Raw genomic sequence first — 55,763 nt, 5'->3', positions numbered from 1 at the left:
TCTACATCCGTGCTCTTGCTAACGAGCACAGATGTTGCCCGGACCCACTTTTACTCCCTGCTCATAGGCAAGAGCACAACACTCACATCCGTGCTTTTCCGCAAGGACAAGCTCAAGGGTCTCACCATTCTATTATTCAATTTAAATAAAAACATTTCCACAATATTAAAATACATTAAAAATAACCGGAATAATATTACAAATTACAAAAAAATAAAAAATTACATAATTTAAATCCTAAAAATTAAAAATTACATAATTAATGAGAGAGGAAGATGTAGATATAAGCTGTATGAAAAATATGAATGAGACATGATTTGATGTGAAAAATGGATGATGAATGTGTGTATTTATAGATGATTTTGGGGATAATAAAAAAATTCAGAAAAATGGTAAAAAACGCCAGATTTTTTGGGATTATGAAAATATATATTTTTTAATTTTTGGTATTATTTTTTATTTAAAAAAATAATTGAATTTCCAACGGAAATGCCGTTAGCCAATCAGAATGCGCCACGTTAGCTTATCGCAGGCACGGACGTGCTTGATGCATCGAGAAGTGCCGCGCCATCGGCAAGAGCGCAGCCGCGGACAGCGGTGCCGTACCGCTGACACGGACGGACGGACAACATCCTACTCACCACTGCGGATGCTTTAAGTGTACAACTGACTACACATAAAAAAAATTCGTATAAAGTTTTGACTTCGATATTTTGCAGTCAATGGAAAAGTGTAGTAGTAGTATTTAAAATACGTGGTACTTTCACTATCAGAAAACTGAACTCTGATGTTAACTTTACAAGATGCCTCATGCCTTCAATTTTCAAAACTAATAGAGCATTGTTTTAAGTTTTAACATTTTGTATAGATATATTTTTGGTGAATCGAGGTAAAATTTTAGTAACATTTTAACAGTAGTAAAATTTTAAAATCGTATTAACACTATAATATAACTCTCTTAATAAATACCACTAACTAATTTTTTTATGTAGAAAAGGGTTACTAATTTCTTGTTTAAACTTATGGACTCTTAGTACAATATTATTATGATAATAATAATAGTATAATAATAATAATAATAATTATATATTATTATTATTATTGCACTAGTGGGCGCGAATGGGAGCACGTTGAATAACGTATTTAATTATATAATTTTTTTATTTAATTATGTATGTTTTTTATAAATAAAATGGTTGTATTTTCTCCATATTCATGTTGAAATTTTAATTCCGTAAAATTGCATATTTGTGAATTTGTGAATTTTGATTATTGGGATGTCCGTCAGGATGTCCTTGGGGATGTCCGCTATTGTGGAGTGGGATGTCCTTATGATGTGGCAGTGCTGTGGGATGTCCATATGACGTGGCACGAGGTGTTTTGGGATGTCCGTCGGGATGTCCGCCGTGACATCCGTCCGTATTGTGGATGCTCTAATGTGTGGGCAATAATTGATATTAGAGTTAGTTAGTTAGTTAGATGTAAGCCTATATAAGGCATAGCTTGGTGTAGTTTGCAAACAACAATTCACAATGTAGTCAATAAAGTTTTTCGATTCTCTCCATCTCTTCTTCTTCCCATGCAACAGAAACCGGTAGTTTTCCTCTGTAAATATGTAAATATGTTCTTCATCTCCTTCCATGGAGTTCTATCATTTCTTCATCCATCTCTTCACATTTCACCTCTGATTTTCACTATGATCGGTTTGATAAAACTTGATATGGTATCATAGCAAAAATCTCCCGCTGCGTGCTTCATCTCCGCCGCATCCGACTTTGACGGAGTTCTTCAAAATTTTTTTTGGATCCGCAATTTCTTCTCACCATTTTTTTTGTTTTTCTCACCGATTGAATTCGGTTCTTATCTTCTCAAATCACTGATTGAATTCGGTTGTTTTTTCTCCATCGCCGATTGAATTCGGCTTTCTTTCAGTTTTTCTCAAGTGAATCTCTGTGTTCACGATTTGTTTCGGAAGTGAATCTCCGTGTTCACGATCTATTTCATTTTTTTCTCTCTTCTCAAGTGAATCTCCGTGTTCACGATATATTTCTTCTCATTTTGAATCGGTTCAATCATTCTCTCTTCGGCGTTTGATTTCAGCCGATCTATTTTTTTTCCTCCGATTGTATCGGATATTTCCGAAGTTTGATTCGGTTCTGTGGAGATTAGGATGTGGTGTTGTTCAAGTCAAGTAGAGTGAAGTTCACGTCCAGTAAAGTGAAGTTGCAATAGAGTGAAGTTGCCAATGCTGTAGAGTGAAGTTCAAGTCCAATAGAATAAAGTTGTAGAAGAGTGAAGTTGCCAATGCAGTAGAGTGAAGTTGCTAATGCTGTAGAGTGAAGTTCAAGTCCATCCATGAAGATCAAGTTCAAGTTCAGTTTGTCATTGAATCTGTTTCAGAATATTATTTTACCATTTACGAAATATCATTTTATCATGTTTTGTTTGTTGTTTTGTTGTCAATATGGTAGCAATTGTCTTGCTTCCATCTTGAGGGGAGCTATTAGAGTTAGTTAGTTAGTTAGTTAGTTAGTTAGATGTAAGCCTATATAAGGCATAACTTGGTGTAGTTTGAAAACAACAATTCACAATGTAGTCAATAAAGTTTTTCGATTCTCTCTATCTCTTCTTCTTCCCATGCAACAGAAACCGGTAGTTTTCCTCTGTAAATATGTAAATATGTTCTTCATCTCCTTCCATGGAGTTCTATCATTTCTTCATCCATCTCTTCACATTTCACCTCTGATTTGATAAAACTTGACATGGTATCATAGCAAAAATCTCCCGCTGCATGCTTCATCTCCGCCGCATCCGACTTCGACGGAGTTCTTCAAATTTTTTTTTTGGATCCGCAATTTCTTCTCACCGTTTTTTTTGTTTTTCTCACCGATTGAATTCGGTTCTTATCTTCTCAAATCACTGATTGAATTCGGTTGTTTTTTCTCCATCGCCGATTGAATTCGGCTTTCTTTCAGTTTTTCTCAAGTGAATCTCTGTGTTCACGATTTGTTTCGGAAGTGAATCTCCGTGTTCACGATCTATTTCGTTTTTTTCTCTCTTCTCAAGTGAATCTCCGTGTTCACGATATATTTCTTCTCATTTTGAATCGGTTCAATCATTCTCTCTTCGGCGTTTGATTTCAGCCGATCTATTTTTTTTTATCCGATTGTATCGGATATTTCCGAAGTTTGATTCGGTTCTGTGGAGATTAGGATATGGTGTTGTTCAAGTCAAGTAGAGTGAAGTTCACGTCCAGTAAAGTGAAGTTGCAATAGAGTGAAGTTGCCAATGCTGTAGAGTGAAGTTCAAGTCCAATAGAATGAAGTTGCAGAAGAGTGAAGTTGCCAATGCAGTAGAGTGAAGTTGCTAATGCTGTAGAGTGAAGTTCAAGTCCATGCATGAAGATCAAATTCAAGTTCAGTTTGTCATTGAATCTGTTTCAGAATATCATTTTACCATTTACGAAATATCATTTTATCATGTTTTGTTTGTTGTTTTGTTGTCAATATGGTAGCAATTGTCTTGCTTCCATCTTGAGGAGGGCTATTAGAGTTAGTTAGTTAGTTAGTTAGATGTAAGCCTATATAAGGCATAGCATGGTGTAGTTTGAAAACAACAATTCACAATGTAGTCAATAAAGTTTTTCGTTTCTCTCCATCTCTTCTTCTTCCCATGCAACAGAAACCGGTAGTTTTCCTCTGTAAATATGTAAATATGTTCTTCATCTCCTTCCATGGAGTTCTATCATTTCTTCATCCATCTCTTCACATTTCACCTCTGATTTTCACCATGATCGGTTTGATAAAACTTGACATGGTATCATAGCAAAAATCTTCCGCTGCGTGCTTCATCTCCGCCGCATCCGACTTCGACGGAGTTCTTCAAATTTTTTTTGGATCCGCAATTTCGTCTCACCGTTTTTTTGTTTTTCTCACCGATTGAATTCGGTTCTTACCTTCTCAAATCACTGATTGAATTCGGTTGTTTTTTCTCCATTGTCGATTGAATTCGGCTTTCTTTCAGTTTTTCTCAAGTGAATCTCTGTGTTCACGATTTGTTTCGGAAGTGAATCTCCGTGTTCAAGATCTATTTCGTTTTTTCTCTCTTCTCAAGTGAATCTCCGTGTTCACGATATATTTCTTCTCATTTTGAATCGGTTCAATCTTTCTCTCTTCGGCTTTTGATTTCAGCTGATCTATTTTTTTCTTCTCCGATTGTATCGGATATTTCTGAGGTTTGATTCGGTTCTGTGGAGATTAGGATGTGGTGTTGTTCAAGTCAAGTAGAGTGAAGTTCACGTCCAGTAAAGTGAAGTTGCAATAGAGTGAAGTTGCCAATGTTGTAGAGTGAAGTTCAAGTCCAATAGAATGAAGTTTCAGAAGAGTGAAGTAGCCAATGCAGTAGAGTGAAGTTGCTAATGCTGTAGAGTGAAGTTCAAGTCCATGCATGAAGATCAAGTTCAAGTTCAGTTTGTCATTGAATCTATTTCAGAATATCATTTTACCATTTATGAAATATCATTTTATCATGTTTTGTTTGTTGTTTTGTTGTCAAGATGGTAGCAATTGTCTTGCTTCCATCTTGAAGGGGGCTATTAGAGTTAGCTAGTTAGTTAGTTAGAGGAGTTAGTTAGTTAGTTAGATGTAAGCCTATATAAGACATAGCTTGGTGTAGTTTGAAAACAACAGTTCACAATGTAGTCAATAAAGTTTTTCGATTCTCTCCATCTCTTCTTCTTCTTCTTCCCATGCAACAGAAACCGGTAGTTTTCCTCTGTAAATATGTTCTTCATCTCCTTCCATGGAGTTCTATCATTTCTTCATCCATCTCTTCACATTTCACCTCTGATTTTCACCATGATCGGTTTGATAAAACTTGACAATTGATCTAGTTAATAGTTATGTTGTGGCCGGCAAAAGTAAATAATTTGTTATTTCAAGAAATCGATGAATTGTTAATTTAATTATGTATTTGCACGTACACTTATGTGGACTAATTTATGTTGGTAAAGTTTAAATACCAGTATTAGACAGATTAGTTTCGAGTTCAATTTGATCATTAAGTAATCAAAATCGATATTCATATACTTTGGCTCATTTTAATTTCATTACATAAAAAGCTTTATGGAACATAAGAAATAAGAATAGACGTTGGGCATCATCCATTCTTTCACTTTTCTAATTTCACCGTTCAAAAAGGGTCCTATTAATAAAAATACACTAACAAATTTTCTAATAATACATTCTTAGTCTAAATTGTACTAACAACACATAGAATTAATTAATGAATATGTATTGGTCTAATAATAAAGTAGTTAATCTTTGATTCGAATTCGAATCCTATGTAATACAACCTTAAATTTACGCTCATTTAACAATAGAAAAACATAGAATTAAACTGCACGAAGCACATATATTTAGACGCATAGAACTTGCAGTCGCTTTGTCTTTTGCCATTTAATTATTTAGACACTCTTATTTTCTATATACACTTTTTTTTCTTTTTTATTGTACAACATAATTTGATTGGTGTATCAGACTTCCAATTTGGTCAACACAATGTCTTCTTCCTAAGTGAAAAATACTACCAATATATTAAGATTGTGAAGTATCTAAAGTCTAAACCAAGAATATCAACAAAACAAATTAAATGCTATGTACATACAAGAATAAGACAATTAAGATTAGAAACGCTTCATTGATTACATAAAAATATAGTACTAGTATAATTTATTTCTTTCCCCATGTGTAGCAAAAAAATTATAATGTTCGAAGAAAATCAACATCATGGATTTTTTTTTAATATAGATTTTATTTTTATGGAATATAAGGAGTAAAAGTATTAGTGTAATTGATTGATTAATAAACTAATTTCATTTCTTTTTAGTACACTGAGAGTCGATAAAAAATGGACAGACATTTACTGTTATTGAATGTAGCAACTGCCAACTAGCAACAGCAATGGTTCCTGTCACAATAATAAAAAATGTAATGCCTGCATCCCAACAGATTCCTTGGAACAATTACTTTATACTCCGTCCGTCCGCGAATAGTAGTCCCGTTTTTCTATTTTAGTCCGTCCGCGAATAGGAGTCCCGTTTACTTTTATCATAAATGGTAATAAGGTCTCACCTTCCACTAACTCACCCCACTCACATTTAATTTAAAATTAATATATACAAGTGGTACCTCCATTCCATTAATTTTTTTTCCATTAACTTTTCTTAACATTTCTTAAAATCCGTGGCGCCAAGAAATGAAACTCATGGCGGACGGAGGGTGTACCACTTATAATTCAATGTTCAAATTTGTTATTGCCAAACATGTAGTAGTACTAATAAATATGTGAAATAGTAAAATGAGATATTATTTTAAGGACGGATGAAGAATAAGATTATAAGAGATCTAATTTTGTGAAAGAAATTTCAGTTTTCATAATAGCAGGGGTAAGAGCATCTGTAACGCAAGGGGCCGGGCCGCATCTCGCGAGTCCCGGCCCGTCCCGAGCGTTGCACGGAGGAGAGTCATGGCCCAGGCCCGTCCCGGGGCCGCGTTCCCGGCCTGTCGCGCGTCCCGCGTCCCGGCCTGGGACGGCGTTGCACGGTGACGGGCCGCAACTGTAGAGTCCCGGCCCAGCGTTACACGCTCCTCGGGCAGGGCCGCAACCAATTTTTTTTTTTTTTTAAATTCGACAATTTTTTCTATAAATACTACTCCATTTTCATACACATTCAACTTCATATTCAACTTCAAATCTCTTCCTAGAATTCGAAAAAATGCATCCACGTCAAAGAATATTCGAAGATCAAATGTCCCGGTCGTTAGCAGAGGCGCTACCGGCAATCCAAGAAGAAATCAACAACGAAGTTGAACGCTACCAAGCTGTTATTCAAGCTTGGAACGAACAACAAACCCGGGTACCACGTACCCGGATGTATATTCACCGAGACCGTGAACAAGCTGCCTTGAGGCTTTTCACAGATTATTTCTCTAGAGATCCGCGATGGAGTGATCAGATGTTCCGTCGCCGGTTCCGGATGCGGAGGCCGTTGTTCCTACGCATTGTCAACGCATTTGTAGCTCGTGACCCGTATTTCTGCCAAACTACCGATGCTGTGGGCCGGGAAAGTATATCGACGTTGCAGAAATGCACGTCTGCCATTCGTCAACTCGCTTACGGAACTACATCAGATATGTTCGATGAGTATCTCCATGTAAGTGAGCCTACTGGCCGGGAGTCCCTCGCTAGATTCTGTCGGGCAGTCGTCGAAGCATTCAAGGATACGTACTTGCGAAAGCCAACGACCGACGACGTTAGGAAGTTGGTCGACATGCACGAGCGGGCCCACGGCTCCCCGGGGATGCTTGGAAGCATCGACTGTATGCACTGGCAGTGGAAGAATTGTCCAACGGCTTGGAGAGGACAATACACTAGCGGGCACAAGGGCACACATCCCACGATTGTGTTGGAGGCCGTTGCCGATTGCAGATTGTGGATCTGGCATGCCTACTTTGGTGTCGCGGGGTCCAACAACGACCTCAATGTGTTGAACGAGTCTCCATTGTTCAACGACTTGTGTGCTGGGCGAGCACCGAACGTAGAGTTCACGGCCAACCACCGTCGGTATAGTATGAGGTACTATCTGGCAGACGGGATCTACCCTCGATGGCCCGTGTTCGTGAAGACAATCACAGCTCCGACAACCGATCGGAGGGCAATGTTTGCCCAAAGGCAAGAGGTGGCTCGGAAAGATGTCGAGCGTGCATTCGGAGTCCTCCAAGCGCGGTGGGCTATCGTGAAGGGAGCGGCCCGTGGTTGGCAGCGGTCAAACATCGCCGACACAATGTATGCATGTATCATAATGCATAACATGATCGTTGAGGACGAGCAAGATAACGTCACTTTGTGGAGCGACGATCCGCTCGCCAGCACCGGGAGCAACTACGTTGTCACCGAGCCGCCCGTGCAGGGCCTTCCTCACGACATCCGCAATGTCATGGCCCGTTCAGCTGCGATGCGCCAAGAGGAACAACACACTCGCCTCCAAGCCGATCTAATCGAAGAAATTTGGACTCGCACCAATGTTTTCCAGAATTGACGTTATGTTTTTTTGTATTTCAGTATTCGATGAAATTAAATTTTCCGTGTTATAAATTTCCAGCGTTTTTTATTTTACGAGTTAAATAGGTTGGAATTGTGAATAGTGTCATTTATTAGTTGCGGCCCGGGCCGCAACCTGCAGGGTTACAGCAGTTGGGGCCTGGGCCGCAACTGTAGAGGAATGATGACTTGGAGGGGACTTGGGACCGGAAATGGGGACGGGGTTAATGATGCCCTAAGCCATCCTGTGACAATCATCATCGGAATTGCAGGTCTATTACTACTATAATATACTCCTACTTTCCTTTGGGAAAATATACGATCTGACATACTCTCTAGGTTTCTATATGTTCATTGGTATGCTCTCTAAATTTATGTTGTACCTATTTTAAATTCTAGTTTGCATAAGTCCAACTATCCAATGATACTAGACAGATAGAAAAAAAATAATAATAATAAAAAATGATTCTCACTTTATTAGGGAAAAAAAATTTAATTAGAAAATTTTAATTTTAAGGGGCAATCAAAATAGAATTAGTTTCTATTTTTAAAGGACGGAGAGTGTAGGAATAAATATTTGTTTTACCAAGTTTTAAAGTTAATACATATTTTGGTCATGAATTAAAATTTTGGGTATTGATTTTTTACTTTTATTGAAATAATCGAATAATCTCCCGGCCACGGCAGCCTCAAAACGCCGTGCACGAGCACGAGGACAACTCCGATCATCGAGGAAATCCGATGGCAAATCTATGATCGGCGAGGACGAATTATATCCAGGCGGCGGAGAGGCAGAAGAAGAAAAGTAGGCAGTGGGGGCGGCTGAGGAGGGCTAGGAGGAAGATGATTATGGTCAGAACGACGTAGTTTCGGAGAAAATAACGGAGGTTTTGGGTGACGCGGTAGGTCGATTCGGAGAGGGAGACGGGAGGCCTAAGGGCGGAGAGGTCAAGGAACTGCGGCCACGGCCGGAGCTGGTGGTGCCATTTTCTCTTATGATTGAAACTCAATGTCATTTTAGAAAGCATTAACCATATTAATTAGAGGGAACATCATTTTTGGTCTACGAACTTTGCCAAAGTATCATTTTAGGTCCGTGAACTTTGAAAATATCATTTTAGGTCCGTGAACTTTGAGTTAATATCATTTGAGGTACCTTTTACTATTTCTAAGTTTTTTTGGACAAAAATACCCTCAATACCTTAAAGTTTATATATTTTTATTAAATTTATCATATACTCATATTTTTTTATAAATATCTTTACAATATATTTTTGACAAAATTTCTAAATATAATTTAACCTTAAATATTATCACTTAAAAAATTGCTTCTTCAATTTTTTTATAATAATTTTTTTAAAATTGAATAAAGAACTTTTCTTTAATAATAAAAAATTGAATAAGATCTTTTCTTGAATGTCACAAAATTAAATGATAATATTGAAGGTCAAATTATATTTAGAAAATTTGTCAAAAATATATTGTAAAGATATTTATAAAAAGATCTTTATTCAATTTTTTATTATTAAAGAAAAGTTCTTTATTCAATTTAAAAAAAATAATATAAAAAATTGAAGAAGCAATTTTACTTGCATGTCACAAAATTAAGTGATAATATTTAAAGTCAAATTATATTTAGAAAATTGTTCAAAAATATATTGTAAAGATATTTATAAAATATGAGTATATGATAAATTTATTAAAAATATATACACTTTAAGGTATTGAGGGTATTTTCGTCCAAAAAAACTTGGAAATAGTAAAAAGTACCTCAAATGATACTAAGTTAAAGTTCACGGACCTAAAATGATATTTTCAAAGTTTACGGACCTAAAATGATACTTTGGCAAAGTTCGTGGACAAAAAATGATGTTCCCTCTATTAATTATAATGTTGAATGCATGTATGAGGTTATTTGTTTAAATAAACTATATTCTAATCTTAATATGAGTCAAATGTATGTACATTGAATTTGAATCTGCTAATCTTTATTACAATATGTATATGTACATTGAAATAATTTTTAAACTTACTATAATATTTTTGTTCTATATAATATGCTCATTATATAATAAAATTACTCTTCGCAACTTTTTTACATAAATTATTTACTAAATTCATAATTTTGTACATCACAACTTTATTTTAATAAAAGTAACTATTTTGATCAAATGTAGTAATATTGTATATATTTATTGTTGAATACATTTACAATTTTAGACCCATATAAGGGTCATATAATGATATTGTTTATAATTTACATTTAAAATTAATATTTTAAAATTAGTTTAGTCCGTGCATAGCACGGGAGTAATACCTAATGTTATTAAAGCATAACTTCAATTCAAAATTTCAAAACTAAGAAGAGGAAATTCTAAATACTATTAAAAACAAAAGTACAGAGAAGGTTAATAAAGTAATTTTAATTTGTCCACTAACTACCATTAATATATTAGTTTATAATTATAACCTTGAATAACCGTAATATGATCATTTCTCAGAAATCAACTATCACCATTGACTAATTGACTTCAACTATAAAAAAAGAGACTACAATCGTTGACTTAGTGTGTCCACAATGAATAATTCCACCCATTAAAAATGACAGCCACAATGGAAAATAATGTACCACTAATTTGGAAAATAAACGGTTTGCTATATAATTAGAGACTGTGTTAGTGTGAGCTAACAAATATTGATTGGCCATATTAGTGAATCACATTATATATCCAGCCATGATCATCATCACCACTTCATATCTCTTGATTCTATCACTCCTCCATTGTGCTGATGCAAAGGAGTGCAGTCCTTCAGCCTGCGGCGATATTCGCAATATCAGCATCCCTTTCAGCCCAGCCACTGCGGCAGTTCCATATATGAACTAACATGCCAACACAATGTCCCGTTACGTTCGTCTATCTAAACTCTATCAAATACTATGTCAAGCACATCAACTATGATTCCTCCACCATTAGGCTGGCTGATGCGTCCATAACCAATGATACAATCTGCTCTTTCCCTATCACTTCCCTCCAGATTCTACAAATTAGCCGATCGTTCTTCTTCTCCATACTATATTCTTGATCCCTTTGATGAATTACTGTCAGTTAACTTTATTAGTTGATAAATTCTTCCACTTTACAGATATTACTGCCTGTAATTTATCAATTGCCAGATTTAGATATGTATATGTTGGGTTCATGTTCATCATACCCTCAGAGATACCACATATGTGTAAGATAGATCTAATAGTCTTGACATCGTGGCTGGGTTTAGAGGATTTGACGAATGTTTCACTTTCACAAATCCACCAATCTCTCTTGTATGGTTTTGAACTCAACTTCCGTGATGATTGCAATGAAAAATCCACAACATGGGGTAAGAAAGCTAATCTTGTTAATGAAAATATATGATTTCATCACTGCTCATCTTTGCTTTCTGATTCTGTAAAATGCAGGGAAACTCATACAGCACTTTTCAGGACCAAAGTGTAAGGATTTGTACTTTGAATTCTAACAACATATTTCACATATAACTGTCTGTCTTCATAATTAATGATTACTAGTATTATTTATATGCAGGCAATGTCCTTATTCCTCTTGCCATTTTACGTGCCTACATGAGTACTTTTTTTGTCTTCTTTCTTTATTCAATCAAGAATCATTAATAGTGGTTATAAGATTACAAGAGATCTAATCTTGTCAAAGAAATTCCAGTTTTCATAATTGCAGGGGTAAGCCTTCTTGTGATGATCATCATCGGAATTGCAGGTGTTCTAGCACTATCATTTACTCCTACTTCGCTTTTGGAAAATATACTACAATACAGTAAGAATCTTCAATATCATTTCTCTTTTTTCGTCTCTCTTAATCTCTCAAATGTTCCCTTTTTTTTAATTCGCAGGCTACTACGATCAGACTATGCTAGAAGCAGCTAATCACATTGTATTCATTGGTACGCTCTTTAAATTTATGTTGTAGTTACTATGTTAAATTCTAGAGTAAAGATCAATTTTGATCCTAAACATGTGACCAAAATATGAACTTGGTCCAAAACATTCACTTTTTGAAAAAATATCCATAACAAAGGAAAATGTCGCCGAAGTAGTCCTTTTGTTACGGTTCCGTAAAAAAACTAACGGTCAATGCTAATTGCATAATGTCATGACCGTTAGTTTTTTTATGGAACCCTTAAAAAAGGATCACTTCGACAAGGATTTCATTTGTTATAGATCTATTTTTAAAAAAATAAATATTTTAGACCAAATTCATATTCTGGTCATATGTTAGGATCAAAATTAACCTTTTCAATTAAATTCTAATTTATATAAGTCCATCTACTTATATACCCAATGCAACATAGTTTAGTGAGATGACTTAGATCATTTCAACATTGTTATTCTTGTTTTATTAATTATATATTGTGTTTGTCTATGTATACATGCAGCATTTTTCGCAGGTTGTTTGGCAGTTATAGGTAAGCTCTTAATATATAAATGTCTAACAATGGATAAGATATCCATCAGGGGTGGGGAATTATACCGAAATATTGTAATACAAGATTTACTGTAGTGAAAAAATATCGAAAATATCGATTTTTCGGTATACCGTAGTTTTCGGTACGGTAACGGTATAAAAAACTACCTTACCGAAAGAGAAGAATATACCGAATTTCGGTATACCAACAAATTCGGTACGGTATCGGTATAATATTTTGTCATACCGTAACTTTCAGTATGGTATACGGTATGACACTCCCGGTACGGTATAACATACCGAACCAACTCTAGATAAGATAAGATTGTTAATTTTGTCCCCCAAAGCGTGCCCTTATTTTTTATTTCATGCCAAATGGTTCGCTTCATAAGTACGTCTTCTATCGAGAAAATACCTCTTCATTGGATTGGGATACGAAATTTAAGATTGCAGTTGAAATGGCTCGAGGGATCAGATATTTGCACCATGGTTGTGACATCCAGATCTTGCATTTTGACATCAAACCTCACAATATACTTCTTGATGATAAGTTCGTCCCAAAAAATCAGATTTCGGGCTAGCAAAATTGTGCGCTACAAACAAGAAGGCAGTGACATTGACGGCTGCTAGAGGAACAATAGGCTATGTTGCTCCTGAACTTGTCAATAGAAGTAATGGTGCAGTGTCTTACAAGGCTGATGTGTATAGCTTCGGGATGTTGTTGATGGAAATGGTTAACTTAAATAAAGACTTGACAAGTAACGATGATAATTCTAGTAAGTATTTTCCAAACTGGATATATGACCACTTGAACGAAGGTAGGAACATTGACATCGGGAATGTTGATGAAAATGATGATAGAAACATTAGTCGGAAGATGACTATTGTCGCATTATGATGCATACAAATGTGTCCAGACAATCGTCCATCAATGAATGAGGTGTTGGAGATGCTAGAATGTGATGTCGAACATTTGCAGATTCCTGATTATTCAACATATATGGCAAGAAATGAGGACGAACACGGGGCTACAGATTCAAATGCTTCCATATCATTGTTGCATGATAACAACGACAGCCACATTGTTGAAATTATTAGTACTGCTTGAAATATTTGTGTTATCATCTATTTTTACATTGAAACAAGTTCCACTGGTTGTGTATTTGTGATATGTTCATAATCATATGTAACATGAAGTGAACTACCATCTTATTAGCTAGTTATATATTTTCATAGTGTTGTGAATTACTCCATATTGAAGAAATCTTTATTCATCTCACATATAACTAGGGTGAGAATTGTTATGAAAGGTTTAACAATCCTCATTCATGCCATGTATAGCAATTAATACTTATGAAAATGTAATTATAAGTTGTAGTAACAAACTAGAATGGAGTATATCTTAGTTTAGCAATGAAGTTCAAAAAATGTATAAAGTAATAGTATATGCTAATTACCGTTTCGGTGGTGAATAATAGTTAAAAATTATTAATGCACAACTGTAAATGTTTTTGGTGGTGAATTATTGAGAAAAAAAAAAGAATTTGAAAGATATATTTTATTGGATTAATAATTATATAGTGTGATAGTGCCAAAAAGAAAATAAATGCGACGAAAATTTCAACACTGAGCTATAACGTCTGGAGAAATTTCGAAATAAGGTATTAATTTTGACGACCTTTCCAAATTTAGGATCCAATTCGTTGACCTTTTAAAATATGAGATCGAAGCATGCGAATTTTTCGGAAGAAGGGATTTTCAAAATTTTCTATTTTTTCTCTTATTAATTCCATCTCAACATTTATTATTGACCAAATCACCCCTACAATATTTTGACTCCAATTCTAATAATTTTAACCCCAATTCTAATAAATTTTCCAATTCTGCTCCGCACACGTTCTTGTTGGGGAGCAGATTGATCGGCTTTCAGATACTACTTTTTTTAACCTTCATCAATTTCAGTCGGCTTCTCAGCCTGGTACACTCTTTTTGTTTGTAGATGAATTAATTTTGTATCTGATACCTCTCGACTCTGATACCTCTCCTTTTCACCCAAAAAAAAGATGCATTCAAATCAACCACCTCGTCAGGATCTACTCACGAAAGACATGGATCTTCGGTGTTCCGCAGAGGCAGCCGTCGCCGTGGAACTTTGTCTTCCCAAATTGATAGAGGAGCGCATGAATTCGAGGATGAGAGCGCCGCTGCAACGGCTAAGCACCAGCGGCTGTTATGGTTCTTCAGATACTACCCGAACGTGTTCTAGTCTTGCCGCTTCTGCGATTCGTAGCAGCTGAGCGACGATGGAGTCGCCAATTTCTGGTTGTCGTAGCTCGAATCAGACATGGGGATGTTGAATTGTAGTGAGATGGAGCAGACATCTTCCCCTTTTTAATAAAAATTCAAAATTTGTTTATATCATTAATTTGATGATGAAAGCTAATGAGATCCATCTAACTTTTGAGAGGTAATCTGAATAAATAGGGCTGACAATTTTTGACACGACACGATAACACGACACGAACCGGTACGAAATTAATGGGTTTGGGTCAGAGCTTATTGGGTTCGTGTCCTTATCGGGTCGACCCATTAAGGACACGGAAATTTCGTGTCGTGTTCGTGTTATCCGTTAACAATACGTGTTCGTGTCGTGTTCGTGTTATCCGTTAACAAATAATATTTTAATATTATTAATTCTTATTATTTTCATTTTTCAATATTTATTAAATTGACTCTCATAGTCTCATATGGTCATATCTCATTTAAATCATTTAAATATTTAATCACTTTCCAATACGTGTTGTTATCGTGTCGTGTTGACCCGAAGTGGTTCGTGTCGTTAATGGGTTCGTGTCGTGTTCGTGTCGTGTTCGTGTCTGAGGGTAGTGGGTCGTGTTCGTGTCTGAGGGTAGTGGGTCGTGTTCGTGTTCGTGTTTGAGGTTTTCTTAACAGGTCGTATTCGTGTTTATTGTTATCGTGTTCGTGTCGTTATCGTGTCGACACGATAACGACCCGACACGCACGATTTGCCACCACTATGAATAAGGTTGGGAAAGTGGAAAGAAGTGAAGGCAAAGAAGATTGTCGACGATTTCAAGAGACAGACACAAGAGAGAAAACTCTGTGAAAATATTATAGGGTAGTTTGGACAATTCGTAAATGTTGAGATGAAAATAATAATAAAAAAGCAGATGAAAAAAAGAAAAATTCGAAAATCCCTTAATTCGAAAAATTTGCATGTCTCGATCCCATATTAGGAAAGGTTAGTGAATTAAATCTTAAATTTCGAAAGGTCAGCGAAATTAATCCCTTATTACGAAATTTTTCTTAAAGTCGGATGGATGGGTTTGTGGACATCTTCAATTCTTCATATCTCTTCACTTAACTATCATCTTCATCTTACTTTGCAAAATCTATCATCATTGAATTTACCTTATCCAAATTCAATTATTAATCTATGGAATTAGCTCCACGGCACAATTCCACGAATTAATCCAGTGGCACCTATGAAGGTCGGCCTCATGATTCATGAATAAAAAAATATGCATATATAATTTAAAAAGATTTATAAAAAGGCTTAAATATTCAACAGTAAGGTCTGGGTTTTGATTTTCGATCGATTTGGTTAATCATGATCACATTAACAACAACTTATTCATATCTGTTGATTCTCTCTCTCATTTTCTTCCAAGGCGATGAAAGCGCCTCCAACTGCGCTCCCCTTTCCGCCTCAAGACCGATCCCAATCACTGCGGCAATCGGAGATTTGAGTTATCAACATCACCTTCCTCTACCAAAATTCTCACAGATATTATGTGAAAGACCTCATCGCCAGAATCAGACTGGTCGATGCTTCCATTGACAACCGCACTCTCTGCTCTTTCCCCAATTACACTTTCTTCACCCATTCCGATTCTCCTTAGCCATCATAGCGCGCCATATGGTGGTTATGTTGCCTGGCCTATCAATTTCATAAGCTGCCAATATCCAAATTCCTCGACCAATTCTTCCTTTTTAACTGAGATTAACACTCAATGCGCCTCTAATTCTTCCCAATCCACATTTGATTATATCAAAGTCGGCAGGATGAGAGCCTCGGAGGTGCCACACATGTGCAGTGTTGATCTGATGGCCTTCACGTCTTGGGAATTTAGGGATTTATCGCTTTCGAAAATTCACCAATCTCTCTTGTACGGATTTGAACTCTACGTGTGTTCGTGGTGGTGGTGCAGCAAAAGAACAACCACAAATTGGGGTATGGATTTTCATCATTTGATCCTAATTTCTCTGTATATGCTGCTAACGCTTTTTGTATTCGGGAAATTGAATGCAGAAAAATTCACGAATTGGTTATTAGGAACTAATGGTAACTACTTAATTCCTATTTCTGTGCATATTGAAATTCAATCATATTATCTTCATAATCCTCACTAGCTGAATATTGTCTTGTACTATATTTATCTGCAGGGCTTCTTCTCCTGATTCCTTTGGCAATTCTAGGTGCCTACTTATGAATTTGATCTTATTTATCAATTTTCTGACATTAATTAAGATCATATCTATAATTCTAATTTGGTCTGAGCTTTTCCAGTATTTTTAATTGCAGGGGTAAGCCTCCCAGTGACGATTATCATCGGATTAATCGGTGTATTAGTACTCTCATTGACTACCTTTCCGGAGGACTGTAAGAATCTTTACATATCTTTTTTAGACCATCCCTTCTTTATAATCTCACTATCTATCTTTCTACTATTGTTTATGAAATAAGTTTCTTTTTGTTTCTCTTGCATTTGTGTAGGGCCATACTACTTCACTTACTATTTATTTCCTAATGGAGTTCGAATCGGATCTGATTTCATAATCATTGGTAGTTAAGCTCTAAATTTATGTTTTTTAAGGGGGCTCTGTTTTATGTTGCATTTACGATTTTGAAATTTGTTATGTGCAGCGCTTCTCGTGCTTTCTCTCATCGTTGTAGGTGCATTCTTGATTTATGGTTGATAATATTGTCTTGTTTATCTGTTTGTGACATCAATGAGGACAGAGAGAGTATGGTTGCTATAGTTCTAATTTTGTCAAACACTTCAGTTTGTTTTACTGCAGCAGTAAACATCCTTGTCGCAATCACAGTGGGATTTTCCGGTGCTTTGGTTCTGTCATTTGTTTTGATGGAAAACTGTAAGAAACTTTACATTCGTTTGTCTTTTTATTAGTATCATTCATTTATCTGTTTTGATTCGTTCGTTATCATCATGTATCTGATGTTCTTGCAGTTACCTATTCATTTGGAGTGGGTGTGGCACCTAAATTCATATTCACTGGTGCGCTTTACATCTATGTCTGATTATGAATTGCATCGGTGCTGTCTTTCATCTGAAGGTTTGGAGAAATTTATGTTTTTGTTAGGTGTCATCTCAAGTACAATCATATGTGCACCAAGGATCATCATTGGTCCTTTCGCTGTGTGGTTTCTGATTTACAAATTCTGAAGAAGGCATTATTCCACATATGATGCTATAGAAAGCTACCTACAAGGCGATAACAAACTCGTGCCAATAAGGTACTCGTATTCGGATCTGAAAAGGATGACTAAAGGTTTCCAAGAAAAACTGGGTGAAGGAGGCTACGGTTCTGTTTACAAAGGGAAGCTCCGAAGTGGCCTTCATGTAGCCGTCAAACTGTTGGAGAAATCCGGAGGAAATGGGAAAGTCTTCATGAATGAAATAGCTACTATTGGAAGGATACAACATGTCAATGTAGTGACGTTGGTGGGATATTGTGCACAAGGCTCCAAGCGTGCCCTTGTCTATGATTTCATGCCAAATGGTTCCCTCGAAAAGTACCTTTTTAATCGACAAGAAAAGAGTTTGATATGGAGTTAAAGGCGGAAGTAAAACAAGAACTGGAATTCAATATAAAAGAAGAACAATCCTCCAAAGAGGCAAAGATAATCCTCCGAAGAGGCCTACGGTTGATACCGTCCTAATACACTTTATTTTCCGAGATATCTAGCTCTTTTAAAGAGGAGCTATTTATAGGGATCAACCTATAGATAAACAATGAAACAAATCATCAACATTTAAAGTAATCTTTCAACAATCTCCATAATAATGAAAATAATCTCAAGAGATAATGGAGATCATTAGCTTGATCTCTATCAATTGTAATCTTTCAACAATCTCCATAATAATGAAAATAATCTCAAGAGATAATGGAGATCATTAGCTTGATCTCTATCAATTGCCTCGCTGTCAAAACAGCCTTGCCCACAAGGCTGGAGTTGAAACATAAACACATTGCTTTGATCGGTGGAGGCTCGTACTCGTGCTTTCGAAAAGAACTCACATTGCCGAACAAGAGAAAATGACCAACAACATTAATGCATTGCTTGGGTATCCTTGTTGTTGGGCTTGCTAGTAGCCATTCATACTCAAGATGTTTGGTAGTCATATGCATCACAAAGGTACACCAACAACTAGCTTCAGTGTATTCACATGTGGAATTGGGAGAGGAAAACATGAGCGAAGAGAGATGGCCAGCCCCAACTGGATGTAAAGTGAGGGGCGGAGAGAGTGCAAGCAGATGAAATGGATGGTGAAAGTGCAACATTAGGTTGGGTGATGGACAACTTATGGAGATGCTGATTTGCAGGGATGGATGGTGCATCCAAACATGGGAGAGTCACTGGTTGCTGGACTGGTTGTATCTCCTGCACAAGGGGGCTGGTTGGGGGAGGGATTAGGTGCAAGAGGAAGTAGGGGCGGCGTTGGCTCAGTGTTGAAGTTGTGGGACTTGGTATTGTTGGTGTGAGATAAAGGTTGATCATCTAAAGTGAATGCGATCTGTTGCCTGCGCTCCCGAATGAAGCCACGAGACTGCAGATCCTGCAAGAATGGTGCCAAGGCATCATTGATACAGTTAGAGATCCGGGCTTCGAATGTGCTCATTTGCACTTTGATGTTCGCGACCGCATTCTCCAATCTGTCAAGACGTTCGTCAGTGCTCTGAGTGTTCACCATGATGCGATCCACGTTCGCCGCACCAAATTGATATGGAGTTAAAGGCGGAAGTAAAACAAGAACTGAAATTCAATATAAAAGAAGAACAATCCTCCAAAGAGGACAAGATAATCCTCCGAAGAGGCCTACGGTTAATACCGTCCTAATACACTTTATTTTCCGAGATATCTAGCTCTTCTAAAGAGGAGCTATTTATAGGGATCAACCTATAGATAAACAATGAAACAAATCCTCAACATTTAAAGTAATCTTTCAACAATCTCCATAATAATGAAAATAATCTCAAGAGATAATGGAGATCATTAGCTTGATCTCTATCAATTGTAATCTTTCAACAATCTCCATAATAATGAAAATAATCTCAAGAGATAATGGAGATCATTAGCTTGATCTCTATCAGAGTTCCTTAAATTGGGACACTAAGTTTGAGATTGCAGTAGGAGCTGCTCGAGGGATTGAGTATTTACACCAAGGGTGTGATGTTCAGATCTTACATTTCGACATCAAACTTCATAATATACTTCTTGATGATAAGTTTGTACCCAAAATATCTGATTTTGGGCTGGCAAAGTTTTTCTCCACAGATAAGAAGGAAGTGACTATGACGGCTGCCAGAGGAACCATAGGGTATGTTGCTCCAGAACTGATCAGTAGGAGTATTGGGGAAGTGTCGTACAAGGCTGATGTGTATAGTTTCGAGATGTTGCTGGTGGAAATGGTGAACTTAAAGAGAGACTTGGTAGGAATCATTGATGATCCGAATCGGTATTTTCCAAATTGGATTTATGAGTGAATTAACCAAAGCAAAGAAATTGAAATGTTGAAAGCTATTGAAGATGTCGACTACGATGATGATGGGATTAGGGGTATTGTTCTAAAGATGACGATAGTTGCATTGTGGTGCATACAAATGAAAATGATCGTCCATCAATGAGTATGGTATTGGAAATGTTGGAAGGTGATGTTCAACGTCTACATATTCCTAAGTATCCGTCCCAATCCAGCCATATTGTACTAAATGTTGATCAAACTGAGATTTCACATTCCACTACTTCTATATATAAGCTTCATTATGGTGCTTCTTCCTCTGCATAGATTATTGCCCTAGAGTATAAGTATGTATAGAGTTGGCTCCTATAACAACTTATGTATAGATTCCCTGTGAAATAGATATTGAATATATTATTTGGTGCTGATGCAATCTGTCCTTACTTGGCTGTTTTGAAGCCATTTGGACATTGCAAGTTGATGGAAAAATTCTACCCAAATCAACTGTTGAATTCCACTCAAAGGATGGGCTTGTCAACAAATATTTTAAGGCAACCAACTATGGCATGTTTTGACCTTTTCATGATTAGCTGAAATTTGTGCCGGCCTGCATGATTCAAAATATTACAGTAGTATTTATTTGGATGACCCTAAACTTCGGACCTATGATAAGTCAAACTTGTGGGAATACAAGTTTACTATTCTTGTTTGGAGTGTTTGTTCTTATTGCTGAATACAAAGCCTGCTACTACCCTTCATATTCATAATGATTTGGAGAAGAGTCAATCAAATACTATGCAAACTTCACATCCAGCCATGATCACATCTCATCACTTCATCTTCATCCTTCTCTTCACTTCATCTCTCTTGATTCTCTCCGCCGATGCAAACTGCGTTCCTTCCGCCTGCGGTGCTATTCGCAACATCAGCTACCCTTTCCGCCTCACGAGCGATCCCAACGACTGCGGTGATCCCAGATTCGAACTAACCTGCGAAAACAACGCCACCTTAGTTTATATAAACTCTTATAAATACAATGTAAAATCCATCAACTACCAAAACTCCACCATCATGCTGATTGATGCTTCCATAAAAAATGACACACTCTGCATCACTTCCTCGTCTCCTCCTCCTCCTTCCAACTCCATGGATCCTTACTACAATTACTATTCCGCTCTCCAACGGTCGGTTAACTTAATTAGCTGCCCCAATCCACTGCAAAATTCTTCCCACAGACATCACTCCATACTGCACCTCGTATTCGCCCCCTCCCGGATTTAGATACGTAAAGGTCGGGCGCCTCAAGGCCTCAGAGGTGCCACAGACCTGTGGATTGGATCTTATAGTCATGACATCGTGGCCGAAATTCGAGTATTCGAAGAAGAATGTCCCATTTGAAGAAATCCAGCAATCTGTCTTGTATGGATTTGAACTCTCCTTCTGTTCTTGGTGCAGTGAGCAAGTCATAATGTGGAGCAAGAAACCAAGCAAGAGTGATTTGCTAATGCTAATGCTTTTGATTATGGAAAATGCAGAGAACCTCTTATATAAGTTATTAGGACCACGTACACGTAAGGATTCACATTTTTAATGATTATGTTCATAAATCATAACTACCTAATTTACTGATTACTTACCTATTTATGCAGGGTTTCTCCTTATTCCTCTGGCCATTCTAGGTTATTTTTCTTTGTCATTTATTAATTTTCTCAAGATTTATTAATAAGATTACAAGAGAACTAATTTTGTGAAAGAAATTTCAGTCTTCACAATTGCAGGGGTAAGCCTTCCTATAACGATCATAATCGGAATTATTGGCCTGTTAGTATTATTCTTATTCACTTCCTATCGGGGAAGGATGCAATACTGTAAGAATCTTTACTTTCATTTTTCTCTGAGACTTAATTGTTATTTAAAGAGTGAACTACGCAAATGGTTCCAGAACTATGCGTTTTGCACGCAAATGGTACATAAGCTTTAATTTTTAATATTAAAAAGATAATCAAAATTAAATTTTGCTAAAGTTATTTTAATAAGTAAATTTATAATTTTAATTTTTATAATTACTATATTTAAAATTTCATAGTAGTATTTTTATTTAATTTTTTACTTTCTAAAAGTTTTAGAGAAAGAGAGAAAAAGAAAATCTGACATAAAGTAATTGAAAAAGTTAAGTGAATAATATCATTTTAATACTCAAACTATAAGAAAATATCAGATTCGGTACTAGAGAGAGATAAAGAAAATATCAAATCCAGTACCTAAATATGAAAGTCCAGAAATGCCCTTCATGTCTTGGGGGCATTTTGGGTGTAAAATTGTGATGAATAGTAAAAAAGTACCATAAATGCGATTACACCTTAGTTCAGTGATTACCCATATTTTTAAAGTTTAGGTACCATTTACACGCAAAACACATAGTTCATGGACTATTCACTCTTATTTAAATTATGAAATTTGATCAAATTCTGATAAAGTCTCGTAAAGTTTGAAATCGTAAATATAAGTTACAAATTTCCAGTCTTTCTCAATTTTCTTGTTTGCACAAAATGTGTCTTGATAATGTTTAAGACATGTATCATTAAAATAAATATTTCTTTTATTTTATTTTATGTCTTGTTTGCACAAAATGTGTCTTTTGATAATGTTTAAGACATGTATCATTAAAATAAATATTTCTTTTATTTTATTTTATATGAATGTCAGTTATTTATTTTTACGACTTCAAATCTTATGTACTAGAAGTTATTGGATTTTGACCAAACTTTGTGATTTAACGACTATTACACAATTTTTTATTTTCTTTTTGATCTCTTTTTCTAATCTTGATGTCTCAAATGTTCATTTTTAATTGGCAGACTTCTACCTTCAAGGTCTGTTATCAGCCAATTACATTATATTCATTGGTAAGCTTATAAATTTATGTACAGTATTCTTAATTTCCATAAGTCATCAGCTCTTGAAAGAAGAATTTAAAAAAAGTAAAGATATTAGTATTACCTGAATTAAATGCTGGCTCCTTATATATTGTGTTATGTATATTTGCAGTGCTTGTCGTGACATGTCTGGCAATAATAGGTGCGCAATTTAGTTAATGTCTCACTACAAACACAATGGATAAATTTGCTAATTAACTTTGTGTACTTATAATTAACTCCAGTTTGTTTTACTGGAGCTCTAAATCCCCTTGTGATTATCATCATCGGCTGTGGAGTTGTATTGCTAATCCTCTATAATATCATCGACAATAGATGTAAGAATCTTTAATTTCATTTCTCTTAATTACTTATTATGACGATGACGATGACGATGATGATGACGATAATGATGATGTTGTGTATGTGATGTAGTTGTTGGGAACAAATATACGGCACCCTGGGCAACTCAATTCATGTTCTCAGGTATGGTAATAGGAGTTTCGTTTTGTCATTTCGGTCATTCTACAAATACAAATTGCATTTCATTTTTACTTAAAATATAGTATTACCTCATATTTCACTAATTCATTTTTATTCACGTCTCACTAACTTTTTCATCTTTGCATTTCTTAAAATTTGTATCCAAAGAAAAGGAGACACCAATCATGGACCTACGGATATAATTTGCATTAGTTTTTCACTCATTTCTAAATATCAGTACTTATAAGGAATCAAGGAACTTGTTTTGACTTTTTACTGTTTAGCACAAGTTTTTTGGTCATGTTACTAAAGGCATTCTTCTTCTTTTTCCAGCCATCATCTCTGGTATCATCATCTGGGAACCAAGAATAATTATTTGTCCTTTGATATTCTGGTTTTTGATTTACAAATTCTGATTAAGGCGTTTGTCCTTATTTGAGGGAGTAGAGTCATTCCTACAAAGTGACAACAAACTCGCTCCAATTAGGTATTCTTATTCAGACATAAAAAAGATGACTAAGAATTTTGAAGATAAACTAGGCCAAGGGGGATTCGGTTCTGTTTACAAAGGAAAGCTTCGAAGTGGCCATCTTGTAGCAGTCAAATTACTTGGAAAATCCGGAGCAAACGGGCAAGACTTCATCAATGAAATAGCAACTACTGGGAGGATCCATCATGTAAATGTTGTTGAACTTGTTGGATATTGCGCTGAAAGATCCAAGCGTGCCCTCATTTTCGATTTCATGCCAAATGGTTCCCTTGACAAGCACATCTTCATCCGAGAAAAAACTTCACCAATGGATTGGGAAATGAAATTTAAAATTGCAGTTGGAGTGGCTCGAGGGATTAAGTATTTGCACCATGGTTGTGACATCCGGATCTTGCATTTTGACATCAAACCTCACAATATACTTCTTGAAGATAATTTCGTTCCAAAAATATCAGATTTTGGGTTGGCAAAATTATGTGCCACAAATAAGGAGGCAGTGACATTGACGGCCGCTAGAGGAACCATAGGGTATGTTGCTCCTGAACTTATCAATAGAAGTATTGGTAGAGTGTCTTACAAGGCCGATGTGTACAGTTTTGGAATGTTGTTGATGGAAATGGTGAGCTTAAACAAACACTTGACACGAAACAATGATGAATCTAGTAAGTATTTCCCGAACTGGATATATGACCACTTGAGCCAAGGTAGGGACATTGACGTTGGAAATGTTGATGAAAATGATGATAGAATCATTGTTCGGAAGATGACTATTGTTGCGTTATGGTGCATACAAATGAGTCTAGATAATCGTCCATCAATGAATAAGGTACTGGATATGTTAGAAGGTGATGTTAAACATCTGCAGATTCCTGATTATCCGTCACAAACAGTGTATAGGGATAAAAATGGGGAAGAATGGTGGAATACAGATTCATATGATTCCACATCATTGTTGCATGATAACAATGGTAGCTGCAGTATTGAGATAATTAACAATGCTTGAATCGGCCTCTCTTGTACAAGTATATTGCTTTTCGTTATCAGAGTGAATTGCCATGCCATTAATTAGTTATGTACTTTTATGGTGTAGTGAATTATATTGATGAATTTATTTAATCCATCTCATACAGTTTTGGCATGTTTGTGAGCTAGAGAGAGGGTTTTGAGTTATTTGAAAAGAATTCTCACTAGTAGTGAAGATAACTTGTGTATGTACTGCAGTGCTTGCAGTTAGTTGTGTGGATATTTCAGGTGCGAGCTAAACTATACGCCATTCGTCCACGAAAAATAGGTTTATTTTAAAAATAAAAATTTTCTTTCATGCACTACTCACTTTGTCTCCTTCTTCCCTTACTTTTTCTACTCCCGCTCGTACTTTTTCTCTGTCTCTCTTCTACTTTATTTACTTTTTCTCCCCTCTAAAGTTAATGAACTCGTGTTCAATATATTAAAATTTGCATCAGTTTTCCATTCATTTCTACTTCATAATACAAGTTTTGTCAAGGTTTCAGATGATGAATACAAAGGCAGTATCAATTCCTCTTGCAAATCACTGAGGCAGAGTACATATGGAAATGTTATTTCCTGGAAGTCCAATCTTCAATCAGTTGTAGCTTTGTCAACCACTGAGACAGAGTACATATCGTTCACAGAAGCTATTAAAGAGGGATTGTGGCTAAAGGGTATAATGGAAGACTTTGGTGTGAATCAGGAAAGTATATATGACAGCAACAGTGCCATATGTTTAACAAAACATCATCAGATTTCACGAGAGGAGTAAACACATACACATAAGAACGCATTTCATTCGTGATGAAGTTCATGATGAACTGGGAGCATGATCAGGTGCTTGCTGAATAGAGTCGTCGGAAACTAGCCATTAGGATTACATTTTGTTTGTTATGATTTGTACTGTTACATTGAGCTGAAATATAATGCTCAAATAGTGCACTTAGCATTTGATCGTGAGCTCGACTTGAGACTAGCTTGAGCGTTTGTACTGTTTGTTATGATTTGATATGTTTTGACCTTTACTATAAGTCCATAACTGAAGTCGTTTCTGCCGGCCTGCATGTTTAAATATCGCTTTGGATCTTATTATTATCGACACATAATAGTTATTAAAATATTTCTAGAATATTTGCTAATACCGTTGTTATTGATCATTTGAATAAGACTCAATAAATGTATTACATAATCAGTTGTTGATTCACTAGTTTACATTCAAGCATGCTCACAACTCAGAAGCTCCTCATCTTCCTCACCACTTCATCTCTCTTGATTTTCTCACTAATCCATGCCGCTGAATCTGCTGATGCAAATAAGTGCAGTCCTCCTTCTGCGTGTGGTGCTATTCGCAATATTAGCATCCCTTTCCACCTCAAGAGCGACCCCATCCACTGCGGTCGTTCCATATATGAACTCACCTGCGAAAACAATGTCACCTTCCTCTATCACAACTCTATCAAATACTATGTCAAACATATCGACTACCAAAATTCCACCATAAGGCTGGTTGATGCTTCCATAAACAACGACAACATCTGCTCTTTCCCCATCCATTCCTCATATCTCGAATTTACTACTAGTCTGTACTATTCTCCGAATCCCGTTCTAAACTTGTCACTTAACTTGATTAGCTGCCCCAATCCACTGAACGATACGTCCCTCTTTAAAGATATTACTCAAGATTGCGCCTCTAGTTTATCACATCCCGGATTTAGTTATGTATATGTTGGACATATCAAGGCCTCAGAGGTACCACATATGTGTGGAGTAGATCTAATAGTCCTAACATCGTGGCCAGGCATTATGGATGTGAAGAATGTTTCACTTTTGGAAATCCATCAGTCTCTCTTGTATGGACTTGATCTTTACTTCTGTTCTACTTGCAGAATTACAACCGTACTTTCATTGTGGGGTACGACACGCTTGCTTATCACATCGACTAATCCTTTCTTTGCATTATATTCTAACGCTTTTGATTCTGTTAAATGCAGAAAAAATCAGATATAACTTACTAGGACTACTCGTAAGGATAAAGACTTTGAATTCTAAAACTTTCTCTCTCTCTATGTATATATATATAACTACCTAATTAATGAATATATATGCAGGGTATGTATCTCCTAATTCCTGTGGCCATTCTAGGTGCATACTTAACATTTTTTTTCTTCTTCACCAATTTTGTCACATTAATCAAGAAGAGATCTAATTTTGTGAAAGATATTTCAGTTTTCATGATTGTAGGGTTAAGCCTTCATGTGACGATCATCGTCGGAATTGTTTCTCTGTTACTACTCTTTTATTTTCCAGGGATACAAAACTGTAAGAATCTTTAATTTCAATTTTTTGTTAAGTCTCTCTTAATTATTAACTGTAACTTTGTAATTCACAGACTACTACATTCACACTGTGGACGCAACTAATTACATTACATTCATTGGTATGCTCTCTAAATTTATATTGTAGTATATAACCATCTTAAATTCAACAGGGTAGATGACTTTGAATTTCAACATTATTAATCCTTGTATTTGTGTATTTATGTGTGCAGCCTTTGCCGTGAGTTGTGTGGCAATTATAGGTGCGCGCGCACTTAATTTATTAGTATGTCTCACTCGAAGATTGATTGATACAACTTCTAATTTTGTGTCACAAAAAATCTTCAGTTTTATTAACAGCAGCATTAAACCCCCTTCTCATAATCTTGGTATCTGGAGGTGGAATACTTCTCTTGCTTATTTACATCCACGAGTGTAACAATCTTTACATTCTCTTTCTAAGATGAGTAATTTGATCATTATTCTTGTATTTTTGAATTCACTTTTATTTTATTTTATCATGTGTATAGCTGGTATACGGCGAAATTTTTATTACAAAATCCCAAATGAAGTTAATGAACTCGAGTTTCCTGGTGCGCTCTATACTTGCATATGTTTTCCTTTCATTTCTACTTTATGCAGGTTACTGTAAAACTATTTTAGCACAAGTTTTTTGGCCTTATTACTAAATGTACTTGTTCTTGTTTTTCCATGTTATCTTAGTCATCATCTCTGGAATCATCATCTTGGCACCAAGAATAATTATTTGTCCCTTGATAGTCTGGTTTTTGATTTACAAATTCCGAAGAAGGCGGTTGTCCTTGTTTGAGGGAGTGGAGTCATTCCTACAAAGTGACAATAAACTCGCTCCAATTAGGTATTCTTATTCGGACATAAAGAAGATGACTAAGAATTTTGAAGATAAACTAGGACAAGGGGGCTTCGGTTCTGTTTACAAAGGAAAGCTTCGAAGTGGCCATCTTGTAGCAGTCAAATTGCTCGGAAAATCCGGAGCAAATGGACAAGACTTCATCAATGAAATAGCAACTATTGGGAGGATCCATCATGTAAATGTTGTCGAACTTGTTGGATACTGCGCTGAAAGATCCAAGCGTGCCCTCATTTTTTATTACATGCCAAATGGTTCCCTTGACAAGCACATCTTCAACCGAGAAAAAACTTCTCCAATGGATTGGGAAATGAAATTTAAGATTGCAGTTGGAGTGGCTCGAGGGATTAAGTATTTGCACCATGGTTGTGACATCCAAATCTTGCATTTTGACATCAAACCTCACAATATACTTCTTGATGATAATTTCGTTCCAAAAATATCAGATTTTGGGTTGGCAAAATTATGTGCCACAAATAAGGAGGCAGTGACATTGACGGCCGCTAGAGGAACCATAGGGTATGTTGCTCCTGAACTTATCAATAGAAGTATTGGTAGAGTGTCTTACAAGGCCGATGTGTACAGTTTTGGAATGTTGTTGATGGAAATGGTGAGCTTGAACAAACACTTGGCACGAAACAATGATGAATCTAGTAAGTATTTCCCGAACTGGATATACGACCACTTGAACCAAGGTAGGGACATTGACGTTGAAAATGTTGATGAAAATGATAACAGAAACATTGTTCGGAAGATGACTATTGTTGCGTTATGGTGCATACAAATGAGTCCAGATAATCGTCCATCAATGAATAAGGTAGTGGATATGTTAGAAGGTGATGTCGAGCATTTGCAGATTCCTAATTATCCAGCGTATGTTGCTGGAAATGAAGAAGGAAGATGGACTTCTGATTCAAATGCTTCCATATCATTGTTGCATGATGACAATGGTAGCAGCATTATTAATATCATTAGTGATGCTTGAAATATGTATTGCCATCTATTTTTATATGAAACAAGTTCCGATGGTTGTGTATTTGTGAAACGTTCCTAATATGATGTAACATGAAGTGAATTACCATATTAATAGTTAATTATTTATTTTCAATCTTTTTGCTGTAGGGGTCTCGCTTTGACAAGTATGATTCTGTTTATAATATGGGTGTGGCACATATATTCATATTCACTGGTACGCTTTACTGAGAAACTCATAATTTAGGAAGTTTTTTGCGGGTGATTTACACAGGTTGTTGAGTGAATTGAGGTGTAAAGTAGAGGTTACATCCACTTATCTGCTATTTTATAGAGCTAACGAGTTTGTTGAAGCCTTAAAGTGAAAACAAGTGAAAACGAGCTTGAAACGGGGCTTAAGGAGGCAAAACAGAGAAAACACCCGATCGGGCGTTCGGTTTGTGCATTGGAAGTCCAGAATTGCATCGGCTTTGTATATTTTTGAAGATTCTGAGAAGTTTATGTTTTTTCAAGTATGGTCATATGTGCAAACAAGGATCATCACTGTGTTTTCACTTTGTGGTTTCTGATTTATAAATTCCGAAGAAGGCGTTATTCCACATATGATGCTATAGAAAGCTACCTACAAGGCGATAACAAACTCGTACCAATAAGCTACTCATATTTGGATTTGAAAAGGATGACTAAAAAGGCGTGTTTAGTGCATATATTGTGTTTTTTTAATCAAATTTTATCTTTTAGTGGGGAGATAATGCGGTCATTTTAATCGCTCTTACTTTATTCTTTCCCCTCATTTTCTGTCTCTTGGATTGAGATCCCATGCTGTGGCTAGGGGCCACCTTATGAGGACATGGGGCAATTGCCCCTCCTCATCCACTCATTCTCTTATATATTTATACATAAATTTTTAATTATGTACTTTAACCACACTAAATGCCCCGTCTCAAATACATAAAATATTCCTATGTATTATATTTTTGCCCCTTCTCCAATAAAATCCTAGCTCCACCCCTGGTTGTGGCAAAATGCACACCAGGGGATGTTGTGCAAATCCACGTCCTCTATTGATTTCCACATGCTTGTATTATTTTTTTTCATTTATAATTGAATGGTTTAGATCTGCACTACATCCCTGCCGTGTATTTTCCAATCCCTTTCTCTTATCTCTTCTATTTTATTCTCTCATATTACATTTTATCTTCACTCAACCCATTTAACACAATTTCTTAATTTTCGTGTCTAAAAGAAATGCCTCAATTTACATGAGACAGATGGAGTATACACAAAATATGATGAGACAAACTCGTGTATAGCTGTAGCCGGCTGTTACACATGCGAGTCTTGCCTTCACCCCCATCAGCCATTGGCCAATCACTTGGCTACGAGATTTCGACCACACGGTGTAGTAGTTTGATATAATCGCACCTAGTATTGAATCACATATATGTCACCTGTTGTAAATTATGGTATACACCATAATTTCCGGTATATATAAAAAAATCAATACGCCGCAGTATATGAAATTTCATATGGTTACTCTACCGAAATCTTTTGGGAAGATATCATATCGTATCAAAAAGCATGACACACCAAAAATTCAGGGTTTTTTAATAATTTTTTAGTATGATAAACCCCATATTTGGTATTTTTCCCATCGATAAATTCGCGTCTAGTATCGAATCACATACATGTGAAATGCTGAGCTACAATCTAGCCACGCTTCTTCTCTCTCTCTCTTCTCATTCTTTTCAGCGATAATAAAGACACTTTACCTTTTATTTCCTTTTTTCCCTTGACTGCTTTCTTTCACTTTCTGATCTTTAACTTTGTGTACATTGTTCTCTTCTTTAACTTTTATGCATTATTTCTGACCTAATCACTTCTCAGTTTACTTTTCCTTAGTATGTTTTACACTACGGTAGGTCTTAATAGTTCAAAGCAGCATAGTGATTAGTGGATGCTCCTTTACACGTCTTGTTTGGCTAAATACAAGCAAATATACTCTACCATATATTCTTATTGATATGATATGAAGAAGAGTGAATCAATCATTAGGTATCAATATTGAACCATGATCACAACTCAAAAGCTCCTCAGCTTCCTCACCACTTCATCTCTCTTCATTTTCTCACTAATCCATGCTGCTGAATCTGCTGATGCAAACAAGTGCAGTCCTCCTTCTGCGTGTGGCCTGAAGTCCAACCCGAGCCACTGTGGCCATCCCAAACTCGAACTCACCTGCGAAAACAATGTCTATCACAACTCTATCAAATACAATGTCAAACATATCGACTACCAAAATTCCACCATAAGGCTGGTGGATGCCTCCATAAACAACGACGACATCTGCTCTTTCCCTATTCACTCTTCCTATCTCTTTCCATACTATTTGCATACTCGCGTTCAAGAATTGTCTGTTAACTTGATTAGCTGCCCCAATCCGTTGAACAATTCTTACCTCTTTAACGATATTATCAGAGCTACCACATTACGTCTCATAGTCACGACATCTTGGCCGCGATTGATGGATCTGAAGAATGTTTCACTCTCACAAATCCACCAATCTCTCTTGTATGGGGTTCTGATAGGGATGTCGAGGGAGTCCTAGCTCCAACGGCACCGACGGGACAGTTAGATGAGCTGCCGGAGGGAGAAGCTTCGGAGACTGTGGAGAAGGGAGGAAGAGCGAAGGAACGAGGACGCAAGAAGATGCGTGATGTGGGCCAGAGGAAGGAGAGACCGAAGAGGAACGTTTCACAGCCCGCCAAATACCGCGACTTCACGCGACACTAGTTATGGACTTTTTCCTTATTTTGATTTGTTGCCTTATGCTATATTTTTGGTAGAACTTTATTATTATTTCCTTTCGGGTTTTCTTCTTGATTATTTCCAGAATTGTAAGAGTCGAATCAAGCAGGGTCCGGATTCTATATAAAGAATCCATTAGAGAGTAAAAAAAAATCATTCAAGAATAAAGAAATAAAGTATTTTTTTTCTTGAAACTCAAGAAACCCATAGTTGGAGCAACTAGGTTTCGTTATCCTTCTTTACACAAATTGTGAGATACTTTCTTGATAAGGATTAAAGCCTATCAATTGGTGCTTTACATTGCTTACTCTTCTCCCGGTGCTACGATGGATACTAGTTCGCCGCACACCGATAACCTTCCACCGCCGGCTCTCTCCGCAGAAGAATTACAGCACCTTGTTCTGGGCCACGATGCAAAGCTGAAATCACATCAATTTGCACTTGAATCCTTTATGCGCAGACAGGATGCGACAACGAAGGACATCAAGGATAGCCTTGCTTTGCTTCTTACGGCGAGCCGCAACCACGGGAAAGAACCGCCTGACCCCACCCCTCTCTCGTCGGCCGGTCGTGGCTGGAGACTTCCGCCTTCTCAGGTGTTACCACCGCAGGGCATCGTGCCGGATCCATTACCGCGGGTTCGTCCGGAACCGCCCAGATTCAACGAGGAGCATGCTGTGGACTGGATTCGGAATATCCAGAAATATTACAATCATCACTACACGCCGCTCGTGGACCGCCTCCACCTAACGTCATATCTTTTTGATCACCCGGCATCTAGGTGGCTTACTTATTGGGAGGAAAATTGCAAGAATAAGTCGTGGGACGACTTCCTGTTGGCAGTCAAATACCGATTTGATCCGGACCTTTACGTCGACTATGTGGGCAAACTTGCCACGCTCCGCCAGACGTCGACCATCGAGGCGTATCAGACCGAATTCGAAGAAATTATGCAGAATGCACCACAACTCGGGGACGACACGCTGATGTCATTATTCATAGCTGGTTTACAGGATTCCTTCAAGCATGAGTTGCTGACAAAACGTCCAGTGTCGCTCAACGAGGCATTCGCCTTAGCACAACAACTAGCCGCCTACCACAAGCTCTCAGCGCCGCCAACTGTGCAACACAAACCACAGTGGGGAGACCGTGATTCTCGCCAACGGCAACCACCGGCCCTAACAACGGCGCCACCGCCTCGACCAGCGCAGATGCCTCAAGGCCGACCAACGGGAACACAGCCGGATCAACCGCGTCGGAACGGCATACCAGTCAGGCGGATCTCAGCCGCGGAGCGTAGGGAACGGACCAGGCAGGGCCTTTGTTGGTATTGCCCCGAGAAATACACCCGAGATCATATGTGTAGTGAGGTGTTCTACGCCTTAATGGGCAGGGACGACGAGGACGATCAGCCGGCGAACGAGCCCGCCCTCCTTGACGATGTTGACGAACGTTTGGACGACGATGGAGAGATATGGTAATCACGGGAGACGTCTCCAGTATCCATGTTATCAGCCCTAAGATCAAACCGAGTGCGATCCGTCTGCAAGGGAAGATTAATGATGCCTCGATTTCAGTCCTAATTGACGGCGGAAGCACGCACAACTTAATTCAACCATCCGTCGCAGAAAAGCTAAGCCTTTGTGTCCACCCCATCAGTCCGTTTCGAGTTTTTGTGGGTAACGGTGAGTCGCTGCGTTCCTCTCACGCGTGCCTTCGTACGCCTATTACTATGCAGGGCTATTCGTTCGAAATAGACCTCTTCATACTACAGGTTAAGGGACCGGATGTGATTTTGGGGGTGCAATGGTTACAGGAACTCGGCGATGTCACTAAGAACTACCGGAATCTCACCATGAAGTTTGGTTTGGGTGATCGCGACATTTTCCTCCAAGGCGAGGGAGCAACTCCGCAACAGATTTCATATAATAACCTGTTTTCGCTCATTGGTCAGGAGCCGGAATGTGAGTTATTTGAGATGGTATCAGTCCCTCCGGATTCTGAGCCACCATCGACAGCAGATACAACCCCGCCCCTCGACGCCACGTTGGCTGCAGTCATAGATAAATTCAAGATGATTTTTTCTGTTCCGACAGAGTTACCACCACCTCGTCGTTGGGATCATCACATTCACTTGGCACCTGACTCTAAACCAATCAACGTCCGGCCCTATCGCTATCCGTACTTTCAGAAGACAGAGATTGAGCGTCAAGTACGGGATATGCTATCGCAAGGTCTGATTCAGCATAGCACTAGTCCATTCTCATCCCCGGTACTACTGGTGCGTAAAAAAGATGGTTCTTTTCATTTTTGCGTGGATTATAGGGCACTCAATGCAGTCACAACTCCCGACCATTTTCCTATACCAACGGCAGATGAGCTATTCGACGAATTGTGCAAAGCACGTGTGTTTTCCAAGTTGGACCTTCGCTCCGGCTATCATCAGATTCGCATGCACATTGCGGATGTCCACAAGATGGCTTTTCGTACACACGAGGGACACTTTGAATTTTTGGTGATGCCTTTCGGACTAACCAATGCCCCATCTACGTTCCAAGCGGCAATGAATTCCGTCTTTCAGCCATATCTGCGTCGGTTTGTGATAGTATTCTTTGATGATATCTTAGTTTACAGTAGATCGCTCTTGGAGCATGCCGAGCATCTAGCACAGGTGTTGCAAATTCTATCGGCGAATTGTTTCTACGTGAAGCTTTCGAAGTGTGCCTTTGGCGTGGATACGATTGATTACTTGGGTCACATTATTTCAGCAGGAGAACTCCGAGCCGACCCAACAAAGATTAGTGCCATGACTGCGTGGCCAACCCCTACAACGGTAAAACAATTGAGAGGATTTTTAGGCCTAACCGGCTATTATAGGCGTTTTGTACAACATTACTCGATTATTGCCGCCCCCCTCACTGATCTGCTTAAAAAAGATGCATTTTCTTGGTCCACGGAGGCGGACGATAGCTTCACAGCTTTGAAAGCCGCAATGGTGGCTGCTCCGGTTCTTTACTTACCCGACTTCGACATCCCTTTTGTAATTGAGATGGACGCCTTAGATTTTGGGATTGGAGCAGTTCTTCTTCAGAACGGTCACCCTCTCGCCTATTTTAGCAAGAAATTGGGTCCGCGACGCCGATTGTCTTCTACCTATCACAAGGAGCTTTATGCGATTGTGGAGGCTATTCAGAAGTGGCGACAATACTTACTAGGCCGGGAATTTGTGATTCGTAGTGATCAACGCAGCCTAAAGGATCTTTTATCTCAAGTAGTGCAGACACCCGATCAACAATTTTACCTCCGAAAACTCATGGGTTTTAAATTCTCTATTGAATACAAATCTGGGGCTTCGAACAAGGTAGCGGATGCCTTATCGCGTCGTGACCCGGACACCGAAGTGGAAGAGTCAGCACTCCTCGTCACTTTCACACGACCAATTCCGACGATCATGGAGACTATACGGCAGGAGAGCGCAACATTACCGGACCTGGTGGCCTTACACAAAGAAATTTCCAAGAATAAGGCCCCTTTGCATATGTCTGCAGCGGACGGTTGCTTGCTCTTCAAACGCAGGTTTTATCTTAGTCGCGATTTGGCAGTTCGGAGAGCAATTTTGGAGGAATCACATGGAGCTAAGACGGCGGGACACCCCGGCGAGAAACGGACTTTCGCCCGTGTCGCGACAACTTTTTTCTGGCCCGGCATGCGTGAGGACGTGCGACGCTATGTGGCAGCTTGCGCCATTTGTCAAGCTACGAAATACGTAACGGATAAACCATCGGGCCTCATTCAGCCATTGCCGATTCCAGATTCAGTATGGGCGGCTGCATCGATGGATTTCATTGTGGGTTTACCGAATTCCCACGGCTTTACAGCAGTTATGGTGGTCGTCGATCGGCTTTCAAAATATGCACACTTTGGAGCTTTGAAAACGGGGTTTGACGCACCTACTGTCGCACGAGTTTTCGTCAATACGGTGGTTAAATTGCATGGTTTTCCGGACAAGTTGTTGTCGGATAGAGACCCGATTTTCATGAGTGATTTTTGGAAGGAGTTGTTAACTATGAGTGGGACGAAACTTGAGTTTACTACCGCCTATCATCCGCAGACCGACGGTCAATCCGAGGTCACTAATCGCAGTTTGGAGCAGTATCTTCGAGCTTTCACTTTCGAGCAACCTAAGAAATGGTTTGAATTTCTTCCTTGGGCGGAATTGGCCATGAATTGTAGTGTAAATGTTAGTATTGGGATGTCTCCCTTTAAGGCATTGTATGGTCGGGATCCACCAAACATCTTTGCTACACCAGCTAGGCCGACGGATAACGCAGCGGTGGCGGCAGAGTTGGGCGAGCGGACGGAATTAATGGGAAAACTGAAGACGAATCCGGCTGAAGCCCAACGACGGATGGCTGGATACGCCAACAAGCGTCGTCGACACGTGGAGTTTCACGAGGAGGAGCGAGTGTGGCTGCGCCTGCAGCCTTATAGACAGGTTTCTGTAGGCAAACCTATTTCTGCAAAATTGAGTCGACGTTACTATGGGCCTTTTACGATTGTGGAGCGCATTGGCAAAGTCGCATACCGCCTACAATTGCCGCTTGAGAGTCGTATCCACGACGTGTTCCATGTATCTCTCCTCAAGCCATTTGTGGAGCCACTCACTGATTCTGTTCACCTGCAGCGGCTGCCTCCGAATTTTCGCCAAGGAAGACCAGTTGACACGCCGATCACAGCCTCGGCCGAACGGATGGTTTTGATGGATGGGGTACCTCAATATCAATGGCTTGTGCATTGGTCTGAGGACCTAGCTAATCCGACTTGGGAGTCGAAGCTCGAGTTGCTACAACATTTTCCCAATCTCAGCCTCGCGGACAAGGCTGCCCTTATGAGGGGGGGAGTTGATAGGGATCTCGAGGGAGTCCTAGCTCCAACGGCACCGACGGGACAGTTAGATGAGCTGCCGGAGGGAGAAGCTTCGGAGACTGTGGAGAAGGGAGGAAGAGCGAAGGAACGAGGACGCAAGAAGATGCGTGATGTGGGCCCGAGGAAGGAGAGACCGAAGAGGAACGTTTCACAACCCGCCAAATACCGCGACTTCACGCGACACTAGTTATGGACTTTTTCCTTATTTTGATTTGTTGCCTTATGCTATATTTTTGGTAGAACTTTATTATTTTTGGTAGAACTTTATTATTATTTCCTTTTGGGTTTTCTTCTTGATTCTTTCCCGAATTGTAAGAGTCGAATCAAGCAGGGTCCGGATTCTATATAAAGAATCCATTAGAGAGTAAAAAAAAATCATTCAAGAATAAAGAAATAAAGTATTTTTTTACTTGAAACTCAAGAAACCCATAGTTGGAGCAACTAGGTTTCGTTATCCTTCTTTACACAAATTGTGAGATACTTTCTTGATAAGGATTAAAGCCTATCAGGTTCAACTCTACTATGATACTAATTTCGGTGAACAATCCACAATATGGGGTAAGAAATTAAGCTAATCTTGTTTAGTATATATATGTTCATTTTAAGATTTGTAATTTCATCACTGATATCGCTTTTTGATTCTTGAAAATGCAGAGGAATACTGGTATTACCTCTCAGAGTCTAATCGTAATGATACACACTGAATTCTAACAACATAATATAACTGTATGTCTTCATATACCAATATAACTACCTAATTAATTATTATCATCTATATCTACAGGCCATCGTATAATTCCTCTGGTCATTCTAGGTGACCACTTAACATTTTTTTTCCTTCATCAATTTGTATCATCACATCAATCAAGAAGAGATCTAATTTTGTCAAACAAATTTCAGTTTTCATAATTGCAGGGGTAATTCTTCCTTTGACTGTCATAATCGGAATTACTGCTCCATTACTACTCTCATTTGCTTACCTTTGGGATGGGATAAAAGAATGTAAGAATCTTAAATTCCATTATCTTTTTAGTCTCTCTTAATTTTTAAAATGTTCATTTTTTATCCGCAGACTACTACTATTATCACTATCAGATTCTTGGACAATCTGATTACATTGCAGACATTGGTACGCTATATAAATTTATGTATTACTAGTAACTATAGATAAATTCTATATATAAATTCTAATTTGCATAAGTCCATTTACCCAATGCAACAAAGATTGAATTTAAACATTGTTAATCATGTCTCCTTGATTTTATATTGTGTTTGTGTATGTATTTATGCAGTATTTATCGCGAGTTGTGTGGCAATTACAGGTGCGCTCTTTTTACTACATGTTTGGTAGGGTAGTGATAGGGACTCATCACCACAACACATCCCAGCCTTGCAACCTGCTTCGTCGACCCCGACTCAGGCAAATGCATCAGCAGCAACACCTCAGCAACAAACCAAGACCCAACCCAAGAGGAACAACAAGACCAAGCCAACCTTGCAGCCCATGAAGGAAAGTCCATATTGCAATATTAAACTAATGTTGCAAAAACTTTATTTGGCCATATATTGACACAAAGTCCACTTTACTTATCAAATTCACATATCTTTTTATATGTCATATTGCTTAATTTTTATAAATGTAGATTAATATAAAAAAAATTAAAGTTATGTTCGTACAGGTATTACAATAGTTTTTCAAGAAGCTAACTTGGCAACACCGAATTCGGAAACCTAAATCACATCAATAACGAAGAGATCTAATTTTTAATCACATCAATAAAGAAGAAATCTAATTTTGTGAAAGAAATATCAATATCTGTAGGGTATTTCATAATTCCTGTGTCATTCTAGGTGCCCCACAACATTATTTATTTTCGTCTTCTACTTCATCAACTTAATCACACCAATAAAGAAGAGATCTAATTTTGTGAAAGAAATATCAGTTTTCATAATTGTATGGGTAAGCCTTCCGGATCTACCTTTAAACAAGGTGTGGCAAATGCTATTTTATTGTTTACATATACTATTTTGTTGTTTAATTTTGCAAAAAATATGAAATTCCCTTATATTTTCCCCTTTTCAAATTCTAAATTTTCTTCGCATATAATTTTGCCCCCTTTCATAGCTCCACCCCTACATCCTATGACGATCATCATCGGAATTACTGCTCTATTGCTACTCTCATTTATTTTACTTTGGGAAACTATACAAGACTGTAAGAATCTTCAATTTCATTTCTCTTTTTAGTCTCTCTTAATTTCAAATAGGAGCATCGAATCACATTGCATTCTTTGGTACGCTTTCTTTAAATTCATTTCTCTTTTATTATCGTTTTTTAATTCTATTTTTTCCTTTTATCGTGTGTATGGTGCAAATGCAATGAAGGTCTCTACATCATGCAACAATTTTCCTTTCATTTCTACTTCATGCGAGTTAGCGTAAAACTATTTTAGCACAAGTTTGTTGGCCTTATTACTAAATGTACTTGTCTTATTTTTTCATGTTATCTCAGCCATCATCTATGGAATTATCATCTGGGACCAAGGATAATCATTTGTCCTTTGGTATTATGGTTTTTCTTTTACAAATTCCGTAGAAGGCGTTTATCCTTATTCGAAGGAGTAGATTCATTTCTACAAAGTGACAACAAACTCGTGCCAATTAGGTATTCCTACTCGGATTTAAAGAAGATAACTAAGAATTTTGAAGATAAACTTGGCCAAGGAGGCTACAGTTTTATTTACAAGGAAAAGCTTCGAAGTGGCCATCTTGTGGCAGTCAAATTGATTGGAAAATCCGTAGCAAAGGGGCAAGACTTCATCAATGAAATAGCAACCATTGGAAGGATTTATCATGTTGCGTTGTACAACTTGTTGGATATTGTACTGAAAGATCCAAGCGAGCACTCATTTTTTATTTCATCCCAAATGGTTCCCTTGACAAATACATGTTCAACCAAGAAAAAGCATCTCCATTGGATTGGGACATGAAATTTAAGATTGTAGTTGAAGTGGCTCAAGGGATCATGTATTTGCACCATGGTTGTGACATCCAGATCTTACATTTCGATATCAAACCTCACAATATACTCCTTGATGATAAGTTCGTTCCAAAAATATCAGATTTTGGGTTGGCAAAATTAAGCACCGCAAACAAAGAGGCAGTAACATTGGCGGCTGCTCGAGGAACCATAGGGTATGTTGCTCTTGAACTTATCAATAGAAGTATTGGAGTAGGGTCTTACAAAGCCGATGTGTATAGTTTCGGGATGTTGTTGATGGAAATGGTAAGCTTAAACAAAGACTTCACAAGGAACAATGATGAATCTAGTAAGTATTTCCCAAACTGGATATACGACCATTTGAACCAAGGTAGGGACATTGATATTAGAAATGTTGATAAAAACGACGATAAAAACATTGGTCGGATGATGACAATTGTTGCGTTGTAGTGTACACAAAGGAGTCTAGATAAGCGTCCATCAATGAATAAGGTGTTGGAGATGTTAGAAGGTAGTGTCGAACATATACAAATTCTTGATTATCCAGCGTTAGGAAATTAGGATGAAAGCTGGGCTAGAAATTCAAATGCTTCCATATCATTATTGCATGATAACAATGAGAGTAGTATTATTGAGATTATTGATAACGTTAGATTTTATGTTATCATCTATTTTTACCTAGAAACAAGTTTTATTTTGTTGTGTATTTGTGATTTGTTAATAATCAGATGTAAAATGAAGTGAATTAATGTCTTATTATTAGTTAGCTATTTTTTTCATGGTCTTGTGAATTATATTGAAGAATTCTTTATTCATCCCATATGTAACTAGTTGACTATACTAAATCAAGTTGTGTGAACAGTTGTGAAAGGTCTCACAACCCTCAATCATGCCTAAGCATGTATAGCAATACAATCTGAAATAAAGAAATGGGAGTAAATTAGCCCATGTGTTTGTAAGCTGTTTCTTTATTTTACTAGATATTCCCTCCATTTACCATTTAGAGGGTTATTTCTAGATTTTAAGAAATTACTTAACTTTCTGAAGAAAAATAAAGAGAGAAAGTAAGTGAAATATGAGATAGTGTGTATGAGTGTAAGGTGTTAGTGGAATATGAGTTCCCGTACACCAAAAGTGAAAAAAAAATTCTTTAAATCGTGCATTATCTAAAATTACAAAATAGTTCTTTGAATGAATGGTGGATAGTGAGAGTATATTTTACTACCAATTAAATTAGATAGAGGAAAACGAATAAAAAGAGAACAAGAAGGCGTTGCAGCAATTATGCAAATAATTTATTTGTGAACCAATGTTGTTAGAGATCAGCGGATGAATATGGCCTACAATATCAAGAACAAATAACAGAGAACAAAATCAAAATGAAGAACACACACAATCACGTGGTTCGGTTGTAAGACCTACGTCCACGGAGAAGCTATCAACCAATTTATTCAACACACAATCGCAATTGAAATCTCTCATTACAATCGCTCAAGAATCACTCAAGAAATCAATGGCTCAAACTCGAGAGCTCACACTTCAACCTTGATTTTATCCGGTGTAATTTCCTCCTTTCTGTAGGAGTTTATTTGTAATTTCGTCCTTCACGTAGGAGTTTTTTTAGTACATGAAAAAAAACCTCGATTTCCTCGCACAGAAAATGATTCTCTCCTTGTGCTCTAACTGAATCAATATACGTGAGTTATGAGAGCTTGCGGATCGCCTAACAAAATCGAGCTCGAATGCAGCTCGAAACCGCTTCGGTTGCAACTGCCAAAGTAGCCGTTGGGAGCTAACTTTTGAATCTTTCTCTTTTGCATTTTGGTCCCTCAGTTTCAGAATTATTTAACATGCATCCACATATCATAAATGTAATCAAAGTAAACAACACATAATACACATCCTTCAAAATTCAACTATTTTATCAGTGGAATCGGCGGCGCCGCAACAGCAACTCTCCGGCAAGCGGCAAATCAGAGGTGGGAGACCTAATAGCGACTGGCGTAGAGGTTCTTAAATTTGGAAACTGGATTGGTAATTTGGGCTTGATATTCATTATCTCAAAAATAAAAAAATCTATTAAAGCCCAACAATAAAACAAGTAACGGCCCAAAGTTAATAAGTTTTTGATTTACAAATATAATATTGTATGGATGACCATTTTCAGCACCAATCTTTATACTACATCCTTCCCACAAAAAAAAAGAATAATTAATATGGCATGGAAATGAAGATAAAATTGATAAAGTAGGAGAGAAGAGTAAAAAATTATAGTATGATAAGAGATGGAGGAGAATGATAGTTAAAGTAGTGTTAGTTGATAGTAGGACCTACATTATTAAATTGATAAAAACTTCTTAAAAATGGAATGCACATATTTTTGTGGGACAGACGAAAATGGAAAGTGCACATATTTTTACGAGACGGAGGGAGACACGAGTACTTCACAGTGACATTACAAAATCAATGCAACAGAAATTTCAAAGTTATAAATTATGATGGATGGTTTTGTTGATTTTTCTTCAAATAACTATCGGCATTGACTCATTGACTTAAACTAGAATCAAGTACCATGATTGGGTATATAATTAGAGGTTGTGGGTGTTGTTTGGTATTTGTGAATCACATTATCCAGCCATGATGACAACACAGAAGCTCTTCCTCACCACTTTGATTCTCTCACTCCTCCATTCTACAAATGCAAACTGCAGTCTTTCTGGGTGTGGTGATATTGGCAATATCACCTTCCCTTTCCACCTCAAGAGCCACTGCGGCTATCCCCAACATGAACTAATCTGTGAAAACAATAGCACATTCATCTATCTAAACTCTATCAAATACCATGTCAAGGCAATCAACTACCAAAACTCCACAATCAGACTGGTTGATGCTTCCATAAACAATGATACAACCTGCCCTTTCCCTAACACTTCCTCTGATTTCACCCGCTCTTCTTCTCCATACTATTATTCCAACTTATCTGAAGATTTGTCAGTTAACTTCATTAGCTGCCCATATCCATTGAACAATTCTTCCATCTTTACAGATATAACTCAGACTGTGCCTCTAATTTATCACACTCCACCTTTAGATATGTAAAGGTTGGGAGCATCGAGGCCTTAGAGGTACCACATATGTGTACATTAGGTCAAACAGTCTTGACATCGTGGCGGGAATTGGTGCATGAGAAGATTGCTTCCCTCTCAGAAATCCACCAGGCTCTCTTGTATGGTTTTGAACTCAACTTCTGTTATAGTAATTGCAGTGAAAAACCAACAAAATTGGGTAAGAAAGCTTATCTTGTTTTCAATATTTGCATGTTGAAAATGAATACATCCGTATAATTAAACGCTTTTGTTTCTTCAAAATGCAGAGCAACTCAGGTATCGCTTATCAACACAACCTTATGGTAAGTATTCCTACTTTGAATTCTAACAACATACTCAATATATAATAGTAACTAACTATCTAATTAATGATTATATGCAGACTATCTCCTTATTCCTTTGGCCATTATAGGTGGGGTGCCCACCTATCTTCTTTTTCATTGTTATCACATCACATCAAAACCCTTAATTAGAGATCTAATTTTGTGAAAGAAATACTATCAGTTTTCATAATTGCAGGGGTAAGCCTTCCTGTGACGGTCATCATCGCAATTACTGGTCTATTACTACTCTCATTTACATCCCTTTGGGAAGAGCTACAATACAGTAAGAATCTTCAATTTCATTTCTCTTTTTAACCTTTCTTGATTTCTCAAATCTTCCGTTTTTCTAATTCGCAGACGACTACTATCAAACTCTGCTGCTGCAGGGAGCATATCATCAATTTGTGTTCATTGGTACGATCTCTAAATTTATTTCTTACTATTTTAAATTCTAATTTGCAAAAGTCCATCTTCTCAACGCAACAGAGTTTAATGAGACGGCTTTGAGTTTCAACATTGTTAATCTATCTTTGTGTATGTGTATATATGCAGCATTTGTCGCGACTTGTGTGGCAATTACAGGTGCGCACTTAATTTATAATGTCTGACTACCAACACAATAGACAAAATATGATTGCTAATTTTGTCTCCAGTTTGTTTAACCGCAGCACTAAACCCTCTTCTTATAATAACCATCGGAGCTGGAGTTGGATTAGCACTCTACTTTATTATTACCTTCAACTGTAAGAATCAATAAATTCATTTCTCCTTCAACTGGTATGACTAGATCTATTATAGCTCCTTACAAACTTTGATTCATTTTTTTCTTTTTTCATGTGTGTGGTGTAATTCTAGGGGGCGTGTATATGGTGAATGACCTTATGTACATCACGTTACCTGGTACTCTGAATTTACATTTCAGAATTATAATGTCCATCACTTCTTTTTTTTTTGTTGCTTATTTCTAATTGTTTGTGTTCATTTTTCAGCCATTATCACTGGAATGATCATCTGGGCACCAAAGATAATAATTTGTCCTTTGGTAGTATGCTTTTTGATCTACAAGTTCCAGAGAAGGCGCTTGTCCTCTTTTGAGGAAATAGAGTCATTCCTACAAAGTGAAAATAAGCTCGCTCCGATCAGGTATACGTACTTGGATTTAAAGAAGATGACTAAGAATTTTAAAGATAAACTAGGCCAAGGAGGCTACGGTTCTGTTTACAAGGGAAAGCTCCGAAGTGGCCATCTTGTAGCAATCAAGTTGCTCGAAAAATCTAGAGAAAACGGGCAAGACTTCATGAATGAAATAGCAACTATTGGAAGGATCCATCATGTGAACATTGTCCAGCTTGTTGGCTATTGTGCTGAAAGATCCAAGCGTGCCCTCATTTTTGATTTCATGCCAAATGGGTCGCTTGACAAGTACATCTTCAACCAAGAAAGAGCCTCTTCATTAGATTGGGATATGAAATTTAAGATTGCAGTTCAAGTGGCCCAGGGGATTGAGTATTTGCACCATGGTTATGATATCCAGATCTTGCATTTTGACATTAAACCTCACAACATACTTCTTGATGATAAGTTTATCCCAAAAATATCAGATTTTGGATTGGCGAAATTATGCTGCACAAACAAGGAGGCAGTGTGATAAGGGTCTCACGTCCCTAAACCCGATCGACGGCTGATTTGGCTCGACGAGCGGTACTTCTTCCGGCGTCCTGTAGCAGGATCGGCGGCTTCTTCCAGCGGCGGCTGTGCGCGGTTCCTCCGTCGGGCAGCGGCGAGCTAGGCAGGATAATATGCACGAGACTTTTGTGGGCAAATAGTTTAAGTTTTTATTGATAATTGAATTAATGAACATAGCCCTATTTATAGACTAAGGACCCTAGGGTTGGTTCGACTCCTAATCCTAACGTATCTCGGGAAAGAACCAACAAAGAAAACCCGAAATAAATAATTAACAAAAATAAACTAATTACCAAAAAATAAGAAATAAATAAAAGGAAATAAAATAAAAAATGACGCTACTTTGGGACGTAGTCTCCGAACAAGTCTGGTGGTCGTCGGTTCCTCCGTCCCTTGGTCGTCGCGATTGACGGAGGCACGTTCCTCTCCACCGGCGCTTCCGCCTCTCGTGTTGTCTCTTCATCCGGTGCTTGGGGCTCTAGTGCAGGGTCCGTATCAACCCCCCCCCCTCCATAGCAACCTCCTTGTCCTCAAGGAGTACGTTAGGGAATCTGCGCTGCACTAACTCGAGCGGTCCCAGGATGGCGACGCGGTGCCATCGGACCAACGTACCAACACATGTTCCATAGGTCTATCCTCGTGCCACAACACGCGCCTATCCAATACCCTTACCGGATAAACAACCGGCCGGTCTCCAAAGAACTCCGACGGCAGCTCCATGCCTGCGTCAGAGTCGCCGCCTGCCACGAACTTGCGAAGGAGGCTCACATGGAAGACGTTGTGAATCCTACTCTCCTCGGGCAAGCGTAACCGATACGCGACCTGGCCAATACGCTCTAACACCTCAAACGGCCCATAGTATCGTCGTGCCAGCTTGGCAGACTGAGGGCGCGCCACCGAATGTTGCCGATACGGCTGGAGCTTCAATAAGACCAAGTCGCCCGACTCAAACTCCAAATTTCGACGGTGTTTGTTGGCCGACTCGCGCATTCGTTGCTGGGCGCGCTCCAAATTCCGACGCAACTCCACCAATAACTCCCCCCGTTGACAGATTATTTCTGCTGCTGTCGGAGGCGTCGCTCTTGAGGGGGCCGAAAAGATCAGGCTCGGGGGCTCTCGGCCATAGAGAGCCTTATAAGGAGACATGCCTAATCCTGAATGATGGAAGCAATTCAAGGCTAGTTCTGCCCATGGAAGAAAATTTGCCCATTTGGATGGGCGATCGGCGGTGAACGCCCGCAGGTACTGTTCCAATCCCCTGTTCCGGACCTCCGTTTGGCCGTCCGATTGCGGGTGATAAGCCGTCGAAAAATTTAATTTTGTGCCACTGAGGCGCATCAAATCCTTCCAACACTGGTTTAAGAAAACCGAGTCCCTGTCGGATACCAACGTTTTTGGAAAGCCGTGGTGGCGAACAACCGTATTGATAAATAGATGGGCCACCTGTAACGCATCAAACCTTGTGGGTAATGGGGAAAAATGCGCATATTTAGACAAATGGTCTACGACCACCATGATCACCGTGTAGCCGCGGGATTGAGGCAAGCCTGTTATAAAGTCCATGGACACGTCCTCCCAAACTTGCGTCGGAATTGGTAGCGGCTGCAGTAACCCGGCCGACTTCTGGGTAGAGTATTTCGTTGTTTGGCACACGATGCATGATTCCACAAAACGTTTTACATCTTTCTTCATGTTCGGCCAGTAAAAATCCGCCGTCACGCGGCGCCACGTGCGCTCGAACCCGGGGTGACCTGCTGACTGCGAGCTGTGATATTCGGTCAATATAGGCGTCCGGGCTGAAGAGCGCGAGCTCACAAATATGCGGCGGTTATAGTAAACCAGTCCGTCCACCAAGGATAAATGTGGCGCCGACCGCCCCTCCTTTATTTCGGCTGTGATTTCGCGCATTTCTGGAGATTATGCGGTTTCTCGACGGAGCAAATCTAGGAGTTTCGGAATAGGGTGTGCCGCGGCAGCCAGCAGTGCGCTGGTCTCGGCGTCGGGTCCCCCGTCGGTCGTCGGGGTAGCCGGTGGCGTTCCCTCATGGGCGTCGGACGGTTCATCTTCCTCATGCCGTGAGAGCGCGTCCGCTGCCTGGTTCGTGATCCCCTTCTTATACTCGATAACGAACTTATAACCCATAAGTTTCCGTACGTACAGATGTTGTTCTGGCGTCTGCACTATTTGTTGGAGCAATTCTTTCAAACTCTTCTGATCACTCCTAATGACGAACTCTCTCCCAAGTAGATACTGACGCCATTTTTGCACTGCCTCGACGATTGCGTATAACTCTTTGTGATAAGTCGCCGCGACCCGGCGACGAGGGCCAAGCTTCTTGCTAAAAAATGCAATCGGGTGATTCTCTTGGAGTAATACTGCGCCAATGCCTGTGTCAGAGGCATCTGTCTCGACGCAGAAAGTCTTTTCAAAATCCGGTAGACGCAGTACTGGGGCAGTGGTCATGGCCCCTTTAAGATCCAAGAAGCTAGAATCCGTCTCCGGGGTCCACATAAATGCGTCCTTTTTTAACAAATCCGTCAAGGGCGACGCAATTAGAGCGTATCCTGCTATGAAGCGACGGTAATAGCCGGTTAGGCCCAAAAACCCGCGGAGTTGTCTAACATTCTTCGGTTTTGGCCAAGCCGTCATCGCCCGAATCTTGCTGGGGTCGGCCATAAGGGAGCCGTTGCTGATCAAGTGCCCCAAATACCCCACGGTGGAGCTGCAGAATGAGCATTTGGATAACTTGACGAAGAAACTGTTGTCCCGTAGAACCCTCAAAACCGCGGACAAGTGCTCACAATGCTCCTCTAGATTTGGGCTGTAGACCAGTATGTCGTCGAAGAATACAATGACGAACCGCCTTAGCATCGGTTGGAAAGTTGCATTCATTGCAGCCTGGAATGTTGATGGAGCATTTGTTAACCCGAAAGGCATCACCAAAAATTCAAAATGGCCGTCATGGGTTCGAAAGGCCGTCTTAAACACATCCTCCTCCTGCATCCTGATCTGGTGGTAACCCGACCGCAAATCAAGCTTCGTAAATACGTGTGCCTTCCCTAATTCGTCGAAAAGCTCGTCTGCCGTGGGTATGGGAAAGTGGTCCGGTACCGTTGCGGTGTTCAACGCACGATAATCAATGCAGAAGCGAAAGGAACCATCCTTTTTACGAATCAGTAGTACTGGTGATGAGAATGGACTGTTGCTTCTCTGTATAATCCCTTGGTCAAGCATGTCTTTGACCTGTCACTCTATCTCGTTTTTCTGAAAATAGGGGTAGCGGTACGGTCTGACATTGATTGGTTTCGTGCCCGGCAGTAGATGGATGCGGTGATCATAAAGTCGCGATGGTGGCATCCCGGATGGCATGCTGAAAACCGGTCTGTAAGATTCCATAACCACTGCTATGGTCGGTGGAAGATCAGTCGGAAACTCCTCGCGAACCTCGGGCGTGGTGATGGTGGTCTCTGGTTCCAGGAGCATGATCTCGTACACCTCCAAACATCCCGACGGGGACATTAAGGCTGCCAATGAGGCTCCATCGATCTGACGGGCAGGTGGCGTAATCCCCGTTAGCTTATTACGGCTCTCCCCGTGAACAAATTCTAATGTTTTTCCCGCGAAATCCGCGGTTACTTTCCCCAACGATTCCAGCCAGTCCATACCCAGAATCACATCCGGGCCGTGAATAGGGAGAATATGGAGATCCACCATGAAAACCGAGCCCTGCACCTCCAATTTTGTCTGTCTGGAAACATGTGTGCAAAGAAGGGCTGCTGACTCAACTTATTTTAACACAAGTAATACCCGCAAGTGTACGGGGCTAGTGTAGCAATTAGTAAGCAAGAGTATCGTATCCCACAGAGACAATTTTCGTATCAACTTAACTACCACGAACAAAAATCAACTACTATCTAGACAATCAAGAGAAGATTGGTTTGTTCTAACAACTAATAAAAGCATATAATAAGCAAATAACAATTAAGAATAAGAAAACACGGTGCGATAATGATATGAAAGATAATATGGAGAAAATGTAGAACTCAAGGATCCGATGCACAATTCCAAGTTCTTATCCAATTGATTCGCCTTACCTTTTGGTGTCTCTAGAGTTACTAAGTCGACCACGATTGTAGATTAAACCCCCTCCCGAGGTGAGAAACCTGTAGATTAGATGCTAGGATTGAAGTCCCCTTCTAATCCTAAAACCTCTAACTCCCAATAGCTCGATTAGATCAATGACCTCACTCAAAACCTCAACTCTCCCGAGTTATATTGTATTAAGGTGTGAATTATTCTTATTTTCGGATTAATTATTTCATCTCCCGATTAATCTAATTAATCCTACACAATCAAGTGGTGATCAAGCAATTGAAAGGAATAAACTCAAGAACAATCAAATAACTACAAGAGCAAGGCAAGAACAAAATCAATCGGATAAAAACTATGAAATTAGTGCATCATCACCAAGAATTCTACAAGAAAAGTTTAGCTACTCATGTTCATAAAGGAAGCCATGTTCAACATAAAGTAATCCAACAAAAACATGAAATAAAGATACTAAGTACTCCTGTGAGATCGATCTATGGAGTGAAGCTTCAATCTTCCGATGTGGACTCTTCAATCTTCAATTCTCTCTCTCAAAGGTGTTCTTCAGGGTATGTGTGTGTGTAGGGGCGGTAGGTAGAATGTGTCTCGAACCCTAGGCATTTTTTCTATTTCATCCACTTCAAAAATCGCGTTTTCAGCTTTCAGACGCGTCAAGCTACAGTACCCGGCCGGGTTGAATTATTGTACTGGAAATTAACCCGGCCGGGTCTCCTTTTCAGACTCCTTGCTGGCCTCAGGCTCTACCCGGCCGGGTTTGATTATTGTACTGGAAATTAACCCGGCCGGGTCTCTCTGTTCGTGCCTCTCCTGCCTTGAACGCTTTTTGCCCCATTTTCTCCTCTTTTCAGCTATCCTTCCTAGAACACTCAACAAAACACATAAAACTCGAGAAGATAGAATAATCGGTTAGATGAAGACAATTTCAAGTGATAGAATTGACATTTAGCACTTCAACATACCAATTACACCTATGAAAATATGAGTTTGTCAACTCCCCCAAACTTAAAACCTTATTTGTCCTCAAATAATCAAGAAGAATATCGCAAAAAGAATAAACTCATACAAGAGGTGAAATTTGGCTTTGCTTCAGATTCATCTTTAAAAACAACGGCATGGAATCCTGCAAGATCAATCAAACATTACCTTGAGCTACTGTCTCGTGTATCACTTGGTTTCAATGCCCTCGCAGGTTTATGAAGTGTAATATATATATATATATATATATATATATATATATTTTATGTCTCACTCACTCTCAAGTGTATAGGAATTCAGTAATAATCTCTCAAATCAAAATACAAGCAGTGTTTACCATAGGCTTGCTCAAAATCAAGCATCTTCTCTACTAGATTGTGAATGTGAGTTTGAGATCAGAAAGGACTTTATTAAGGTTGTAACGTGGCTCTTTGGACGGTGGGGAATATTTTGGCTTAAGTGACTAAAAGAATAAGAAGCACGAGTACCCCACAACTTACTGTTACCCACAAACAACCAATTTCCAAAACGCATCTCGGAAAAGTACGACTAGTGTCAAACTTCTTCCTTCCATCCTGTCCCCATTTGTTTAGGAACCCAACCAATGACCCTCTAGACTTCGTCTAGCTTATACCTCCAGTTTTTTTTTTTTTTTTTTTTTTTTTTTTTTTTTTTTTTTTTTTTTTAGAACAACCTATTATCTCATTCAACACAAATAATTATGCCCTTTTCACAAGAAATCGCACTAATTTTCCTTCTACCTTATCTCTCCAACTCTTTTCACAAATTATAAATTAAAATTCGCCAAGAATGTATGGATATTCCCCCCCCCCTTTTTTTTTTTTTTTTTTTAGCTTCCAAAGAAAAAAAGTTTAAAAGGCTCAAGGTGGCTAGCTAGGGAGAAATATTTTGAATAAGGTCATAGATTTGGATATATAACGTGGCTTAAGAAGGATGGCCTAACGTCATCTCCTAAACTCACATTCACTATGTAGACTTAATATGATCGGGAGCAAGTTCTAGAAACAACAACAAGTATTTGACAATATCACACTGAAATAAAGGTTCGGCTCAAATCTCACTTGGTATCGGCATTGAACAAGCAAACAAGCAATTCACTCAAAAGCAAATCATAACCAATAACGCATATCCCCACCATTTTCACAAAGCATTTTCACAAGAAATCGTCATAAGCGCCCAAAATAAACACCTCATAGTATGAATAATTATGCGATCAGTACATGCCCATATTCAAGTCCCACAGGAGGGACGTACACAAACAAATAGGGAAACAACAAAAAAAACAGACAGTTCACGAAACATCCACGGAGATAGCGGGGAAGGAAGGGAAGCACCACCAATCCACGTCAGACTCCCCCAAACTTATTCAATACGAAGGAATGAATAAGTTTGAAAAGAAGTGGATGGGGTGTGATACCTCTAATCGGAGGGTGGAGGAAATCTTGCGTAGTAAGCGCGATAGAAGGCTTGCTCCTCTGCCCACCTGGCGTCACCTTGAGCTTGTAGGTGGCCTATTTGCTCCCCAAAATGATCCAGTCTTGACTCCTGCTGAGTCCTCCAAATTTGGTTCTCCTCCCGCAACTGCTGCTGGTCGAGGCGTATGCCTTGAATTCCTTCAAGTATCTCGGCCAGTTGGTTGCCCGTAGATGGTCGGCCAACCGGACGTCTCCTCTTTGGCTGGCTGGACTCGGCTGCCTCCTCATCTTCTTCCGTGTTTGGATCATCATCCCGAATGGGTAGGGGCTCGTCGGGTATCTCTGGGTGTGGGAATTGGCGTGGGCCCACACGCATTGGCCGTTGACCTGTAAATCCTTCGCCTTGTGGGGGATCACTTGCTATTCTCGCCATATGATCCTCGGAGTTCATCCTCCAGTTGGCCTGATAATTCCACCCCCCAACCGCGGTTAGCTGAGGGGAGGGGAATCTGAATAGCGTATTCGGGTCTATAACAAAATACCCGGCGCCCCTGCCGTCCACAGTGATCATGCCTGATTTCTTCAGAATGTCCCAATCGATTGACATGCTCCCCGAATCTGGGTGGCGCTCCTCTATGTCAACCCCAAAATGGAGGGCCAAGCGGGTGATCACACCTCCACAGCATAATTTGCCACTTTTCTTCTTCGCCTGTCTCTCCAAATGTTTGATCATATAGTATCCGGTATTGATCCGTCGATGGGCCAACATGCCCCATAGCATGAAGAGTATAACTTCGGAAATGCTTCCCAGTTCCTTATGTGCTAACGGGAAACAAACCAACGCCTTGGCCATGTACCTCAACACCGGGTTCCGAATGGAGTTGATTTTGGCACGGGATGGGGTAAAAGTAGGGCCTTGGCTAGACGTAGCCTCATCTAATGTAATGCGACCCCAGAAGTCGTGACTGTTATAATCCTGAGGCTCTTCAATATACCCTTCTTCATTGTCATCGAGTAGCTCAAAGATAGAGTTGAACTCCGCCAAAGTGAGAGTGTGGGCGACATTGTCCAAACGCAAAGTGATGGAGACCAATACTCTGTCGATGTAATTCACTTGGAGAGTGGATAGGAATTCCAAGGTTAGGGCCTTGTACGATCCATAGCGGTCTGCAAAGAGAAAGTTAAGGTGGCCCGCGTCCCTGAGCGTTTCCCAAGAGTCCTGAATGCCCATATCGGTGAGTAAGTCAACCACCGGGTACCGGGACGGCATACTATCCAAAGGTGCCAATGCTGCCCATCTGTTCTTCTCATCTCTGTTTCTTAAAGTCACATTCAAAGCCCGAGGGTTAGCAAAGTTGGCCATCTGAGATTGTACCTGGAATCAACCACAACAAGGAGCCAACTCCCCCAAACTTTAGTCCACAATTAACGATTTATAAACAAAGCTAGGTGAAATTAGGAAGATAGACTCATTTCCTAAGATCAAAAGCTATGACATCAAGTTAGGGAGATAGACTCGATCCCTATACCTTTCATCAAACTCCCAACAAACCAATTTTCAATCTCAATTGCATTGAAATCTCAATCATATAGGGTTAACAATAAGATGAACTTTAGAAAGATAGACTCAATTTCTAAAACTCAAATAAAACAATTAACACGGGAGATAGACTCAATCCCTACGCCCAAGCTCACATAATCAAGTTATATCTCAAACCAAGCATATTGGCATATTTCAACAAATTATAGCTCAAGCAATTCAACAATTCACTATTGAACTATACCCATTCCTAATTGAAGGCTATACCCACAAGCAATTCAACAATTATAGGCATATTTCACACCTCAAGCACCCTACTTCTCAAATTCAACTCACATATTCCATAATCTTCAAACCCATCTCAATGTCTAGCCATTACTCCATGAACTAGGAGGGTGGACAAGAGAAAACATACCTTGAGTGTTGAGAAGGAGAAAATTGTAGAAATTCTTGTGTTCTTCGTGTTATTGACCAAAATCCACAAATTAAACGGTGAAACACTTTCAAATCACAAGTTTAAGGGTTGGGTGGAGGAAATTGTGGGTGGTATTGAGAGAGTAGTGAACAATTTTTAAGCAATTTGTGTGGTGAGAAAGGGGGGAGCCGTTGGGTTATGAAGAAGGAAGGGAAAAAGGAAAAAAATTCGTACCTGATGTAGATCTAGGGTTCACGCAGACGGACCCGGCCGGGTCGGATTATTAAACTGAAATTTAACCCGGCCGGGTTGCACTTTGAGAAAACTTCCTGACGCGTCCCTCCTACCCGGCCGGGTTGAATTTTTGAACTGAATATTGACCCGGCCGGGTTGCAATTTTTGACCACTTCCTGACTTCGAATGGCTTGCAAACGGACCCGGCCGGGTCGAATTTTTGAACTAAATAATAACCCGGCCGGGTTTCACTTTCTGGGTGGTTTCTGCCGCCTAATGCATCTTTTCCTTTCCAAGCCTTGCACCAAACTCAAAAACCACAAATCCCAATTCCAAAATTCCAAGAGGGAGCCACTAGAGTGAGAATTAGAAAGATATAACACTAGATGGAGGAAACAAACTCACCAAAGAGAAAGGAATAAAAAGAAACAAACCAAAAACAAAAAAAACCACAACCACACACAAAAGCAATAAAAAATACCTATTAGGAGTTGCCTCCCCTATAGCGCAACTTTTTAACGTCGCATGCTCGACGTTTTGCAAGCTCATTGGGCGTGTTCCAAGGTAAGCACGAACACCTCCTCCTTTTGCTCATAACTATGGAACTTCTTCAGGTTTTGGCCATTGGCCGTGAAAACTCTTCCATCATCTCCTTGAAGCTCTATGGCTCCATTCTTCATCATCGTTTTCACCTTGAACGGTCCGGACCACTTGGACTTGAGTTTTCCGGGAAAGAGCTTCATTCGTGCATTGAAGAGTAGCACGGAATCCCCCGGGAAGAACTCCCTCTTCTCGATCATCTTGTCATGATAGTTTTTGAGACGCTCCTTATAGATGGAAGAGTTCTCAAATGCCTCATTTCTAAACTCGTCGAGAAGGTTAAGGTGGAGTTGTCTCTCCTTCCCCGCCTTGTAGTAGTCGGCATTGAATTGCTTCACCGCCCAATAAGACTTATGTTCTAGCTCCACGGGAAGATGGCAAGATTTGCCAAACACCAATTGATATGGTGACATGCCAATCGGCGTCTTGTACGCCGTTCTATATGCCCAAAGAGCATCATCGAGCTTCATAGACCAATCTTTCCTATTAGCATTCACCGTCTTCTCAAGTATCCCCTTTATCTCTCTATTAGCTAACTCCGTTTGACCATTTGCTTGAGGATGATAGGGGGTAGTAACTCGATGCTTGACACCAAATTTTTGCAACACGAGCTCGAGCCACCTATTCTTGAAGTGGGTCCCCCCATCACTAATCAAAGCTCTTGGAGCCCCAAATCTTGTGAATATGTTCTTTTGCACAAAGCTAATCACGACCTTGGAGGAATTGGCGTGGGTGGGGATAGCCTCTACCCACCTTGAGACATAGTCAATCGCCAAGAGTATGTATTGATGCCCGGATGAAGGTGGAAAGGGACCCATAAAGTCGATCCCCCATACATCAAAAAGCTCCACCTCCACAATAGTAGTCATAGGCATCTCTTTCTTCTTTGACACTCCCCCGGTCCTTTGACATTCATTGCAATGAAGCACAAATGTTTGACAATCTCCATAGATACTTGGCCAATAAAGACCGCATTGAAGCACTTTCATCGCCGTTCGGTTGGCTCCAAAATGTCCTCCACTAGGACTAGAGTGGCATTTCCTCATCACAAGTTCCCATTCATCTTCGGGAATGCATCTTCTTATCACCATGTCGGCACACCGCCTAAACAAGAACGGCTCGTCCCAAAAGTAGAACTTGACGTCGTGGAAGAACTTCTTTTTTTGAT

The 55,763-nt window shown here is 39.0% G+C and overlaps 6 protein-coding genes and 2 pseudogenes across 15 annotated transcripts; 7 read left to right on the top strand and 1 right to left on the bottom strand.

Moving 5' to 3' along the window:
- Positions 1 to 10,812: 10,812 nt before the first annotated feature.
- LOC121781188 lies at positions 10,813 to 13,771 on the top strand. The gene is made up of 6 exons (XM_042178903.1): positions 10,813 to 11,478; positions 11,558 to 11,590; positions 11,682 to 11,723; positions 11,817 to 11,927; positions 12,004 to 12,054; positions 12,547 to 13,771. The coding sequence occupies exons 1-6, from the start codon at positions 11,193 to 11,195 to the stop codon at positions 12,669 to 12,671; spliced, it is 648 nt and encodes a 215-aa protein (XP_042034837.1). The 5' UTR covers positions 10,813 to 11,192; the 3' UTR covers positions 12,672 to 13,771.
- A 2,393-nt stretch (positions 13,772 to 16,164) lies between these two features.
- Positions 16,165 to 20,674, top strand: LOC121781097. 5 transcript variants are annotated; one of them, XM_042178791.1, is made up of 8 exons: positions 16,165 to 16,830; positions 16,909 to 16,941; positions 17,043 to 17,075; positions 17,182 to 17,259; positions 17,374 to 17,442; positions 17,664 to 17,753; positions 17,849 to 17,896; positions 17,982 to 20,674. In XM_042178791.1, exons 1-8 carry the CDS (start codon positions 16,425 to 16,427, stop codon positions 18,062 to 18,064), a joined length of 840 nt encoding a protein of 279 aa, XP_042034725.1. In that variant the 5' UTR covers positions 16,165 to 16,424; the 3' UTR covers positions 18,065 to 20,674. The 5 variants fall into 5 exon arrangements, 4 of the variants coding, with proteins under 4 accessions (XP_042034725.1, XP_042034724.1, XP_042034727.1 ...); XM_042178790.1 differs by having other exon boundaries at positions 17,167 to 17,259; XR_006046132.1 differs by lacking the exon at positions 17,982 to 20,674 and having other exon boundaries at positions 17,167 to 17,259; positions 17,524 to 17,753; positions 17,849 to 17,899.
- On the top strand, positions 18,069 to 20,674 carry LOC121781099 (annotated as a pseudogene).
- On the top strand, positions 18,081 to 25,576 carry LOC121781096 (rust resistance kinase Lr10-like). 2 transcript variants are annotated; one of them, XM_042178789.1, is made up of 10 exons: positions 18,081 to 18,135; positions 21,818 to 21,933; positions 22,012 to 22,041; positions 22,126 to 22,230; positions 23,221 to 23,268; positions 23,411 to 23,440; positions 23,523 to 23,615; positions 23,713 to 23,763; positions 24,094 to 24,105; positions 24,208 to 25,576. In XM_042178789.1, exons 2-10 carry the CDS (start codon positions 21,831 to 21,833, stop codon positions 25,251 to 25,253), a joined length of 1,518 nt encoding a protein of 505 aa, XP_042034723.1. In that variant the 5' UTR covers positions 18,081 to 18,135; positions 21,818 to 21,830; the 3' UTR covers positions 25,254 to 25,576. The 2 variants fall into 2 exon arrangements, with proteins under 2 accessions (XP_042034723.1, XP_042034722.1); XM_042178788.1 differs by lacking the exon at positions 18,081 to 18,135 and having other exon boundaries at positions 20,992 to 21,933.
- A 2,884-nt stretch (positions 25,577 to 28,460) lies between these two features.
- On the top strand, positions 28,461 to 29,452 carry LOC121781871 (rust resistance kinase Lr10-like). Its single transcript, XM_042179570.1, has one exon. It carries the CDS (start codon positions 28,476 to 28,478, stop codon positions 29,445 to 29,447), a length of 972 nt encoding a protein of 323 aa, XP_042035504.1. The 5' UTR covers positions 28,461 to 28,475; the 3' UTR covers positions 29,448 to 29,452.
- A 10,663-nt stretch (positions 29,453 to 40,115) lies between these two features.
- On the top strand, positions 40,116 to 40,619 carry LOC121781619 (LEAF RUST 10 DISEASE-RESISTANCE LOCUS RECEPTOR-LIKE PROTEIN KINASE-like 2.1). Its single transcript, XM_042179343.1, has one exon. It carries the CDS (start codon positions 40,116 to 40,118, stop codon positions 40,617 to 40,619), a length of 504 nt encoding a protein of 167 aa, XP_042035277.1.
- Positions 40,620 to 42,807: 2,188 nt separating this feature from the next.
- LOC121781988 (rust resistance kinase Lr10-like) lies at positions 42,808 to 45,950 on the top strand. Of its 5 annotated transcripts, none has more exons than XM_042179685.1 (9): positions 42,808 to 43,454; positions 43,543 to 43,578; positions 43,659 to 43,688; positions 43,796 to 43,882; positions 43,957 to 44,013; positions 44,152 to 44,181; positions 44,253 to 44,342; positions 44,455 to 44,499; positions 44,589 to 45,950. In XM_042179685.1, the coding sequence occupies exons 1-9, from the start codon at positions 43,304 to 43,306 to the stop codon at positions 45,245 to 45,247; spliced, it is 1,185 nt and encodes a 394-aa protein (XP_042035619.1). In that variant the 5' UTR covers positions 42,808 to 43,303; the 3' UTR covers positions 45,248 to 45,950. The 5 variants fall into 5 exon arrangements, with proteins under 5 accessions (XP_042035619.1, XP_042035618.1, XP_042035617.1 ...); XM_042179684.1 differs by having other exon boundaries at positions 43,781 to 43,882; positions 44,268 to 44,342; XM_042179683.1 differs by having other exon boundaries at positions 43,781 to 43,882; positions 44,589 to 45,949.
- Positions 45,951 to 54,540: 8,590 nt separating this feature from the next.
- The window catches only part of LOC121781617, a 6,821-nt pseudogene continuing 5,598 nt past the window's right edge, over positions 54,541 to 55,763 (bottom strand).

The sequence above is a fragment of the Salvia splendens genome, chromosome 20 (genome assembly GCF_004379255.2).
Source record: "Salvia splendens isolate huo1 chromosome 20, SspV2, whole genome shotgun sequence".
Lineage (NCBI taxonomy): Eukaryota > Viridiplantae > Streptophyta > Magnoliopsida > Lamiales > Lamiaceae > Salvia > Salvia splendens.
Note: the sequence above shows the minus strand (reverse complement) of the source record. Positions and strands in the feature narration are given on the sequence as shown.

Bases quoted from the DNA above. Each gene is read 5' to 3' on its own strand.
- LOC121781188 (XM_042178903.1), top strand. From the start codon at position 11,193: ATGAATTACTGTCAGTTAACTTTATTAGTTGATAAATTCTTCCACTTT. The intron at 11,591-11,681 runs GTAAGGATTTGT...ATTTATATGCAG, and splicing joins GCACTTTTCAGGACCAAAGT to GCAATGTCCTTATTCCTCTT. The intron at 11,724-11,816 runs GTACTTTTTTTG...AAGAAATTCCAG, and splicing joins CATTTTACGTGCCTACATGA to TTTTCATAATTGCAGGGGTA.
- LOC121781097 (XM_042178790.1), top strand. From the start codon at position 16,425: ATGCTTCCATTGACAACCGCACTCTCTGCTCTTTCCCCAATTACACTT. The intron at 16,942-17,042 runs GTAACTACTTAA...ATTTATCTGCAG, and splicing joins TTGGTTATTAGGAACTAATG to GGCTTCTTCTCCTGATTCCT. The intron at 17,897-17,981 runs GTGCGCTTTACA...TGTTTTTGTTAG, and splicing joins ACCTAAATTCATATTCACTG to GTGTCATCTCAAGTACAATC.
- LOC121781096 (XM_042178788.1), top strand. From the start codon at position 21,711: ATGACATCGTGGCCGAAATTCGAGTATTCGAAGAAGAATGTCCCATTT. The intron at 22,042-22,125 runs GTTATTTTTCTT...AAGAAATTTCAG, and splicing joins TATTCCTCTGGCCATTCTAG to TCTTCACAATTGCAGGGGTA. The intron at 23,616-23,712 runs GTAAGAATCTTT...TATGTGATGTAG, and splicing joins TAATATCATCGACAATAGAT to TTGTTGGGAACAAATATACG.
- LOC121781871 (XM_042179570.1), top strand. From the start codon at position 28,476: ATGACTAAGAATTTTGAAGATAAACTAGGACAAGGGGGCTTCGGTTCT.
- LOC121781619 (XM_042179343.1), top strand. From the start codon at position 40,116: ATGTTCAACCAAGAAAAAGCATCTCCATTGGATTGGGACATGAAATTT.
- LOC121781988 (XM_042179683.1), top strand. From the start codon at position 43,304: ATGTGTACATTAGGTCAAACAGTCTTGACATCGTGGCGGGAATTGGTG. The intron at 43,579-43,658 runs GTAAGTATTCCT...GATTATATGCAG, and splicing joins CTTATCAACACAACCTTATG to ACTATCTCCTTATTCCTTTG. The intron at 43,689-43,780 runs GTGGGGTGCCCA...AAATACTATCAG, and splicing joins TATTCCTTTGGCCATTATAG to TTTTCATAATTGCAGGGGTA.